The sequence below is a fragment of the Gavia stellata genome, chromosome 2 (assembly GCF_030936135.1).
Source record: "Gavia stellata isolate bGavSte3 chromosome 2, bGavSte3.hap2, whole genome shotgun sequence".
Taxonomy (NCBI): domain Eukaryota; kingdom Metazoa; phylum Chordata; class Aves; order Gaviiformes; family Gaviidae; genus Gavia; species Gavia stellata.
The window spans coordinates 109,767,786-109,838,712 of NC_082595.1; the positions used below are offsets into that span (position 1 = coordinate 109,767,786).

The 70,927-nt window shown below is 49.4% G+C and overlaps 2 protein-coding genes across 2 annotated transcripts in view; one reads left to right on the top strand and one right to left on the bottom strand.

Annotated features, from left to right (window-relative positions):
• Positions 1-16,124: 16,124 nt before the first annotated feature.
• Positions 16,125-26,547, top strand: FAM167A (family with sequence similarity 167 member A). Its single transcript, XM_009818075.2, has 2 exons — positions 16,125-16,502; positions 26,284-26,547. Exons 1-2 carry the CDS (start codon positions 16,125-16,127, stop codon positions 26,545-26,547), a joined length of 642 nt encoding a protein of 213 aa, XP_009816377.1.
• Positions 26,548-69,295: 42,748 nt separating this feature from the next.
• Positions 69,296-70,927, bottom strand: part of LOC104253354 (L-threonine 3-dehydrogenase, mitochondrial) — a 9,395-nt gene continuing 7,763 nt past the window's right edge. Inside the window, exons 8-9 of the mRNA XM_059833341.1 lie at positions 70,324-70,593; positions 69,296-70,087 (exon numbers count right to left, since the gene is read on the bottom strand). Of these exons, the coding sequence (XP_059689324.1) occupies positions 69,948-70,087; positions 70,324-70,593 (410 nt within the window). The 3' untranslated portion in view covers positions 69,296-69,947. The remainder of the gene's footprint in view (positions 70,088-70,323; positions 70,594-70,927) is intronic.

Consider the following 70,927-nt stretch of genomic DNA (forward strand, 5'->3'; position numbering starts at 1 on the left):
TGGTGAAAACAACATGTTGCCTCCAAGGAGACCATCCAACCCATCTGCCGGGCAAAAGAAAGCAAAGATCCTCAGCCCCAAATGTGCCTCTCAGCAGAAGGGGAATTAAAGCCTCAACCCTTCTCTGCACTGTGCGCAGCATCCATGGGTTCAACTCAGCAAAGGCTGAGCATCCAAACTTCCACCTCCTCTTAAATTATCTCTCACATCTCCAAGGAATTCAGCTGGAAGAAACTCATTCACCCCTTGCTGTTTAAAGGGCTTTCATCTACTTTTATTTTTTTTTAAGAGAAAGAGGTTGATCTGTGCCCAAGACACAACCTGCCGGGTCTGCGTCTGACTTAGAGCATCAGTCCCACCTCAGAGGGTGCCCCGATTTCAGCACTGAGACACTGCCAGAAGGAAAGAAAGAAATGCACCCTGCCCCGGTCTGCGGCAGCCCACTCCCTTGAACATTGCACTCCAAATTTTTAAGGGTTTAATTACCGCCAGTCCATAGACAAGAACAAAGGATGGGCCAAATCTTCAAATGCTCTAAGGGGATGCATCCAGTGGAGCTCCGGGCAATAAACAGCCACCAGGAATGAAGCAAAGTTGCTGGAAAATAATTTGCACTTACCTGATGAGTCCTATGTTCAGATTAAATCATATCCCACTCGATCCTAGTTGTCCACAAGAGTTAAGAAATCCCTTGCAGGGCACGTACTGAAGAACATAAGCTTGTCTTGATAAGTTTTAATCCTTAGAGCATGTAGAAAGAGAAACCCCAATTCTTCTTGGTGTTGTCAGTTGACTGCTGTTAGTGGTTTCCTGTCGACAACAGCTGAATGACAAATCAAACTGGTTTGTTACACTTATAGCGATTAAGGGCTGGTAGTATAACCACACTGCTCATTTAGCGCTAATGTTAGCACAGTGTCTACCTTAGAAGAACCGTTATCCGCAAAGGCTCGGCGGGCTATAAAAAGTACTGTCCCGCTACAAATGATGCCCTTAATCACTCTCATTCAGGCTAGTATGAGTTGAAAGTCATCCCCTGGAGCCACAGGGTATAAAACTGGTCTGCAAATGGAAGGAGAAATATGGGTTCTTGAGTTTTCTAGATTGGCCCATTCACAGCTAAGAGCAGTCTGAACCAATAGCAGGGGTGGAGATATTTATTGCATGCACTTAACCTTTGGAGGGTTTATCTCCAGTCAGGTTCTAGTCTGAACAGTTTCCCCTTTCGCAATCATCTAGGTTACGGTGCTGTAATCTTGCTCACTTTCCATTTAAGGTTCCGTTTCTGCTTAAAATCTCATCTAAAGAGAGTGGTCGTGTTCCTCCTCAGAGCTGGCTGCCTTTCGGCAACGAGTACAAGACAGCTGATGCCATTTAGGGCACGGGGGGAAGAGAGGTACGGGAGACAGCTGATAGCACATCCTGGTATCTCTTTATCACTTGTATGTAAGATCTTGTAAGATCTGCCTTCCCCCTGTTTTGTGCAATTAGCTACTTGCTGTATTGCAAAAAGCTTCTCCTGGGCTGAGCACCCCGTGCCCACCTGGAGCTGTTGTGGGCAGGGACCAGCTCAGATCTCACTGTGCTGGGGTGTTTCAGTGCCTGCTATGCCCAAGAGTCTTTGGGCACCATGCAATAATGTGAGGCTCCATCGTTCTCATTTCCACTCTCATCAGCAGGGTTTCAGACCCACCAACCCACCTTTGTCACCTCCTGATCCTGCTGGATTTTGGATAGACCCTCTGCCACGTCGAGACAAGCAGAAAGACAAGCCAGCCAAAGCTTCATCAAACAGGACAACAGGCATCCTGCCTGAGGCTGGTTGAGCGATGGGCTGCTTATCAACTCTTTTATGAGATGAGGGATGACAACTTTATGTAAAAGAAGGTTGAATCTTGGGTCTCGGTCCTGCAGTTTCAGGTAGCATCGTTGGCTGCGATAACAGCCTCCTGCTGATGGATGTCTGGGGGATGGAGACAACCTCCAAAGTATGGATCTCTCTAGTGGTCATCAGGAGTGTTGCAAACATTTGATTTTCTGGTTCATTCACTAGGCTGAAAAAACAGCAAAGCAGAAGAATCTAGCAAGCAACAACATTTCACTTGTTGTTTTCATTTTAATGCCCCCAAAAGGGGCCAGTTTGATCCAGGAACACGAAAAATCACACTGCTGGCCTGAAAAAAAAGTCAAAACCAATTATCGTCTTTCATTTTTTGCCCTGAGCTGAAGCTATTGTCCAGACTCAGTTTGTCAAACCACCAAGGGTTGACATGAAACTGTGTTTTCTGACAATCAGCTACAAATCCGGGAAATTTCACACAGCTTTTGTCATTGGAGCGAGCAGAAACTGACTCTGACACCGAGGGGGGTGACAAGGACAGGGACACTGCAGCTTGTCTCTTCATCATTCATTCATCCCAACCTAAAGCAGGTAACTGAGATGGACTTTCCTTACCTTTCCCTTCCTTGGCTCAGGAAGCTAAGGAAATGAGTTGAGCATAAACACAGAATTTTTTAACTGAAGTTTGGGGAGATGGTGTCCACCCAAGGTGCCTCCACTCTTGTGCTTTTCTGTGAAGATGCCTTGCTGGGTAGCCAGGTAAGATCGGAAGGGGTATTTTGGGTTCACTAGTAGTTCTAGAAAATAATTTACAACAAATATTTTGGGTGAAAGTGGAACTCAAGTCCTTTTTCCAGCAAAGTAGAGAGGTGGAAAAAAAATACATATCACTCCTGAGATTTTAAATCTCAGAAGCAAACTATGGGTTGCTGCAATGAATTGGATTAGCAGTTTTATCAAAGGAAAGTCATCACAAATGAGCCACTTCAAATCTTTGGAAAAGGTTTTGATTTTCTTTGGAAATGATTTCTAGTTCTTCAGGGCTTGGGAACCTTTTTGGAGTTGGAGGGATGAATAATTCGCTAACTCAATATACACACTTGCAAAATTAGTTCTGGAGTCACCGAATTGATTTCTTTTTGCCTATGAAAAAAGAGATGGGCTGAAAGTTCCCACCATGTTTTCAGTAGGACTTCAGGCACAATTGTCTTTTGTCTTTGATGTTGACTCACTTGGGAGAAACCCGTGGAGAAAATATCACTGATAGTCTGAGGCAACACACAATGCAAAAAACATCACAATGTTCCATGATGGTGAAACTTATGAAATCTGATTTCTTCTTGATGCTTTGGTGTTTAACACCCTGGTGGTGCTCACCCTTCAGCTTTTCCTGTAGTGGACTTAGTCTCACTCCTCTGCTCAGCCACCTCTTTGCATCTTTGAAACATCTTCTCCTTTACCAAACTCATCTAGAATTCACCACAAAGTTTACCAGTAATTTGGTGGGAGGGTTGATGGATGGACCAACAATACCATTGGTTCAGAAATTCAAAGGAAAACAAAATACCAACCTCTGAAAATATTGAGAAAGAAACATAATGGCTCACAGGGATGGTATTTGAATGAGAAGGGTCAAGGTTAAGAACTGTTCCGAATAGTGGTGAAATATTTACAGCCCCTTGCCTTGTTCTTGAAGCACTTCACATGCCACCATCTTCCCCCTGTATCCCTACATCACTACTCTACCCCATCTACATGCAGGATATATGGTCCAAAAACCAGCTTCCCTCTTGCTTACACTTGTTTTACCCTGAAAATGCCCCAGCACTTTCTGCCACATTATTCCAGATGCCCAGGAGCTCAATTTCTCCCCGTGCCATGTCCCAGTAATTGTCAGTTAATCTGCATCACACTCCAGGCTGGGTCTGAAGGCCGGCGTGGGCAACCCTTTCCGTGGGAAAGGCAATTCCTCACTCCCAGCATACACGTTATTTCGGCAGGGTGAGGTGTGGATACTCAGCATCACCCAGAAGCAGAACAGAGCCAACCACATGGGTGCAGGGCGCTTGTCCTTGCAGTGAGCTATTTCCCCTGTGTCGCTCAGAAACCTTGTGCCATCCCATCTGGGACAAGACATCTCTTAAACAAGCTGACCCAGACTAAACAACAGAGCAATACTGAAAAAGGTCAGTCCCGGGTCCCTCAGCGACCCATGGAGATGAGCAGCCAGGTGACCACAACCCTCTGCAGGTCTTCCGTGCTTGCACGGGTTCCCCTGGGGTGACCAGGGGACGGCATTAGCTGGAGACCTGCTGCCCTCTGTAGGTGCCTCTGCCAGGTTTCCAGGTTGACTGGCTCCCAGGTGGCCCTCCAACGATGTCAGAAGACTTTCCTGGTACAACTCCCTGTGCAGGGAGTGGTGGCTACACCTGGCTAAGACAGGATGGTGATGCTTGAGAGCCCCACATCTTCCTCGTCCCACCCCAGCCTGGGCAGGCTGAGCCCCAGGGACTTCGCTTTGGGGGAAAGGCATTTATTTGGTGACCAACTGAGAAGCAACCATTGATGCTCCTCCAAGATGCTCCCAGCATGTGGTCCCACAGAATGGCCGCACTCCCCTGCCAGAAGGTCCAGCTCCTCCATGCTTTGTTGGCAGGATGCCTACAAGGAGAACTTCCCCAAAGCCAGGAGCCAGGGCAAGAAGCAGATGGTTCAAATCCAAGCTGCACTGAACTGCTGCATTATGGAAGAGGAATGGCCATTTCTGCCCATTTCTGGTGATACAGAGGCAGCTCAGAAGGTCCAGATGAGATTTAGCTGGCTGTAGGGAACATCTACCTCATAGCATTTGTGGTGCTCGGATTGGCATGGGAGATTTGGGTTCCCAAGTAGGTCTGGAGGGAATTATCACTACAGCAAGCAATTGCCAGCTTGGGCTTTGCAAAACCACATCTCAGCAAGGACCCTGGCTTGGATCCAAGTGTTCTCAAGGATTCAGGAGTCCGCTGGAAAAGCTGCAGTGCCCGGGAATGCTGTGGGACGTAGCTCCGGGAACTGGCAGCTTCTGCATCTCTGCATGCAACAGAAAGGCCTCACTTCATCTGAGGAAAAGAAAAAAATCTGAGCCATAGGTATGGACAGTGTTAGTGTTGCATAGGTTTATTTTGACTCATCACACCTAATCCCAGGTGCCCACTGAAGGTAGCTGGGGTTAAAGCTTCGTTACTGGGAACGTCACTGCTCTTCAGCAGCTCCCCACCACAGGTCTTTTGGGCGAAGACCACTTAAATGAGATAAAATCAGGCCAAAAAACATTCAAAACCCATGAGGAGACTTCAGAGGGACCTGGCTTCAGCCTTTCACTGGTGTCTTATGGCAGCTCATTTGAAATCCATTACACAACTAAATTAAAAATAAACATTTACAGAAGAGAGAGCGGGTGACAGTGTGTGGTCTGTTACTGTGATGAGATAGATGTCCAGCCTTGGTGGTGACACCTCTGCTAGTAAACTAACCCATGCCAGACCTGGTCTCTGGCCCTGAGGCCAACTGACCCTGTCTGGCCACGTCCATGCAATTAAATGCTCTTGGCTATCAAATCTGGGTGGCTGAATCCAACTTGTCTGTTGGGAAGGGACCCCGGTCTTGCTCATTCCTGAGCCCTGTCCTGGGATTGCTCGTCCCGTGTCAAAACCAGAGCAGGGACTGTGTTTCACCAGGCTCTTGTGCTCGTGTCCGTTCCCTGACGCCATTTGGTTCATCGGCACGGACCCAGTTTTTGTTTTGATGAGATGTTGCAGGAAACGTTGAACCAGCCATTTGCTGCTAAGAGCTTAAATGCAGCTGTAGGTCTGTGTCAGATGGTTTTACCATGAAGGCAACAGCTCTTCCATCTCCCTGGTCCCTCTCCATCATTCAGCAGGCCCGGGAAGGGCGGGTGCAAGCCGTGGGGTGACCGCCTGCAGCACAGCCAGAGCTGATCACCAGACTGAGTTTGCATACGCGCATCTGAAATCTGACAAAAAAGGGTGCTGGCAAAGCAAAAAAAAATTTCAAAAATTGCATTTGCATCAGAAATGTGAAAATGCTGTTCTTCACCCTTTGGAGTCTGCATTGCTGCGTCTTGCAGGGCGCCCGCTCCCCCTGTGCTCGGTGCTGTACAGCCACAGCCTCTAAATTACTGGGGGGGGTCTGGGGCACCCCTGGTCTAGCTGGCATTTGAAGGGAGGTGGGAAATCCCAGCCCTGTTGATGCCATTTGTAAGGCCCTTGTTGGGATGCTGGACTTGGGAAAGAGCTGTAAATCTCTCCCTGATGCCCATGGGGGAGAGGAGGGACAGTTTAGGCAGAAGGGAAAGGTAAAAAAAAAAGAGGCTGTGAGAGGGTTTCTCTCACAAAAGCTGAATGTGGGAAGGGGCCTGGATGGTTAGGTGTTGATGACCAACACTTAACCCTTCGCACCACCAGGTTCGCAGACATGGCCAGTGGTCCCGAGACACAGATGTGCAACAGCTGCACGTGGGGACAGATGTGTGGGATGCTTCTGAGAGCTGTCCCCAGGCTTCAAGGGGTTAACCTTCAGCTCCTGGTGAAGGAACGAAACCCTTTCTGTCCCCTGCCTTTGCTTCTGGCCCCGAGTCAGCCAGCAGCTGGGGCACATGCCTCTATCAGTCCCTCCTTGGAAGCAGTTAAAATGATTTCCAGCCCCACTGGGGGAGACGTGGGAGCAACAGGCGCGTTCCCAGTACAAGACAGGCAAAGGCTGGTTTCTGAGCTGGTGTCTGTCCAGGGATGGATGGTGCCAGCAAGCGAGTACTAGCTACAGTGCCCTGAGATACCCACCCCAGGGCTTCCCAGAGATGCTGATGCAGCCTTGCAAAATTCCCCTCCACACACATGCTGGCCCCTGGGCAAGCCGTGGCATCTGGAAAACATTATCCCAAAGCTCTCCTGAGTGCCAGAGGACCCCAGGCTCCTTGGAGAAGGGCTCATAGCTCTCCGTGGCGTGCAACAGGAACCGCCGCAGGGACACCAGCCCTGGTTCATGTCAGGAAGAGCCACAGGCTCCTTTGGGAGTACACCAGTTCTCCGGGCATCTCCTGCAAGCCTTTTGGGTCCCTGCCCTCAATAGCATCCCTTCGTCCCTGTTACCCACGCCGAGGGCATCGCTACGCCTCCTCCCTCGTTTGGGTGCCGGAGTCGGAGGATGTTTAGGACCCAGGCTGTGCAGCTCCTCCCTTTCAGGTCTCTTCAGGGTTATTGCTTGGTGGGAGGTAGGTTCAGGGCTTGGTGGTATGAATGAAAGAGAGAGAGGAAATCTGGACTGAAAAGCTCAAACTGGAATAGCTCGCCTGTCTCCAGGCAACAGGCCTGACGCAACCGCTGGAAAAAAAAAAAAAAGTCCCTTAAATAAAAAAAAACACACACCGAGATTTCTGAAGCGAGACAGAGAGGAGGATGAGACAGTCTCCTGAAGGCACTGGTGACACTGCTCTGCAAACACCAAGTTGGAGACCCGAGGCGAAAGGAGGGAGCCAAGATGTCCGTGGAATCATCCCTCTGACTCGGTCCCCGGTAAGTTTGTTGCTCGCGTTGACTCTGCCGTGCTGGGGCTGGGGGGGAGCAGAGCCACCCTGGGGACACCCCGCTGCACCCAGGACGGGAGCTGTCTCAGAGATGCCCGGTGCTTGAGGGAACCCCCCGCTTTTCTAGCCCCGCAGAAAGGGGTAGCAGCAAGGACCAAGTCCCTGGGGATCATCAGGATGGGTGCAATGGGAATCCCCTGCACCGTGAAGTTCAGCACTGGGGTCTGGTGTGCCAGCTATGATGTGGTGGGGTTAAGGGCTTGCATTGTCCCTCCCCAACCACAATCTCCTGCCTTGCCGAAATCCCCTGGAGATGGCTGGTACAGTGGCTCTCCGTTGATTGGGACGGGCTTGAAATCAGGGCAGGGTTTGAGTCCTCCTTTATGATGAGGCTTGTGGATTTTCCTCTCAGCTGGGAGTGGTGTGGGGGTCCTCACCACCTTCAGGGGGATTTTTCTGCGCTGGATGAGGTGTAAGAAGGAAGAGTCTGGCCAGGTTTCGGGACAATCACCTGTTGCTCCCTCTGCCCCCTCCCCGAGATTTGCAAAAGCCCTGGAAAGGTTTGTCGGCTTGTGCAGTGCAGACATAATGGGATAAAGCGTGGTGGCCTCGCAGGGCGTAGCTACCTTTGATTTTTGAAGCAGGCACCGTGCGCTGAGCAGAGCAGGTTTCCACCTGCTCAGGTCTGGCCCTTGCAGCTCACATTAACACTGGGGGGGGGGGGGGGATCACCCAGAACTTCTTCAGAGCCCTTTCTAACAGCTTGGGGCTAATTGCTAAAATAATACCGTCAGCCCACACCCCTCCCAGCACAAGCACTTGTGCAACCCCAGCCAGCGCACCCTGGTGCGATGCACGCCCCTGCACCCACACCACCCAAATCATACAGCTTGCACCCTCTCCAGTCTATGCAGACTGACACCTCTCCCACAACGGGGACCCGCGCAGGGCTAAGGAGACCCCTCCCTATTTTCCTGTGATGCTCCCTGTATTATTCGGTACTGCTCTGTCCTTTGGAGCTTTTCTACATCAGGGACCTCAGTGGAGGGGGGGTAAAATGGATGAAAACCTGATTCCAGTAAGGAGCTGTGTCCAGCTGATTCCCTTGGCTTTGTCTGCTCATCTCCAGTATCCTATGGACACCCCACTTTTCAGTGGGAACAAGCCCGTTTTGGCTACTGTGGGTTTTCTCTCTGCCAGCCATTATTTCAGCATGCTGGGGCTGTCACTGTTATTTGCATCTCAGGTGCCCATTATAGTGCTACCTCTTCATGGGGAGATCTGTAAGACACAAAAAAACAAAGCAGAACGGGAGGGATCCGGCTTCTCCCAGGCTCTGGGCTTGGAATAGCTCCGCAGCCATTAGGTGTTTGCAAAATGTAGCAGAGACACTGCAGAAAAAAAAATAATAAGCAGCCTCAAAGTAATGTAGCCTTTCTGGGGGAAGGGAGTGGGGGTCTGTTTGCAACCAGATCACCTTAAATAATATGAAATAATAAAGTGCAGCTCAGCGTTGGGCTGAGCAGGTCTGTGTACAGAGGTTGTGTGATCATTGCTCGGGCAGCAGCCAAGGCGGGCAATTGGATGGGACAGGGAGCATGTAAAGGGGATTAGGGGATCGCTGGGGGGGTGACCCCGCTCTCCCGATCACTTTAACTTGGAGCCTCGGGGTCTCGAGTGGGAGCTGGCCCTGGCGCTTGTCTCTGCCGAGGGTGAGCTCAGTTCTGGGCAGAATGAAGTCCAGCAAAGCCAGAAAGAGGGGATTTTTTTTCTGAAAACATACCCTTCTGCCTTCCCTGCTGCATTTAGGGAAAAATAACTCCCTGTGCTAGTCTCCTGGGAAGAGAGCGTTTCTCAGCCTGATCTGGCTCGTTCCCAAGGAGTCCCAGCCCTTCGCAGTAGCCTGGTTGCATGGGCACAGAGGTCCCTGCCTGCTCCGTCTGCTCTTTCCTTGCTGAAATGCCGCTGTGCTTGGGGTGGCAGCAGGGAAAATAAGGGAAGGAAGTGGCTCTGCCAAACCACGGGTCCTTCAGGGGCATCTCTGGGGACAGGTTAGGCGTGTCATCTCCGGGATTAGGTCCCAAAACCTGCTAGGACCCTGGGGCAGTGCGTGGAGAAGCAACCCCTACCCATGATCCATGGCTCCCTTCGCCTCAACAGACCTTACCAGAAGATGACTAGGGTGGAGAGGGTGTCTTCACCGAGAGGGTGTAAACTTGCCTTTGCTGCTGCTGCTTAATCCCTTTCCCTCTAAGAGTAATTATACCTGGTTTTGGCTGATGGGCTCAGAGCATTCATCCCCTCCAGCTTCCCAGTTTGCAAATGCTTCCCATTCACTGGAAGACTGGTTTGCAGGAATGCCAAATATTTGGCAATGCCCATCTTCATGCAGGATTTCCACCTGACCGCTGGAAATCTGCTGATCAGTGGGAGCTGAGCTGGTCTGAAAATGGAGCTGCCAGGGTCCATCTAAAGCAGGCAGCAATCTCAGTCCTGTTTCCTCGAAAGGAGCCTGCTTGATTTTGTGCAAGGGAGGCAGGAGGCACAAGATGCAGCTAGGCAGGAAGGGACAGATATATTTGTTGAAGCAGGTTCTGACTCTACTAGTGATGCTGGAGATCAGCCTGGGAGAAACACCTTAGGGCAGGGAGTGCAGACTGGTCCCCTGTTACCTCTGCACTTCTGCTCTCCTCCTCTTGTCAGGCTGGTGGGTTGGCTGTAGTCCACCACAGCTCTCCCCTCCTCCCTTCATTGCGCTGTTTGGGGGTCTGTCCGGGGGTCATTTGGGCAGAAGGATGTGCCAGGGTGAACCCTCACCCTGCTCCAGGTCATATCTGAATGGAAAGCCCTACTTCTTCTCTCTTTCCCCCGTGTATCTGTGAATGCCATGACCATGTCCGAAGGGCTGAAGCAGCCGGAGGGACTGCTTCCCCGCTGCTGCCCTTAGCATCCGAATTGTCTGGGAGATCTTCTAGGGGTTTGTTCGTGGCAGTAAATGGGTAGGAACATCCAGGTGTCCTCAGGATCCCGTTAAGCCAGGTGCTGTACCCGTATGTCAGTCCACTGCGTGGGGCAGCTCTGACCACCTCTCCAAACGCCTGCAAGGGCACTGCATTCTGGATCAACCTGGAGACAGAAACTTGGCTCCTCCCTGGGCTTTTGTCATGTATTAGGCTAGAAGTCGGGTCTCTGTGTGTGTGAAGGGACAGGGTTAATGTGGGCAGCGCTGCAAGGAGGTCTGAAGGGTCACCAGACCTTAACTTACGCTCCTGCTTATGATGCCCAGCTTGGTCACTGCAGTGTCTTTGTCTTGCCCCTGGAAGAAAGCCCAAGCTCGCAGCCCACACTAGGTCCAGTGGATGCTAACTGAGGGCTGGGGGCTCTGCCATGACCCCTCCAGCCTTGCACCGACAGACCCCCTTCCATCCTGCCCCAACCATTCTGAGCAGGCAGAGAGCATCAGATGCTGACAGCACCAATTTCAGCAGGGGCCTCTGCCCTGGAGGGAGTCCTGGCTTCAGGATGGGGCAGATCTTCAGGATGCTGGAGTCTTATTTTTCTGGGGGGGCAGAAGGCTGAAGGTCACTTTGGGACAGGTGAGAAAGGCATTTGGGAACCAGATCAGTTTTCTGCAGGAGCAGATTTCAGGTGCTACAGAAAGGGATTGGGTGGCCAAATGCTGGATAATTTATATAACCCAGGGAGATCGGCTCCCCTCTGAGGCTCCGGGACGGCCAGGGGAGCGATTTGCTCTCTATCCCTGTAGGAGTCTTGTGCAGAGCAGCGTGCTGCAGCCGTGCTGCTTGTGGGTGCTGTGGCAGAGGACCCCAGGGTGAGGAAGAGCCCAATCTCGCCAAAGCCCACACAGCACAGCAGCCCCTCTCCTGAGTGAGGTCAGTTTGGCATGGGGAAAGGAGTTATTCATGTGCAGCCTCCCTGAAAAGGAACCACCAGCTCCAGGGAGCTGCAGTGTTGACCCAGATGGGTCTCTCATCCCTTCATCTGCTGCCCGGGACCTCAGCATCCCCACTGCCCGGAGGATGCTCTGGAGCCTCCATCCACCACTCTGCAGCAGCCGGAGTCCTCCCTTACTCCATTGCTATGGCAACCCCCTTGCACAGGCATCTCCTCCTCGCTGCCCCCCTGCCAACCTCTGCAGACCTCTGGGGGGGTGCACCCCACCCCATCCCCATCTTTTTGCTGTGCCAAGAAGGAAAGCACACACAGCTCTCCCTGCACGGGGTATGCACACCAGGCACCGTCCCCCCACCTCTTGCTCCACCTCGGTATTTCTTCAGCCTGCTGTTTCAGGCTCAGGGTCCTCCTTACTCACTAGGACCTACAGAGCTCAATGACGATGTTGGCAGCTGCAATTTACTCTAGGGTTTTCTTTTGTAGGAGATCAAGGGATGTCTGCATGCTCCACAGGGTGACACCTATGCAAAACCTTGGAGCAAATGCCTTGGAAACTGTCAGGGGATCTGCATCCCAAACTCCATGGCTCATTGAGGGTGTCCTTGCACTGATTATAATCAGAGCATGGGGACCCGGGTAAGACAGAGAGACCTGAAGATACCGGAGGTGAATCTCTGTACGTCTCTGAAGATCCTCAGAGCTTTTTTCCTGAAGGCCAGTTGCATGAACTGCCTACTGAATGAGAGGGAAATTGAGGCATAAATGGGGCTGAAGTGCTTTTGAAGGTTGTTAACAGGCTGAGCCATTACCCCTGACCTGTTTAACCCATGCCAGAAGTGCCATGCGGGCACCCCTTCATCCTGCAAAAGGATTTCCCTCGTCCTGGGCTTTATCTCATACTGAGGCTCTTTTTTCTTCTCAGAGCCTAGACAAGCAGAGTAATATAGACTCTTACAATCACTGCTGCTCCTCTGCAATAAAAAATGGTATTACAGTAAGCTGAAGTCCACCAGGAATAGTGAAGGGAGCAGAATAATTTGTTCCCCACACCTCTGCCTTGGTTGATATTTTTTTTTACTCTGCTTTTTCCCTCTCATTTCCATCCTGAGTGTTTCTCCCTTCTTTTTTTTTCTTACTTCTCCTAAACCTCTTGCTCCCCAACATGTGACTTTCCAAAACACCGTGTGTCCTTATTTACAGCCCTTAATTTACTAGGCTGTGCCTGTGCTGCCCTGGTCCAGCACACACCAACCAATGCTGCTTTATGAACACCTCACGTTCAAAGCTGACCAGGGCACAGAGAGGTGATGAGAAAGGTACATATGTATAAAACTTCTCCGGCACATAAAACTCCCACAGGGTAAAAGGCTGTGCCTAGCATCGTTTTGTCCAATCTCTATTTTGAACATGAACAGCACCTGAATTTATTGTTTTCCATCATCAGTCACTATAAAGCAAAGCTTTTCTCACACTCCTGTACACCTCCCTGTGCCTCCTAGTACTTGCCCCATCACACCTGGTTTGTCAGGGGATGTTCACGTGGGTCTCCTGATGCGCTGTTCTAATGCATGGGAAGGGATGCTTGAGGGTGTGTGATGGGGACAGGTCTTCTGCATTCACTTCAGGGCTGGAGGAATGGCTGCAGTGGGAAGTTGTGGTGGCAGATTGTGCCACTGGACCTGGTTTCTTAGAGCACAGGACACCCCATGAGCTTCACAAGGTGTGTCTGGCATGGGAGAGGGCAGGATTTGCACTGCTGACCTGCAACCATGCAAAAGCCAAGCCTCAGGGCATGCCAGCTCCATGAGTCTTGGCGTGATAGGACTTCACACCCAATGCAATTTGACAGTCCTGCTATTCCTCCATCCTGGTTGTGTGCTTCTCCTAATCCCTTTGCGTTACAGCTTGCAGGGTAGGTCAGTTAGGCTGACTTCTCCGATGGAAACCTAACCCAACAAAGAAACAAAAGGGGTTTTTGTTGTCTCGGTGATGTGATGTGTCCTTGTACCTTTGGGATTGATAGGATTCATGAAAGGGAAGGGAGAAAACCCTGAGGAAAGGGTCTTAGTGAGGTGGGAGCAGACCCTCACCCCGTTTTGGTGCCGAACTCCTGTTACCCCTAACGAGGCATGGCGTGAACGCCCTGAGCCTGGCGAGTGCGATAATGAAGACAAATCAAGGGGGAAATTGAGCCTGGGGCAGGGAGACTGGGAGACGTCTGTTGACTTGAGCCAGAGGCCAGGTTTTTTCCTGGGAATTAGGTAGCTCTCAGGCAGCAAACAGGTTTGTATTACAGCCTCGCACACAGACATTTTTCACACACTTACCACTTTCAGATCTCTTTTTCTACAGCAGGCCTTTGACCCAAGTCCAAGATATTGATAGGAAATGAGAGGCGGCTCCTTTCTGTTGTTTTTGAGTTTGGACACACCGGGGAACAGATGTGCCTATTTAGGGGGTGGCCCTACAGAGTGAATAAGAAGTTTCATGTTGCACCTGGGAGGAGGTGAAGGATAGATTGGATGGGTTTCTCTTTTCAGGGCAGAAAAATCAAATCCCTCCAAAACTGCTGGGAGGCGGTGAGGGGGAAGGGAAGACGGCAGCAGGGTGGTGGCAAAGGGGCTGCTCCGAACTGCTGTTGTGGTTGTAGGGTCCGATGCTGTAAATGTTTATTGAGCTGTGCCCAGGGCTCAAATAGCCAGGGCCTTTTCCACCTTGAGGATACATGCTGCAGGCACAAGACAAAAGAGTTTGTGGGGGCTCTGCTCTGTAGCTGTGGCATTTGGGAAAGTCAGACTTACAATAAAAATATTATCTTTCTTAGGGGTTACCAAATCCAGTAGCCTAGTGCAGCGCTGCAGCAGAATCTATTGGGCTACTGGTTTTGGCCACCCCTAGCAATTTCCATCTCAATGGACAGAAAAAAAGCTCAGAGGCAAGCTCTTTAAAGTCGTTGTTAGGTGTTCCCTTCTAGTGATTTCGTCAGGCTGGAGCTGGAGGCAAGTGGAATTCATCGACATGCCCTCAGCTCTGCAGAGCATCTCTGCGAGAGCTGGTGCAGGACCTGACTCTCTGACGGGGCAGCCCTCTGCTTTCCCTTCCATGCGATCTATTTTTCAGCAGCAGAAGGAAAATTTTTGCCGCTCCAGGCATAAGAGCTGTTGGCTTCAATTTGATATAGTATCTGTGTTTGCTCCCGCTCACCGTAAAACTCTCATTAACATAAATAGGAGCAGGAACAAGACCGCAACATGACTAATTCTCCACCCCCAGACTGTCTGTGTGTATATTATCAACTCCTCGTTCAGCTCATGTGCCTGCACACAATTGTGGGATAAATCTTGCTCTCTGTCGGTGTTTATTTTAAATTTAATCTTCTTACTGAAAAGGTTCGAGGGGCATAATTATGGTCTGGATTTCAAAGTTACACACATCTTTGTGGGTGCAAATAGCAGGGAAAAGAATGGCTGAGTAACTCATACTGCTGTGGTTTAATGCGTCCAGCTAGAAAGCTGCTTAAGTCCTGGCTGGTCTTTCTGGGCACATTACCAGGCAGGCAAAACAGTATTTTGTTTTGTGTTTGACGTGTAGAGGAGAGCTCTGGATCTATTCCTAGCTCAGCCATAGATGAGCATACGACCTTGAGAAAGCCTCTTATCTGATCCTACCAGCAAATGAATGCAGAAGCTGCCTGAGCTTAACTCTTGCGGAGTTGTTAGAGTCTTCTGTCCCACCAGGTCTCATGGAGCCAGGTTTGGTAGGCCAGCTCTAGTTGTGGGCACAGCTTCTCCAAGCCCACAGCCCATGGCAGGAGGAGCTAGGGGTTTTCCCAGGACTCTGTGCTAGTCCTCCACCAGGGTGTTTTCAAGGGGACCATCGGGACCATTCCCAGTGGGCAGATTGGATGTGTCCAGTGATGGAAACCACAAGTCCAAGTCTCCCTGAGCGCAGGCATCTGAACCCAAGCCATGCCAGCACCCCAGTTACTCCTACACTTGGCTGAGGGACCATGCTCCTGCCCTGAGCCTTCTGGACAGGAGCGAGCTGCATCTTATGGCTGCAGATTGGCATCTTTAGCAAACCTAGACCTAAACACATATCTGTAAAACTGGGCAAGAAAAAAAAAAAAGGCTACTTTTTTCCAGCTCTCCTTTTGGCTTAAACTCTTGGGAGGTGTTTGCCTTCTCATACTTTATCTGCCCTGTTTTGCCTAAATGGAAAGATGTAGGATTGCCAGCAAGGAAATCAGCAAAACAGTGCCTGCAGACACCCCAGCGCTCAGCAACAGCCATTGCTGTCTCCAGAGGACATCAGGTTGTGTGATACAGCTCCAGAGAGGTCTGTAAATGTGTCCTGGCCTCCTCTGCAACCCTTTCATGGCCCCTTGAGTTAAGACTGGAGATGTAGGTAACCAGAGCTTCCCTAAAAGCCAGAGCCTGTCTGTTCCTGCCCCAAAAGCAGTCAGATAGCTGAGGTGAGGTAACACTCCCCAGGAGCACCTTGGCACCGTGCCTCTCCCAAAGCCCTCGCTCCCTTCACTGCAGCAGGAGCCGTCTCTCCCTTCCCACTCCCTTTGCCTTCTTAAACTGGAAACCAACCGTCTGTTTTTCTTCCAGGTGTTCATCCAGGGCCAGCGTGGTGCATGAGCAGGAGCCACCACCACGGCTGCTGTCCTCCAAGGAGCTGCGTTTGGCACGACTCAGGAGTGGTCCAGCCCTGAGGGTTTCCCACCTCCATCCCTGGCCCTTTGCAGCACACCCCTATGCCATTTGATTCCCAAAGAGGATGTCTTTACCCAAAATCCAAATAGAAGAGGCGCTGGACAGCACGGACGCCGGCTCTGGAGGTGCTGCTCCTCCTGATGACCACCTGAGGAGCCTCAAGGCATTGACGGAGAAGCTGAGACTGGAGACCAGGCGCCCATCCTACTTGGAGTGGAAGGCGAAGCTGGAGGAGCAGGCATGGAAGAGCCCTCAGCCAGCGGGAGAGGAGGACGAGGAGGCAACCGAGGCCAAAAAGGCCACAGGGGAGACTGTCCCTTTGAGGAAGGTGCAGCTGCATCTCAATGGGAGCCCTGCCCAGGACAAGGTGACTCTTACCTCAGGGAGGATAGGTGGCTTTGAGAGCATTGACGAAGCTTTGACATGGCTCAGGAAGGAACTGGTAAGTGGTTTCCTGTCCCTGTTAGAGAGCACACTTTTTCAAGAGAGGAAAAAAAAAAAGAATGAGGAAACAAGTGACTCCTTGCTCCTACCTGCCTTCAGCCCCAGGTGAAAAGGCAACAATCAATCATTGCATTTTCTGTGGCTGGCGGGAGCAGGAACAGCCCAGGGAAGTGAAAAGATGCACGCCAGAGCATCCATAAACTCAGAAGAGGAGCTGGGCCAGTCCCAGCATCTCTGCTGGGATCCAGCAGGCTGGGGAAATATGGTCACTTGCACTGGTTAGGACTTTGTAGCAGTTTGCCCCCCTCCCCTGCTTCTCTAATTGTATCTCAACACTCAGATGAATACAGCAGGTATGAATACACATGAATATGTGGGCACTGCTGGTGCAATAGCCCTTCTCTGACGTGCTTCACGAAGGGATGCTTCGTCAGGGCTGTAGGAAGGAAGCGTGACTAGATCCATCCCCTGGATCTGCCCTTGCATCTTGTGGCTGTTGGTGGTTTAGTTACTCCCTCAGCGGGAGATTGTATGCTGACCACTGCGTTTAACACTCGTTAGCGGATCTAACCTCCAAGCAATTGCCGAATTCCCTCTTTTTCTTTTTGTTTTTTTAACTCATAACTCACTATAGGTCCTATGGTAACCTGCTTCCCCCAGGTCCTTTCTGCGTGGTGAGATAAGTGCTTCATTTTGCTTCAAACTGTTGTGGAAACCCCTTGTTCTGACCATGTAATATCTCATGAATAACATTCCTTTTTCTGCTGTATGCATGATGCCAGAACCTTATCTCAGATGCCTTCTCACCCAGGTCTTACAGGTTCATCGTCTGTTGAGCCCTGCTTCATTAGAAGCTGGTCCACATTTCTGTCATCCTCCCATCCCAGCCTTGGGCCCTATCTTACACATGTGTTTATTTCTGGTAGTTTCACGGAGAGGAAGACAAGACAAAAATGCTACACCTATGCTAGGAAAATACAGAGAGCCAGGGCATGGGAGCTGGAAGCTCATCTTTTATATGTTGTGGTGCTATCATGGTCTTTGACACAAATTTGGCCTGGGCCAACTAGTGCTGACCCGAGCAGCTCCCAACCTAGCTCAGGAGTCAGCACAGCCTGGGGATCATTCCCAGGAGGAAGAGTGGATGCAACACATCTTTTCGGGAGGCCACGGGAGGTCAATAGGATGGATTGACCAGATCAGGGCAGAAGTTTTCAGGGCTGGAGGATGTGCCCCAGTGCTCCTCACAAGCACAGGAGCAAGCAGACACCAAGACCACACTTCCAGTGATCATTCCCTTCTCCTCACTGGAATGAAAAATCTTTATTATTTGGCCCACATGGCTGGAAACAACTCATGTCGTGTGGCTTTTTTTCTGTTGCTAGTTGGAAGCTTGTCTGTGAGTCCCACCAGCATTTGCAACTGTATTGACAGCAGCAATATTTGCAAGAGGGTCCCAGGGGGCTGGGACAGCACTTGTGGTTCAGATGCACTTGTGAAAATGTTCCTATGTAAATGCTCTGCTTTTGATAAGCACTGAAAGTCTTTGAGGAAAACTTCTCATGCAAAGTGATGAGTAATAGCTTTTAAAAGCTTTTGCTCCAGAGAATTTTTATTTGTCAACTTTTCATTGCTCTTGCTGTCTTTGCCCAGCTACATTGATCTCTAGACAAGTTATTTACAGAGGTGGTTCTGGATATCACAGTTTTAGCGGTTCAGACATTTCTCAGGACCATGGCTTTCACAAGGCAAGTGCAGTGCTTTCAGGAATCCAGGACTATTACGAAGAGTTTTGTGCTGATGTCCTAAAATCACTCAGGTCCTGATCTGAGACCCGAATCTGGGTCCGTGCTTGCAGGTGTGATGCAATCTTAAATTCACAGTGCACTTAATGTAAAACTCAACTCTCAAGATGCCCAAAGACAGTAAGAAGCAGGTTATCCTTCTCAAAGCCCCACATTTTAAGGGTTTGGTTTGCTCTTTCAGTTTCTGCCCATGATGGAAGTATAAATTGTCTCAGAGCCCAATTCTACCCTTTAGACTAGGGTGTGGTATATAAACCACCAGCTGATGAAAACGAAACATTTAAATTAAAGAGGAAAAAGGGCAAAGCAAACCCTAATTGTTCCTCACTTTCCATTTTCCTGCCTCTTAATTATACCAGTCTTTGCTGGATCTGGACGTGACTCATGTAATTTAGAACAATTTCCCCAAAAGAGAAAGCACGCATTTGACTGACCACACAGCTAAATAGCTATGTTGGAGGCACTATTGTTGGGTAAGAGCTGCCAGCAAACAGTGAGAACACAGCGAGGCCATCGCATCACAGGACGCTGGAACAAAAAGATGCATTTCACATGACATTTCAAGGGTGAAACCCAGATTATTTTCAAATAAACAAACAAGCTTCCACACATCCCAACACAGTCAATTTTTTTCCTTATTTATCCCCATGTTGTGATAGCAAAGCAATCAGGAAGGCTTCATAGCGGGATATGGTTATGTCTAAGTTTATATATTTATTTAAGGCAGGAGCCAAGGCTAGGAAGGGCAGCATCCCTCAGACAGCACCCTGCTCAGGGCAGCCAGGCAAGGGGCCAGCACCTCACACCTTGGGTAAGGTCACCCAAAGTGGGCAATCAATCCTTCAGGTCTAGTTTAACGTAGGAGACCATAGACCTGGGAGCACCACGCAACCCAGCCTTGCCCCAAGCAAGTGTGAGTGCCCCAAGCAAGTGTGAGTATCCCAAGCAGCTTTCTGAAGAACATCCAAAAATGATCCAGTAGTCATAGTTGGGGTGAAATCTGCTTCCTCCACGTGGTCCTCCACTGCAGGGTGAATTGTCCCCCACTCTATGCACTCCTTCACAAGAAGTCAATTTAGAGAATGTAGGATTCATCTATCCAATGAAAGGGCAAAAGCTGATGTACATGAAGATTTCTATCCAGGAAAGAAGTACACCACCCCATGTCCTTGTTGAATGAAATGCAATGATGCAGGACATGCAGCTCCATCACCCACGCTGTGCAACCCTCTTCACAGCTACCAGCATGTTTAGGCTGGGTTGTGTCAACAGCATGGCCCCAGCGTGGTTTTGGCTTGTACCAGTCAGCACCCTGCCAAACAGTTACAGCTTCAGGAGTTTGCACATGCTGGGGACTGTTCCCAACAGGCAGTTTGTACGGGACCACCCAATTTTGGAATTAACTCTATCCCAGCCAAAACTAGTATGGGAAGCAAAGTGAATTTAACAGTATGTGTATGCCCAAACTTCTGCTCGGCTGTGGTGCTACAGAACAGTCATGGCATGGGTTAGTTTCCCGGTGAAGTGATAGTCCAGGAGTGTCCAGCTTTTAAATTAAAGTTACTTGTTAAATCTGAAGCCTTACTCCCAGTTCACACAAAACAGGGTCATCCAACGCTGCAAGGAATTTGCCTTCATGTCTCTGGTTCAGGTTCAGCCAGGTTCCGGCTCCTCATGTTCAGAAGTGAAGGACAAACCCAAGGTCTTACTGTGCATCTGCTGTTCTTGGTCTTTCACCCCACATGACCTGTCCCGGGACCTGATTCTGCACATCAAGTCCTGGCCCTGGTTTATAGGACTGACATATGCCCGCTGAGCTCCAGCCAGCCACGTCAGCTGGGACCTGCTGAGAATCTGGCCCCGAGAAGGTGATTTATTCAGACATGCAAACTCCTGCACTTGTTTTTGCGCTGAGAGGCTCTGTGTAGGTGTATGAGCAAATTGCAGCACTCAGCATGTACTGAACTGCCCCAGGGCTGGAACACTTCCCTCCCCAACTCTTCTTGCCTCTTCTCTGCCGTCGTGTTTGCCTTTGTGCTGTCAAGTATGGCTGGTCTTCATCAATGCTGAAAGTAAAGCCATCAACGGCCAGGGTATGGTGACAGACCCAAGGATCAGAGTGGTCAGACAGTATTTTCCTCTTTGTTTTTGAAATTTGTCAGGTTTTACGAGTTCTAAAATTAAGCCCTCAAAGTCCTTTTCCTCCTAAATGTGGTTAAAGAACAAAATGCTGCTATGAACTGGGGCATCTTAGGACAGTTCTGACTGTGTCACAGTAGGAAAATATGCTCTCTGTCTCAAATTCACCAACATTTGGCACTGAAATCTGAGGTGTGTGAGCCAGAATGCAGGAAAGGCTCTTGAAAAGGGACACAAAGATCTGATGCTCTCTCCTGGGAAATTGTAAAACACCTATGTCCCGTTGATCAGACATTTATTATTAAATATTAACTGCTATCATCTCCTTTTGGGATACTGATATCGGCTAACGAGTACTCAAGTGAACTTAAACGACAAGGTGGCACCAAAACAGTCTTGACATGAGTCTCATTGCAGATTGCGCTGTGATTGTTGGGAGATGGAGAGGAGGAGAAGGAGTCTAGAGTATGGATATGGTGATGGAGATTGGCCTGTCTTGGGAGTCCTCTCCTACATAGCAGGTCCAGGAAGGATATCTCTGTATTTGTACTTAAAGCAGTCAAAGGACATGGGCAAAGGCACTGGAGGGGCGTCATCTCTACTGTTAAATTGCTAGAACAGGGGCATAGTTTAGGACCATCCCCAAGGGGCAGTTTGGGTGCAGCCACCTTGTTTTGAAGAGAGAGGGAGTTTCATGGGGTGGTTGTGGATTTATGTGCATAGCAGAGATGTAACTGTAGAAAAAACTGAGAAATTATGTGCTCTTCTCCTATGTAAGTCCACTGAGATGTCCCTCTGTTTGCCTCATTCAGATGCTGAGCTGCCAGGCTTTTTCTCTGGCAGTGGTTTTTGTCCTAGGTACAGCATTCCCAATCCTGAACACGTTTTAGCACCCCCTAATTTAACAAAACCCAGAGGAAACCACCTCCCCCAGGAAAGGTAATATGAAGACTAATTCTGAGGGAGTCAACACAGACTAAACTCAACACTGAAGAAGGGTGAGATTAGGGACCCACGTCAGGCTTTGCATGTGTCATCTGGCAGAGGTATCCCGGACTTCGGTGGTGTGCAACTCCCAGACACTGCAGAAGGAGATTGGATACCTCGTTTGGGGCTGTGGGTTGCACCACGAGGGCATGAGCATCTAAAATTAACCACGGCAGGGTGGCATATGAGCACCTTTGAAGATGAAGCCTCAGAGTAAAACACAGACTTAACTGACTTCTCTGAAGTGTTTGGCAAGGGTCTAGTAACTTCTCCGTGCTTGAATCCAAGTGGCTGCACTCCGTTAGGAAAGCACCAGTTTAGATTTAAATTCCTTCTGATCTTTTGGAAATAAAAAAAAGACTAGCCCCATGGGAGCAGCCACTTCTCCATAGACCATCACCGTGAGCTTCGTAGACCACAGACTGGGATGGGGTCCATGGGGCACTTCTCTTTTGGGAAGAGGTCCCAAGGAGCTCCACACCTCCATGTCATGAGGTGCTCTCTGCTGATATATCCCCCCATAGCAAGGCAGGGAGATGGTCCACTGGCAATGGGAACATTACTGGTCTTCCTCTCTGTGACAAAACAAAGGCAAACTTGAAGCCAAGTCTAGGCTACACCTTGAGCTACTTCGACCTATTTGGGCTAAGCCACCTAGACTGGACAGCAGGCAAAGATGCATCCAAAACTTTCTCTCCCTCCCCCATATTAAACATCCCTGGGAGATTCTGAGACTCCATCCAAACAGAAAATCCTTCCTGGGTTCATAAGGCTTTGGGCCTCTGTGGTCCAGCTTTATGATTCAGCCTAGGAGCTGCAGTAGCTCCTCTGCCAGGAATGACCTGGGTTTGGTTCGCCCTCCCACCTGGGGAAGTTCAAACCAGCAGCTTGTCCATCCCAACAGCATGCTCTGACCATGCAGATGAAAGGCAGCTCTTCGCCTGCTGGAGCTGGGCATGCAGAAAGAGGCAGAGTGTGTTAAAAAGTGGTTTGTGTGAGCAAGACATACCTGAGGCTGTTCCTGCATTTGGCATGTGCGATTCGAAAGAAGCAAAACGCATGGCTTCTGCTGGATGCTCCTCATGGGTTTCTCCAGGACATTACACAGAGTGTGTGGGATTATGCTGTTGTCCCACACAGATGAACTGGTGCATCCAGTTACTTTGTGGGCACTGGCCCTGTGAGTGAACTGTGTAAACCAAAAACCCACGGCTTCCCGTGATGTGGCCCCTGTAATCCCATTATTTCTTTCAAGGAAGCTTTGTGGAGCTCTGCTGACCTGACAATGGTCCTTTAAAAAGAGATCGTTCATCATTTCTAGTGATGGTTTGGTCCTCGGCATGGGACAGATTGAATGTTTCCAGCACTCATGAGGAGCCTCTGGGAAAGGGAAGAATGAGAATTTTTGGGTTCTGACCCAAATTCTGCTAATATTCTGGGTGGTTTTGAACAAAGCAGGGTTTAATGGGACAAGTCCACGGAGAGAGGACAGAGTGTTTGCATCTTGAGCCAAGCCCCAGTGATGACTGGGAAGAGCGAGAGAGGCTATGCCCTGCAGAGCAGCCCACCCTTCCTGCCCACAGTGGGGCCTTCCGTGCTCTGCCCCCTGCCCAGTTGTCACCCCATGGACCCACCTCCACAGGACCTGTCACCATGAAAAGAGCTCCCAAGCCCTCAGAAAGCAAAGGCAGGCTCCCAAGGGGCGCAAGTGGGGACAACCCTCATTCTCTGTGCCATCTCCTCATTGTGCACGTCATCCTTTAGTCAACCACTGCCAGGCTTTGTTCCTCACCCATCCACCTTTCTTTCCTGGAGGACAGAGAAGAGCTTTAGCCCCCTGGGAAAGCCTTGGCTGATGGTGCACATCTAACAGGTCACCCCTGCTTCCCTGTTCAGCCCCAGAGCACAGCTAGGCAGGGCCGTGTCTAAGATGGTGTCACAGCCTAGGTGATCAATGTAGATGGGTAGTGGTTTTGCCCCATGACGTGTTGTCCCCTCCCTACAGTCCACGTGCCTGTGGAAGCGGCTGGTTTGGCTAACGTCAGGGTCAGCAGGTCTGATGGGGGTAAGGAAGGGTGACTGGAGATTGAGCACCTGAAGGACGTGCCCTGGAGAGCTTTGTCTTCCAGCTTGTGTGAAAGCAAGACAGCTTCCTCCAAAGACAGGGAAAGCAAGAAGCAGTCAAAAAGTGGAAAGCTGGCTTGCAAGGGAAAAATAGCAATTTCCAAGTCGCATCCCTCTCCACAACGGCCTTGTAATTCATTTTTAAACCCTTTTTGGTGTTGCTTTGTTTTTTAATCCCACATTCCTCAAATCATTTAATGAAAGCATTTGTGGACATTTCTTATGTAGCTTGATAAACTGACAAGAAAGAATGACCAAGGGTCAGTTCAATAACACCCACGATAGCCTTCCTGATAAAATGTCAAGTTGCAGCATTCATTGTGAAACAGGGAAAAATATTGACAAAATTAATTTTTTTTCATTGCAACCCATGTGGGAGAAGAAAAACCTGCCAAATGGCATTATTCTGCTGGAGGTACAGGCTACAAGGTCTGCAAGGAAAGAGTGTTTCTCTGAAGAAGGTAAATGGCCACAACCCTGCCAACAATTCGAGAGATACTTCACACGAGAGAGAAAGGGAGAGAGAGATTCACTCTGAGATTTGTACAAAGGTGACTTAATCCTCTCCAGGCAACCGAGCTGGAGTCCAATTGCTGGCTGAGAGCGCCAGGCAAGGTTTTCCAGGGTGCCTCCACGGTGCAGGAGTGAGAAAAGCCTTGCTTGGCTTGGATTAACTTTCATTATACTCATGTCAGCTCTCGGCTTAGGCTCTGAGCACAGCATTGTAAAGGGCTTCCCAACAGCTGCAGAAAAGAGCTGGAGCAGAGCCAGGCTTCCCTTCAAGCCCTTCAACCTCCTAAGGTGGCTGCTTCACCTTGCTGTGAGACGGGCAATGCTGCAAGGGACAATCCCGATGTCTTTGGAGGCATTGCCTGGAGGAGGAGGGACTGTGCCACAAGCTAGAGGAGCCCCGAGGCTGCTCTGTTTGACAGCATTGTTGCAGCAGCCCATGCATCAGGCATCAGAAAGGTCGTATGTAGAAATACCAGGGCCACCTGCGGAGCCTCCCAAGGGGAATTTTCCCTCCTCCCTTCCCTTCTGCAGTTTCATGTACAAGACACCAGATCAGGAATAAATTTACTCCCGCACCCCCAGAGCTACATCTGTACTTGTAAACTAAACAGCTCATTTTCAGGCCTGGAGGCAAACTGATACGGTTTGACCATGTCCATGCTGCTAAAATCCAGGCAAGGTGGCTGTATCCCAGTTGCCTACTGGAGATGAATCCCTCTGTGTTAACTCCTGAAGAATGCCTGTGGGGAATTGCTTAGGACTGTGAGAGCTGGCCTCAGCTCAAAGGATGCCGGGACCTCGCTTGCAATCAGGTGGAGAGACTTTGGTGCAATGCACTATTTAACGTATTACTCTAGATGTAGTCTGGGTCTGTTTCTGAGCTCGTTCAAACCAAGAAACCGGTGACGCAAATCGAAAGAGTGAGGTAAAGGATGGATTTGGGGTCAGGGCAGCTCCACCGTGCTGCTGGAGATGAGCTCAGGGCATCATCATCTCATGCACTGGGAAGTCAGTGAGGACAGCACATACCGAGGGAGACTTTGAGAGGGAAAAAAAACACCAAACAAAACAAAATCAGGAGCCTTGGTACCAAGGGGCTCCTTATAGTGCCAGTTCGTGTGCTGCGATGGAGGCAACACCAGGGAAGGAGGCAGGACATGGCATCGGGGCAGATGTAGGACTGTTTTCCAGCCAGTTTTGCTCCCTCCTTGTCTCCAGTAGTTACAGAGAGATTTAAGCCGCAAGGTTTGCTAAAAGCTGTTCGGCTTCTCTCCCACCACTCTCTTTTCTTTGTGGCTTGTGGTTTGTTGCTTTTCTGTCAGGAGGGAAATGGGGTGAAATGTGGGAATTGTCTTCTTGGCATCTGCTGTTCTAACTCTACCTCCTGTTCCCCAGACAAAGGCTGATTCTTGCACCAAGTGTTCACCTCCTTCCTTCACCACCCCCAATATCCTGTGGCAATAAATTTTCTGCTTAATTATAAGTTGGAATTAAAAAAAATGAAAAGCTCTTTTCTTTCATCACTTCTGAATCTTCCACCTTCTGAAGTGAGGTGCCAGGGGAGGAAAAAACCCTCCGAAACACTTAACTCATTAGCCTGCGGGATAGTTGTTCTCTCTCCTGTGGGAACACGTGGAGGTCCCATCCCAAAAGGAACTTCAAATCAGCAAGATAAGCCACGGGGGATGCGGAGCACCGCGTTCCCGGCTGTTGTGAACCAGCTCTGATTTACGCTGGCTGGAAACCCCAGCCAAGTATTTGGGGATTGGTTCTCTGGGGTTCTTTTAATTGATCCTTTCCAACTCTAATTGCTGCTTCTTACTGTGGCAGCTCCCTTATGAACAAAATGAATTTGGGCTTTGCTTGAGGTTGAGATGGAGGCTATGAAGCCTGCACTGACGGATACCTAAGCCACCAGCCTTGGCATGGCTGGCTTTAATTCTAGTTTCCTGCTGCTCCTGAAAACCTGAGCAGGCACAGACTTCCTGAATGCTAAAAATTTACCATTCTGAGGTGGTATTTGACAGGGATGCATTGCTGGCTTGGAAGACCCTGTCTCCTTCCCATTTCTTTGCAACGGGCTAGCACCTCTAAACGAGTTACATTTCCAATGATTTGGTGCAGCCTCTAGCAGGGAGCAGCACGATGAGCAAATTTGCTGTGCCTTTGCCAATACCCTCTTCCCTCCCCACCCTCCATCTTGTGTTTCAGGCAGAAATGCGCCTGCAGGACCAGCAACTGGCAAGGCAGCTCATGCGCCTTCGCAGCGACATCAACAAGCTGAAGATCGAGCAGACCTGCCACCTGCACCAGCGCATGCTCAACGATGCCACGTACGAGCTGGAGGAGAGGGATGAGCTCTCTGACCTCTTCTGCGACTTCCCCCTCGTGAGCTCCTTCAGCCTCTCCACGCCGCTCAAGCTTATCGGGGTCACCAAGATGAACATCAACTCCCGCCGGTTCTCGCTGTGCTGAAGGGGGGAAGAAGAGGGAAGGATGGGGGAGAAAGAGAGAGAGGACTGGGCAGTGCCAGGGCTCTCTCCACCTGACGGCTGAGTGAAAAGAGGCCAAAGAGGGACAGAGGGAGCAGGAGCAAACAGGGAACCCACAGCTGGTCTTGGTGGCAGGGTAGAGCAGCAGAGCTGGGCACCGAGACGGCCCAGAGATGCTCATCGAGAGACAGGCCCTGCATAGAGGAAGCGTGGAGAGCATTTGAACCTGACATGTGCACTTAGCCTGCTCCTTTGCGAAGTCCCTTCTCCTTCTCTTCCCCCTACACTAACTAAGAGGACGCAGCTCCAGTGTGGTTGTTTGTACTGAAAAGTCAAAGGAGGGGGTCAAAGATCAGCCACAAAGCAAAGCAAAATCCCTTTTCCCTTCCCCTTTACCTCCTGCCAGGCTACAGCCATCTCTTCAGCCATCTCTCTCCCCCCGAATGTCTCCTTGGGCATCAATCCTCAGCCTCTGCTGGCCCAAGCACAGGGTCCATGGGGCTATTTCAGGTGGGAGGCTGATTTCCAGTGGAAAGGAGCCCTCCCAGCACATAAGGGACCATGGGTTAAATGGTATACAGCCTGGTATACAGCCCCAAGAAGTGGTGAGAAGATGTGCTTGTTGACTTGCTCCGTTGAGTCCAGTGTACTCCAGCTTAATTTTGCCTGTGGTATAGATTATGGACAGATCATTGACACATTTTTATAGAGACTACAGCCAGCCAGAAGTCGCCTCTGTGCCCTAGAAGTTATACCCAGAGCAATATGTGTTCCTGATTTTGTCAGCAGTGGCCACAAGACACCATGTGGTTATCCCTGCAAGCAGTAAGGCAAGGAAGGTAACTTACACCCAAGACATCTCATATCAGAGAAATCACCCCAAGGCTGACATTCTCGCAACAGCAGCACCAGCAAATCCTGGGTCCTCTGTAGCAACACACATCCATCAGTGAAGGGAACTTCAAGAGGAGAAAAGGGACTTTTGTGTAATGACCATACAGTGTGACTAAAATAAAAGGGACAAATATTGCTGCGATGAGCTGTGGACCTGCAGCAAACACATGGGATTCCCTCCTTGCTCGACAGTATTGAAGACGGATGCTATATTTTCTTGCCTTTCAGTGCACGCAGCTGCACACCTGCCTGTACATGGCACGGAGGGCAGAGACACCCATGGTGTAGCCCAGCAAGGGCAGGGGACTCAAGAGGTCTAGACATGGCAATCTTGGGACACCTGGCACCCCAGACAGTGTCTAGAGCGAGGGTGGGTGCCTCTAGGCTCTCCCTCCTGTGCCGACACCTCTCCTGGCCATGTCAGAGAGGTGCAATCTCTCAACCCGTTGCCCCAGCCCAACTCTGCTCTCCACCATGTGCCCAAGCAGAGAGCTCTGCGGCTGAGTGAACGTGATTGCATCCACGCAGCACCAGCCCAAGCCCTGGGGACGAGCAGGAGATGCAAGCCAGTGCTGAGCTGAAAGCTGTGTGACTGTGTTGATTTGCCTGTACCTGACTGCATCTGTAAGCTCTGTGTGTGTGTGCATAAGTTGTTTTGTGTGTGCATGTGAGCCCGCAGGATGCCTCTCTCGGGAGGTTGAGTGGTGGACCCGTGTCTTTGTTTCCAAAAGTGACGTGAACCAGAGGCCGATGAGACTGCCGAGCCTGGGAAGATGCAATGAGTTTCCAAGACTTGGGGTTTCCACAGAAAGCTTAGGTCGATGCAGAGAAGACAAATAATTCATCTGCCTCCAAAGGTCTCCATGGGAGGAACAAACTAACATCATGAAGGGGTTCATAGCCACATGAGGCTGGGGACTGACAGGGGACTCTGGAACTGCGTTCAGTCCTCTATCTCACATAGCACATAACCCCTCGGCGATGCCTCCCACTCCACATCAATACTCACTGAGTATCATTTCTTTCTGCTAAGGAAGGAGGTATTTTGGGCACTGGAGCTCTATCAATACCAGTAAATTAATCAGTGCCATGCCTGGGTGTTGAATCTTGTGCTGCCCAGGTGGTGAAGGTTTAATTGGGTTGTGGCCAGACTGTTAATTGGCCTCCGGATAAGACAACCAGCCACGGTGCCATTTAGTTTATTAGTAGAGAAATAGCCTTATTTCCCCATGAACATATTGAAAAAGAAAAAAAAAAAAAAAACCTCATTAAAATTCTTCTTTGTTTACTTTTTTAATAAAAAAAAATCAATTCATGTCCCACATGTTGATTTTCAGAGGCATTTTCCATCAAAAGATAGCAGTGATGACTTTTCAGTGAAAATAATGCCTTGGAAGAGGAAGACTGGTTCTCTCTAGGATCAACTAGAGTTGACTATAGGGTGGACCTGCCTTTGGGCTCTTGTCTGGTAGCAGAAGGTTAGTACAAGCACAGTCTTAGGAGGTCATTATATGTGGCATTAGAAATATCAGATGTCTGGGTTCCAGACATGTATTTTCTGCATTGTGGGATGGGGGATGGTTATAACTGCCAGCTGTTCGTTGAAATGCACAATTTTATAATTATAAAATTATGTCTGTATTGATTTCTGCCTCTGGTCTCTTTACTGTGTTCAGTGTCTCCAGCTCTGTCTGGGCAGTGGTGGGGTAAGCACCAGTCTGGTGTGTTCAAGGTTTACAGGTGTGCAAGGTTTCCAGTCAGGTTTCTCTATCCATACACATCACTGGGACACCTCTATGGCTCCATCAGTAATTGCTTTGCCTTACAGTCTGGAGGAGATGGCAAGAAATTAAGGTGGAAACACTTATTACCTATTTGGACAAAAATGTATGGGAAAGAAAGCCAAAAAAACCAAAACCCACTCTTTATGTTAGGTGCTGTTTTGTTAGTAAGCCACTGAGTCAAAAGTGGGTCCAGGCACTTAAAAATATATCAGGCTAGGGAAGAAAAATAAATAGAAATATGTCTGATTTTTGCTGGACTTTTTGTTTAAAAAACCTGAGTCATCCAAAGGTTGGGTGGGCTTTGAGAAACATGAGTTCAGCTCACTGGTCCCACCACAAAATTCCCCGAAAGGAGCCACCAGGTCTCAGCTGTGATTCATGCCTTCGAGTGCCAGTTCCTCTCCTCGTACAAGTGTCTTAGAGCCACGTCCCCTTTCCTAGGTGGCCTACAATGCCTGCAGAGAAAGGCTGGTGACAACCAAGGTTGATGTTTCTGGGGGTCCATCCTGAAAATACCCTTTAATGCAACTAGATGTGTGGACCACCGAATCAAGGCCGGGGTATCTTCATCTGGAGCACCAGTGGCATTGTGGAGGTGGCTGCCACTCCATCTGTTTGAAGCAGGGATCTACTGGACATTGATTTAAGGGTTTTCCAGAGCCACCCAGCAGCGAGACATGTTCCTCGCTGAAATTAAAGAGCAAGCTTGAGACTAGTCCATGTGAATAATTAACTGCATTTTTAATTTAGATGGCCGGACTGGAAGACCACGGATTTCCTCAGGCTAACTAGAAGACCAAATTTCAGATTTTTTCTTGCCCCAAAAAGCTCACATACACGCAAGTTTTGGATGGGGGGAGTCAGTCTAGCATTTTAATTGGTTACATTTTTCTTTTACTTAAAACAGTTCTAAAAATCTTAATTTAAAACTGAAACCATTAGCACCTCATTTTCATTCAAACATTGTTTTGTAATGAACAGTCAAAATATTTTCCCTGAAATAGCCTTAATGAAACTTCTCCACTTTCTCTCTTTAGTGGGTATCAGCTATTCATTCAGCTAGACCCAATTCCTGAAGTTTTAGTCAACGCAAAGCTCTCTATATTTTTCAGCATGAAGAAATCAGTTAAAAATTAATTGGCCCAGCGTGATTTCTGACTTCCTTTGGGTCAATTAAGAGGAAGCACAAAGCAATTTTGCACATTTTAACTTCTGGTCAACTGGCCATGCTCCCTGGCATGGTCTGCCGCCATGTACTAATGGAGAAGACCTTGCTCGTCTGTCACAGCTCCAATGCAGCAATAAAGAAAAGGGTCATTGTTCCTAGGAGAGTGTCTCATTCCTCACTCTTTTGGGCACTGTGAAGTGCTATTGTATAATCAGTAAGCAATTTGTATTTTGCCGTCTCCCACAACTGCCTCCATAGAACCCTTAACGAAATTCAATAGAGATATCATCACAGAAATGCACAGATAGGTCCCACTTACACCGGGAAAGCCAGGGAATGACATGTTTAAGGACTTAAAGACTGAGTTTTTAGAGTGCCTCTGCTATCACAGATATCACAATCTAACGTCTTTTTATGCATACATCTGAAAAAAAAAAAAACCCAGCTGGAGTACTCCCAGCACCTTGTATTTTTTTTTCCTTTTTCACAGACTGATGCTGTCTGCTAAGTGCATTTTATTTTAGATCAAAGAAGACAGAAATGGGGGGTAACAAAAAAAAAGGATTGCAAGGAGGAAGTGGCAGGCTACACACTGAAACCAGAATCAGACTCGCTTCCCTTGCTGCATATTTTACAACCAAGTGCCGTGTCTGAGGAGATACACACAAGGGAGTGAGGCATCTCAAAACCTCGGGGAGACATCACCCCTTGGGCATTGCTTATAGCCCAGCCGGCGTCCAGAGGAGCCATGCAGCAGCCCAAAGGAGGAGCGGCACCGAAAGATGTGCAAACTGCTCCTGAAATCCTCACCGGTCTCCATGCTACCCAGGAAATCTGGAAAGATGAATAACACCGGCACCTCCCTCCCCTCTCCGACCAGGAGACATCCCTGAGCCTCAGATTGACCACGCTCACTCATGTGAAGCTGAGCCCCAAACTGCAATGGTTCGATGTGGATTTTAAGGTAAGCGATGACCAGATTTGGGGCAAACTCTTGATTTCAGGCTTTCATCTCTCATCCTTTCAATCTATTTTACGAAGAAGGACCAAGACACCAGCTCCATGCACCCATCATTCAGAGCAGCCAAGACCTGGACTTGTCCCATCCTTGCAAAAGGCAGACGGTGCAGAGTCCCTGTGGTGCGATCCTTGGGGCAGCCAAACCATCCTGGTCACTGCTGCCTTCAGCATCTCAGTGATGTGCTGCAACACACTCTGGGTCAGCCACTGTGAGAGGTCTGCAATGCCCAAGCCCTGAGATGTTGGTGGAAGATGCCCAGTGCTTCACCACTGCCCCTTCCCCGACACCCCCTTTTCGCTGGTGGCTGTCTCACACCCCCTCACCCCCCCCCCCCCGCCTGCTCTCGGAGGGAGGAGGAGGAGGATGGGGGCTATTACACAATGTTTTTGTTCCACTGACAATTTCCCTCTGCCAGTTGGAACAGGCTGCTCATAAATTGCAGCTTTCTGGAGGGGTTTCAAGAACTTTGCATTCTTAGATCATTGTCTCTCCTCCCCGGGAACAACGGGGGTAGGAAGGAGCTGCTCCAAAAATGCCATGTGCTACGAGGGGATTTCTTTAGGATGAGGATTGCTCGGGGAGGAAGGAGTTTCCCCCAACTGCTTTAGCTTGCAGTCTGGGTAGCTTAGGAGGCAACTCCAGGAAACAGGAACGCCGTTAACAGTGCTCTGTGGAGATCTGCAAAGGTCAGCTCCTTCCTACCACCTCAGAAAAGCAGTTAGACCAATTATCCTCTGATCATAAGGTGGAAAATGAGATATGGGATGCCCCATGCTGTGGCTGCTCAGTCTGAGATACAGCCAAGGACCTTCTGGTCTTTCAGATGTGAAGACCTTGGCATGCTCAGCATGTTCTTTGCCACTGTGGAAGCTGCTGGGACTGGGCTTTTAGACAAAAGCCAGTCCTGCAGGTAAGTTAAAGTTGGAAGCCTGTTGCAAGGCTTTTAACCAAATCAGAGGGATCGAGTTCTTAATGCTATTAAGCTCATCCTGTGAAAGCAGCAGCTTCTTAGACTGCCCTGTTCCCCTTCCCATGCAGCTTTGGTGGCTTTGGCACGTGGCTTGCCAAGGGTTAGCTCTGCCTACTCGATTGTCAGCGAGCATGGTGTTGGCCCAGTCCAGGTAGAACTGACTCAAACAGCTGGCAGGTCTGGCTCAGGAGTTAGTGTAAGCCAGGGACTATCCCCAACAGGCAATCTGGGTGCAGTCACCTCTTTTTGGGGTATGAAGATTTAACCATATGAACCTGTCTGGGCCATACCAGTTGGTTTCATGGACAGAGTGGGGACCTTGGTGCTATTCAGTTCACCAATAGAGATGCAACATCTGCATGAAGAAACGCAGTCAGGACAGTGTGCAATAAACCTTTCTAATAAAGCGACAATCACTAATGACTCATAAGTCTTGTGAAGGACAGTTCCCTAGTGCACTTTTAAGCCAAGGCTGTAGAGACAAAGTTTTCTTGATTCATGACATACAAACTTCCCACCCAGAGGTAGGATCACTCATTCGGAGGGCAACAACAAGAGCTACAGCTCTACCAACAACCAGGACCCATTCTCTGACCTAAGGCCAAGTGACCAATCTGGCTGAGTCCATATTATTAGCTGCAAAACAGGACAGCCACGGCCAAACTAATCTTAGGAATGGTCCCTGACCCAGTCAAGCTCCCCAACCTTGCCTGGGGATTGTTGTCCCATGCCTAAACCATGCCAAGGACTGTGATGACCACTGAACAGTTGAACTCCAGTGCCTGGAAACGCTCCTCAGCCATTTGGTTTGCTAGCACAAACATAGCCACAGCACAAAACCTAGCAAAGTCCTAAAGTTGTTCTTCCCTGCTTGGATCTCTTCTAAGGCCACCCAGCACGGAGGACCCCAGTCCTCTCAGATCCTCATGGGAAAGCTTAGCCAGCTTGTTAAGAAAAGTAACTATAAAATCTTAATTATCATCATTAGCTGCCAGGCTGCTCTGAGTGGTGGTCCCAGGGATGCCAGGAAGGCCCCTAGACAACTTGGTAACATTTATCAGATGGTTCCTTGTCATGTAGGAGTAGAGGACGGTGGAGGGAGGATGCGCCAGGGGCCCTATGGGGAGGAGCAGCAGCCTCTAGCACCTCTCCGAAGGATGTGTTGTGGTGTTCCTGGGAATCCCTCCTGCAGGCAAAACCCAAAAAAACATAAGGAAATGAAAGATCCCGCACTGTATCCCCTGAGTGGGATCAGCCAGGGTGCCACACAACAGCCAAGCTGAGCCCCTGCCCTGGGCAAAGGGGAAGGCTTCAAGCAAGGGGCTGAATATATATAGGCAGCCACACTGCCTGGGAACAGCCCTTCTTTGGGTTTTTCACCATTGTCCTATCCATTTGTTCCCCATTTTCTTATCCAGAGGAAGGAAGGCTCCCCTGAGCTGAGTCTAGTTTGAGACTAACCAGGTCAGAAGGGGCATGAGCTGGTTCAGTGGTCAGGGCAGTCCCCAGGAGCGTGGAAACTCTGGATTTCTCTCCACTTCTGTGCCCTCACCAGTGACTGTTTAATGCAAAACATACAGAGAGATGGAGCCAGCTAGCCGGGCTTGCTCAGCTTGAACCAGCCACAGCAAGCCCAGGTTCCTGCAGGATCCCTTTGTCTTCCTCATGGTTGTCCAGCTATTCCTTTGGGATGAGCAAGGGCGGGGACTAACCTCGGTGCATGGAAGCCTCGAGATTTGTCATGTATCACAGTGCAAGGTGAAATTTGCCCCATCGTTTGTGGTTTCTTCCCTGTTTCAGGATTCTGGCAGAGAAGGAAAGGATTTAATACCAGGACTTTAGTAATCAGGGGTTTCTTCATATTCCCGAAATGCAAGCCTTCTTCCTGGCCTCAATTAAAAGTCATTGCCACCGAAAAAGAAAAGCAGACTCCTTTGTACACTCTCTCTCTCTCCCTGAAGTCCCATACCTGTTTCTGCAGAGCAACTTGTACACCAGCCTCCATAGAACCATGCTCTGTAGCTTGGGGTCCCTGGGCCCCTGTCACATATCCAGAAATTAATTCCTGGAGGATATGCTTCATGATCTTTCCAGGGCCGCAGGCTAGGCTGACCGCTATAGCTCTCCACATCCTCATTTTTCCCTTTCTTAGGACGTGTATAATGCTTGGGGACACCTGATGGGTGGACAGAGGCCAGTGGTTTTTTGTTGATGACAGGCAGCAGCCTCACAATCGCATCAGAGAGCTCTATCAGAGCATCATTAGGATGAATCTCATCCAGTTGCATGGGTGTAAATACATGTAATTTCACTAAATAGTCCCTAACCTTTTTCTTCCCCACTGCTGGCTGCTCTGCTACCCAAATGCTGTGCAGAAGCTTGGAGAAAATCTGACCTATAAAAACTGAGGCAAAAAAGGCATTCAACCTTTTCCATAATCATCCATCACTAGGCTATTCCCCCATCCACCAATCAACCTACATTTTCCCTGAAGTACGCTGTTAAAATACTTGCAAACCCCCTTTTTGTTGCTCTCAGCATCTCTGGCCAGTCTTTGCTCCAGCTGGTCTTTAGGCCTTCTGCTTTTATCCCTAAGTACCCAAGCAATGCATTTGCACTCTTCTTTCATTTTCTCTCCTTATTTCCATTTCTTGTATGCTCCCTTTTAGAAGCTCGGTTCGCTAAGAAGCGTCTTAATTAGCCAAGCAGGCTTTGTGCTGAAATTCCTGATTTTCATGTGCAAAGGCAGGGTTTGTTCCCAAGCTTTGAATAAGTTTTCTTTAAAAAAATCAACCAGCTGTCTTGGACACCTTCTCCCCTCATAGCAACCTCCCAGTTCCCTAAATAAGCTGAAGACAACTCTCCTGAGGTCCGGAGTCCTCAGTCCACAGCTTGCCTTCGCAAGCTTCTCTCCAGACGCAAGCCCAGCCATCTCACAGCTACAAGAGACCAAGCTGCCACCCCCGACCACAATTACCCTCCACCCCTCCACATTTATGAGCAGCAGGTCAAGCACAGTGATGGACGTGGCCAGGCATTGATCAAGGACAATGCCTGAGACAATGCCTCAATGAGCTTGAAAGTTAGCGAGGGGAAGGCAAGGGTGGTAGTTAAAGACAGACTAGAAAACTGGGTTAGAAACAGGGCCAGTCCTGCTCTCGCTGGAACTGGCCTGGATCCCGTCCAGGTGCCAACCTACCTGCTTGCTAACCCCCCTCCAGCCTTTTTTCCTTCTCTCCCATTCGATGACCCAAGCGTGGCAGGGTGCGATTGACTTTATGCCTGGGGTTTTCTGCATGGTTTAGCTACATTAGTTAAAACCTGGATGGGTTCATCACGCCAGCTCCACACAAATGTGCATGCCAACGCAGAGGAGAGGGGTAGGAAGGAGGGGACAGCATCAGGAGCCCTCAACTCCTCAGCACCAGCTTGTGCTGCTCGTGGAGCTACACGTTATGTCTAACTAGCAAGGAAAACACAGCCAAGGACGAGCCCCACAACCAGCCCCGTGCCTCTGGGCATGTCCCAGCAGTGCTTTCCCAAACCACACCTGGGAACTGATGGTAGCATGGGCTGGTCTCCAGCAGCAGTCTGACACAGCTGCCGTGCTGGGGGAGGAAGGATGTTTAGCTACAGGTATGGATGTCATCATACAGATGATATCATCTCTATCACGCCACTCGGTTCTCGAGACCAGAGGATAGTTCCTGACCTGTTTTACTTACTAGCATAGATGTAGTTACAGAGCCTGAATTCAGGGTCTTGCATTTGCCAAAGGTGCGACTGCAATGCTTCAGCCGATGCTTGTGGCAAGTGGGATTTGCAGAAGCTCCCTCCCGAAGCACCAGACCAGCCTGTGTTTCCTTTGCCTGGCCAGACATCTGGCCCAGCCTGGCCAAGGACTTAGCTGCCGTAAGGAGCACAGGGACATGCTTTTCTCCTGATATCATGCTGCCTTCCTTTTCCCTTGCTCTAACCGGTGTGAGAGTCTGTCTCAAGCCTGGCCATCGGCATCACAGCCCGTAGGGAATGAGGCTTTTGATGCGTTCAAGCCCGGCAGATCTGAGAGATGCCATCGTGGCTCAGCCTCCCACCCCTCCGAGCTTAGCTCGCCTTTCTTTCCTAGCAGTGCCCTGTGGAGAGTGTTTACTCCTGCCTCCCCACTCCCCCCTGCGCCTCTTTGTTTTCCTTTCACCGCTCAGCGGCTGCAGGGGTTTGATCACCTGCGGCTTATTAATTACGATGTGCAGCTCTCCTCCGTCTCTGCGAAAAGCGAAGAAAGAAAGGCCCCCTTTTAGCTTCTCCCCGGGGACCCGTTTTCTCTATGGGCCTCCAGTTTCCTCGGAGAGCAGCTCTGCCCCATCGCCTCGCGCATCCCGCTCGTACAAAGCCCTCTTTGTGCTGGCGCTGGTCTCCAGCCAGCCCAGGCTGCAAGCACATGCTTATCTTTAAGCGGAAGCGGTGTTACCGGCTTCAGCAAGACAGCTCGCATACCGAGACGAGGAGTGCGTCGTGCCAGGCGTCTGAGCTCCTCCTGCGGGTACTCGAGAGGTGGCCTGCCCCAACCCTCGCTGCAGAGTCGCCCCTTTTCCACGCCTTCCCCCAGGTCTGCACCCAGGGTGGTGAACATGAAGCTTGCAGGCGAGGCGGTGCAGAGGGGACGGTGCTCCTGCTGCCGTGGTTGTCTGCCGTCGCTTACTGGCACCAGCCAGAGGGACGCTGGGCTGCTTGGCCAGGCTTTGGGGGGCTCTTGCCAGCACAGGATTCCTCAGGGACTCGCCCCAGTCTCCCAGGGTGATTGCTAAGGGGACAGGGGGAAAGTCAGGAGTCTTTGGCAATTGCACAGTGCTGACGCTCTTCCTGGGATGCAAAGATTCAATTCATCATGTCCAGGTACCTGGAGGGTTTTCACGCATTGCAGAGGAGGCTGATTCCCTGGGGGAAGTTGTCCGAGTGGAGAAGAGGGTGGATTCAAGGGCTGCTCTGGAGGCAGCATGGATTTCATGTCTGGAGTGGGCTCAGCAGGAGGGGATTCAGACAGGGATTTTTTTGGGATTCCCTCGGGCCTGTTTTTGCTTGCAAAGGTGGCAAATTCCTCCGATGTTACTGGTTTGTCCTCTGCAGGCTGCACTTGCAGACCTCTAGCCTTACATGCAAGTCGTGGACTCCAGGGTTGTTTAGGTTGGGGTCCCAGAGGGGAAAACACGCTGCTTCACTGATAGGGAGTGCCCTCAACCTCATAGGTGACTATATCTTTGTGTCATTGTAGGGTTTTTTTCTAAGGGGAACACCCTGATTTTTAATTACTGGATTGCTGGTGAGAAGATTTTTGCAGTCACAGCCTGATTTTTTCCACTGGGCTGTTTGTAGGTGGAAATCATCAGCTTGGGGGTGGCAGTCCTGGTTATTTACCCACCCCCCAGAACAAGCCATAAATCCCGACAGCGTGAGCCTTTGCCTGGATTCTTACAGAGAGGTTTCCCTGGAGTTTTGCTGGCTCATTTTTTGCAGGCTTGCATGCACACCAGCTCTTGCTCGCCCATGCCAGCTTGCTGCTTGCTCCCAGAGAGCGTCTGTGCACAGCGCCGGTGGGTTTTGTAATGCTGGCGATGTAGGGAAAGGAGGAAAGGTGTCTCTTACAGGTAAGTCTCTTGCAGGAGGGGGAAACCTCATCTGCTGTCCCCAGCCAGCACTGCCTGTGGGGAAGAGAAGAGCAAAGCTGCTCCTCTGACATCCAGGAGGAGAGCAAAAAGTGAGGGCTTGAGGGATGTGCCAGCGACAGACAAAGGCGTGCCGAGGAGGGGAGGGAGCGAGGAGCTGGCTTTGAGGCTGCCGGCCGGGTTGCCATGGATTTTGTGCTAATAGGCCCCTTCCTTGCCTGGAAACAGAGGGAAAAGGGAGGGTTTTGAACACGGAGGAGCTGCCTTCATACCTGAGCTGTCTCCTGCGACCATCTGTCCAGCAGCTGTGCCAGACTGAAGGGCCAATATTCGCCGGTATAGGATATTTTGGGAAATAAAGAGGCAATGTCCCTGCGCCAGGGACGCCTGCTCCACGGCACGCTGCTGTGCTCCTGGCTGCAGCTTGGACCCGTCCGTGCTATGTGCTCCGGTTCATGTTGCATTTGAGGTGTGGGTGATGGGAAGGGGAGATTCGCAGGAGCAGAGGGCAGGGCCGGGATTTTTGGGTGCCCACATGGGCTGCAGGATGTCTCCAGACCCCAGACAAACCTCAAAAGCTTTCCTGTTCCCCTGCAATGGAGACATTAATGCTCCTAACTCCATGAAAACATCCCTCCTCAGATATCGTCTGTCTCCAAGTCCCTGGTTATGTGTTAGTGAGCACATTTTTCACCTTGACATGCTCAGGATGCTGTTGTCTACCTGGACCAGGGAGGATGGGGGTCACGTCTGTGCTAAACCTCCCTTCCTCTGAGTGATTGCTTTTTATTAAGCCCTGGTTTTGAGAGCATCAGGAAAGCCACCCCAGTAAAGCCAAATGCGATGCTGGCTTCCCTGAGAGCGCTGCTGCCTTTACCCACCCGGGCGAGGATGCTCACAGTGGAGTACGAGGAGTCGGAGTTGGCATCAAGTATTCAGAAAAGCAATCGCACGTCAAAGAGCTTGGGGTTTTGAGGGCTCTGTGCACTGTTATAAAGGGATTATAATTTATTAACACGGCCGCCAAAAACCATTAATTGGCCTCAGACGTGTAGAGATCTCTGGCTGGGGATCAGATTCAGAGGCGTGATGTATCTGCTGGGTGTGAGCATACCCCAATGTGAACCATGGCACATGCATCTGCATGTGCCGTGGTGTTCATGGGGTGTGGACGGGTGCGTGTGTGCTGCTGTGCGTGTGTGTGTTGGCACACATCAGTCTACTACAGGTGTATGCAAGCCCATAGACTATGCTGAACACGCTCGTGTGTGTAACACAGACTTTGTATGTGTGTGTATACAGGTAACATGTTCAAACCGTAATAACATGATAATAAACAGTGTGTATGTGTGTACCGCAATGCTTGTGCACATACGTATATCACTGTGTGCGCGTGTGTGTTGAACACAGCAACGTATGTGTGAAAACTGTTTACGTGTGGCAAGTGTAGACCACGAAGCACGTGCACAACATTTACATGCATGTGCATGTGTACTGCTGCGTGCGTGCACGCATGTGGGTATGTGTGCACATCAGTGTGCAAACATGTGTGTGCGCCTCGTTGTGCACTTGTGTGAGCACAACGTGTGTGGGTGCATAGGGCTGGCGCTGTGCATGTGGCTCACTGCAACACTCAATTTTACCTTCATTTTCAGGACGTTTCCTTGAAGAGCACCGAGGGGCAGAGCGGGGCTCCGGAGATGAACATGCCAATGCTCCGGGGTGGGGTTGCAAACCAGCCCTGGGGACCTGTCACCCTGTGGGCTGTCAGATGGGCCAAGCATGTCCTGTCACTGTGACCCCCAGCCACCTTGTCCCTGCCCACGTGGTCCTCTTGTGACCACAGCAGATGGACAGGGGACAACCCCGCTGCTCCTGGTAGCCCTTGCCAGTGCAGGCAGTTTGGGTGGTGGAGAAGAGCTGTGCTGGCCGTCCTTGGGGACAGGAGGTGAGGTGCATCGCTTTAGTTCCGAAGTAGCAACTCAAGAGCCACTGTCAGAGCTTGGATCCTCATGACGCATTTCATTCCCAAATCCCTCTCTCTTCCTCTACACCAGCCTCCCAAGCCCACTCCTTGCATGGACCTTCTCCAGCTCCTCTCCCCTCCCCGCCATCCCTTCCAACACCTTTTTTTCTCTGAAATGACCTCGTCTGTGGGACTGAGATAAGGGCACGCGCTTGAAAAGGATGCAGATGTTCTTCATTCAGTCTCGCCTTCCAGCTGGATGCCAGAAACTCCTACTCCAGCTCCTCCAACAGAACAAGGATAGTGCCCGTGCTGCAGAAAGCCCTGCTTGAGTGAGGAGGAGGAGCGACTCGCTGGCTTGTGGTTTAGTTTCTCCTTCCTCCACATCCCAAACAGTCAAATATTTGCCTTTCCTTGAAGCATCTCTTTGTAGAAATAAGGGGCGGGGGGGAGAAAATGGTCTCAGCTCACCCAGACCATCTGTCCTCTGTATCAGTGTATCTCATTAAAAGAGAGGACATAATTAAAGAGGAAATAAATAAAAACTGTGCTGGTGCTGCTTTACTGTTTAGTCATGTTCCCAGATATTTCTCTGCTCAGTTGTTAGTACTCGTCCCGCACCGGTTGCATCCAAGAGGATCCCTCCTCTTGGCTGCTGTGGGGTTTGGAGCACTATGTGCAAGCAAACTTCAAGTCTTCATCAGGCAGGATCTGATGTTTGCACTGCTCCTCAAGGACGATGAGGGAGGGAGCCCCAGCTGCCCTTTTGGAGGTACACCCCTTTCTGCATGGAGCTGGTTCACTACATCCACCTGCCTCAGGAGCTCTGCCAGGCTGGGGTTGCACCCATGCATGCACTGCTTCCAGAGCTCTTCTGGGCACTGTCTTCCTTTTTTTCCTGGGTTTTTCATAGTGACTCTAGCGATGATACTTAGAGTATCTAAGTAGATACTATACTAGAGATGATACAACTCCACTGCTGCAAAATCCAGAGCTGGTAAGCATGGGTGCTGGACTTAAAACCTACAAGCCTGAGCTTAGAGGACCTCTGAATGTTTTTAACCCACCACAAAAGCTCCCAAGGCAAACAGTTCTGTGGGCAGCTGCTTTATACTCCAAATACAGTGGCGTTTGGGTACTGAACCAGAGGTTTCGCTGGTTTGAATCTGCCAGATCCCTTACACAAAGCCATGGTTCTCAATCCAGGTCCTGAAGGATGGATGTCATCACCACAAGAGCCTTAACTGGCCCATCAGCCCAGGCAACGGCAGTGGCTAGCCTTATTGTGGCAAGGGCCAAGTGGGCACAGAATTTCAGTGGGAAAGGATGAAGGCACCCTGCCCTCCTCAGGATCTCATTTTGAGGGAGCATCTTCATCCTCGTCCCCACTTTTAAGCTTCTGCCCAGTTTTGCTGAGTGAGACTGTGTCCAATTGCTATGGCTAGACCAACCCTCCACGACTTTCTCTTATCCCCTCCTTGAACCTTGATGCCCCCTGAGCTCTTCAGGGGAGGAATGCATTAGCTCAGGAGTCAGGAGGTTTTTGAGGGCTGGGAGATGTCTCTTGCATATGCTTGGGCCAGTGCTCACCCACCACGGCCAGGAGCAGCTGTTCCCCACTGCACCATCATGGTTTCAGCCCTGGGATGATGTGCATCGCACTCTCAGTCCTTCCCAAAAGGTGCCTGAGGTGAGGGGTGAGATGTGGGGAGGACCAGAGCCACTCTGGCTATTGAAGCTGCAACATCATTTCCAAAGCAAGCAGCTTCCAGCTCAAGCAAAAAACAACCCTAGGCGATCCCCTCCTCCTCCTTCAGCCTCCTTTCACACCAGCAAGGCAACCTCGACCAGGCGTTTTGCTCTGGGGAGCGAAGAGAGGCAGGGAGGGGGTTGCAACTCGAGACAAAACTGGGTTAATTCAGCATGGAAGGGATTTTTTGTCTCCCCGTTACTCGCTTGTCAAGGGAAGAGTGTGCTCCTTCTCCTTCCCCCTCTATTCGTATTCCGAGCTCATTTGCTGCAGTGGGAGCTGCGCGACCGCCAGCCTGGGAAGCACATCTGCATTGTGATGTAGTCAGAAACTCGTGTCTCCAAATCAATTACTGATCTTCTGCTGCTCCAGAAATTGCTCGGGATGGCTTTGCACGTTAGGTGTGGGGAGAGAGAGAGGCTCAGCCTCATTTTCTGCATCTCTGCTCCTCCAGCTTCCTCAGAGGCAGAGCTGTGATTTATTTGGTGGATCTGATTAATTATGCCTCGTAAAATTTCCCCATTTGTCCTGATCTTCCTTCTCTTGGTATCAATTCTGATTGTTGATGCATAAGCTGTTTTTGGAGTGGTGTTTTTCTATATGACTCTTATGAATGATGCCGATTGTGTATCCCTCTGTTTGTTGTCCACCCCCTCTTCCTTCCAAACAACTTTTCAACCTCCTGATCCCTGCCAGATTTGACAGAGCAGTCAACCTCAGAGATGTCACATTCCCACAAATGTTTCTCAAGTGCTTTTCCATCAGCGTATTTATCGAGCAGAGGACATGCTTGAGACTAACTACATCCACACCAGTGAACTAACCAGTGCCTAGACCTGTCTTCTGTCCTGAGGCACCCCTGGCCCTATCAAGTTGTCATGAAGGTGGTGGATATGGTAACTGCAGACCCACCTTTCACCAAGTCCTAGGGAGCAAGTGATGAAACCAGCAGGGAATCCATTTAAAAGAGATAACACAAATTACCTCTTGGCACAGCGGGCATCAGAAAGTATCAGGATGGTGGGAAAAGAGCGAGGAATAGTCGTGGGCAGCAGGGCCATAAACGGATGTTAAAGACTAGGCTGGGATGTCCTCCCTCGTGTCCCTAACCCCAGGGGTGAGGATGCTGACGAAGCACTCGAGGACTAGCGCACGGAGAGGTGCTGGGTTCACGAGCTCTCCCTAAAAAACATCTCTTTGGCCAGCATGGTCTCAAGGGACCATGTTGTGACCCCTGGAGATATTTCCTATGTCCACTCCTACTTGTATCACCTGGATCCTCACAGTCCCTCTTGGGACTGACGTCCACCCCCCTGCCCAAAGGGTTCTGCAAACACATCCGGAGGGACCTCGTGGTCTGGCTGGGAAGTGGGGTGACAGATGGGGGAAGGCAGAGACATGTGGCACAGCGCCCAGAAGTCCTACAAGGATAGAGACCTTGGAAAACAGAGGAAACTGAGGTCTCAGGGGGAGATAATTTTCCCTCGGGAGCAGCTCTCCATCTCTGTCTGCATCACGTGCAGAGCAGAGCTGTGAGCGCCCGAGAGCTGAGCATTGGTGTTTGCTGAACCATGAACATGGAGAGTCTGGTGTCATTTGTCTCAGTAAACTGGTTATTAATTCTTGCAGCCAGGAGAGGATGCATTCGCATTTCCTCAGTGGTATCGCGTGCTGGCAGGAAACAAAAAGGCAGAAACGTCGGCTCTTCCCACATTTAGAGAGCACAGGGACACCCAGCCGGAGCCAGGCTCTTCCCAGACATCCACAGAGACACTGAGAAAGCACCTGGGGTGTGTGCAGTCACTGCTAACACTCAGATCTACCTAAATTTCGGGGATACGGTTTAGCTTTTTCAGAGGAAAAAAAAACCCAGCCAGCAAGGAAATCCAAGCCTGTGTTCATGTAGAGATAGATCCCTATACATACAAACAAACATGCCCATGCACAGAATGTCAAATAAATAAGTAAATACGGGAAGGTTGCTTTAGTTCTCCTGGGGTTTTACCCTCAGCTAGCTGCTGGAGATCAGAGCATCACCTGAATAATATCAGTACTTGGCTCAAACTCCCTGCAGGGATCGAGGGGGCTCAGGAGTTACTCCCTTCCTCGGATAAAAGATCAGCTTTGGAGGAGGGCTTTGGGATTTGATTATTTCAGTTTCTGTTAAATCCTCTCCTTCTCTACTTGGTTTCTTGGGGCTTACAGGAGAAGGAGGGTGGTGGGAAATGCCCCCATTGGGTGAATTCCAGCGGGGGGAGTTGCAGGCTGGATTTGGAAGAAAGGGGCAAATACTACGGGGACTGAAGCATGAAAGGATCCCCGAAGCTTCATGCTAGTCCCATCCCTGTCCCTCAGTACTGGGGAATCCCGTGTCTCACCAGTGTCGCTGCACTCAGAGCTCCGCTGCAAACTGGGACTTCCACTGAAGTCATTCAGATCTCGCCTGGCATTCAGATATCCCCCTGCAACTGTTCCTCCAGGGAATTTGGAGGTACCAGGACACTCCCAGGGTTTTCTGAGACAGCTCAGGCAAACTGCTGAGCCCCAAGGAAACGAGTAAAAAGCAGAGATGGCCGGTGAAATAGACTGGGGAGGAGGAACCTTCCTGTCTTCAAGGATCACAGTTCCCACCAGCACTTTTGAAGAAGGGGCAGGACATCCATTCCCACAAAAAAATCAGATAAGGCCTCTCTGCCTGCAGAGATGAAGAAAGGCAGAGGATTCACTCAAAAGGGTTTCTGCATCCCCAGCAACCTTTGAAAAATGGTCTTTGATCAGGAAGAAAGGCAAAAAAGCTCCATGCAGTGGATAAATCTTTACAGTGTACAAGTTTGTGTCCCACAGCTCCTAGGCTTCTTTCACCCACTTGAACAACACTCCCAGGTAATTCCATAACCTTCATTTCTCCTTTCTAACTCCCCTTAATCTCCCAGGTGCAACACTTCCACGCCCTTCTTTCCTCTGTCCCCCTGTGTCTTATCCATCCTTGACTCTCTGGCTGTGGATACGCTGTGTTTTGGCCTTGTTTGGAGCTATGCAGGTGCTGAGCAAGAGGGCAGAGGCACTGCCTGCCTGCTGTGTCTCTGCTCTAGTGGATATAAAACAGTCTGAGGCACTGCCACCCCTGTGGTGGCAACAACTCCAACAGTAATGCATCTCCCATCCTCCAGCCAGCAACCGATTTTACTAAAAACCTGCAAGAACCAAATATCTTTGATACCTGCACCCCTAGATCAGACATGGCTGTGATTTGTCATGTATTTCAAGGTGACTAACCTTGCAGACAAGCAAGAGGCACAGATCTGCATGGTCATGTAAGCCCCTTTCTTTAGGAAACCCAACAAAACAGCGTTTCAGAGCCCTGGGTTGGCTGTTGGCTGGTGTGGTTTCATTTCCTCTAAATGTTGCTATGTAAACACTAATCAGTCCAAATTATTCAAATCACAACTGTCGAGCATGGAAGTAGCATTAATGAGGAAAAAAAAGGAAGAGATCAGTAGAGCATAAAGTGTCCTTTGGCTGGAGGTCGGTGGCTCCCATCCAACACATGCAACTCACACCCCTTCCTCTCCCATAGCCCTTGGAAATCTGTCTTGATGGGAGCGAGCTCTGGGCCAGGTTGTCCAGCCCCAGGGTTCCTGGCTGGCTAAACACTAGGGGATATTTCCCTTTTCATGGAGAACATAAACACCTTGGGGTCTGACTCTAACGTGAGATGTCCCAGAGACTGGAAGTGCTCTGTCCTGCTCTGCTGCCAGGTTTCCAGCTAGCGCAAGACCGCGTTGAGTTGCTACTGCAAGACCAGGATGGGCGTGAGTGCAAGGCTCTGTTTTATCCTTCCAGTGCCCCTATGCAGACTCATGATTCATTTAACTCGTTTCCAAAGCCAGCTAAGCTTCAAGGCACTCTTAACACCTATGGCTCCAGCCATGGCCATGGTGGTTCCTGGAGGCAGACTTACACCAGGTCATGGTGCCTGTTGTAGCTCGGGCTCACCTCTGGGAGATGAAGTGATTGCAGAAGTCTGTCACGGTGCCACATGAGCCTTCCATGTGATTTGGACCAAGGAAGGCACAAGCCTCCAAAGCCCAGGCCTATGAAGACCATGGCAAACAACGTTTCCCCACGCAAACTGAGGTGTACCATGGCTGCAGGGCTGCATGCATTCATCACCTCTCCCTGCCTGTTTCCACAGAGCTATGTTAGACCAGGGACACTATGTCAGACAAGGGAAAAAGTCTCTCATCCTGCCTCAAAGCTTTACATGGCATGGCCAGGCCCTCCTTGGTCTCCAAGCACCACAGCATGGCACGTCACGTGGGCTTTGATAACTTATACCCAACACATTGCTACCTGCTTAGTACCCCATGCAAAGATTACAGCTAAAGCAAACAAATGCCTAGACCAAAAAGGGAAGGCAGATGTTATAACAGGTTGTTGTTTTCATGTTTGTTGTTGGCAAGACTGGGAGGTGACCCAGGGTGGGTCCTTGAAGATCTCTCCAGGCTATTGTTGGTCTCTTCTCCCAAGTGACTAGTGACAGGACAAGAGGAAATGGCCTCAGGTTGTGCCAGGGGAGGTTCAGGCTGGATATTAGGAAAAATGTCTTTACTGAGGGAGTGGTGACACACTGGAACAGGCTGCCCAGGGAGGTGGTGGAGTCACCATCCCTGGAGGTGTTCAAGGAACGTGTGGACGTGGCATTGTGGGACATGGTCTAGTGGGCATGGTGGTGTTAGCTGATGGTTGGACTTGATGATCTTACAGGTCTTTTCCAACCTTAGTGATTCTGTGATTCTATTGCAGACCCACCAAGGGGCTGAGCATGGTGTAAATAACACTCATATCTCTGGTGCAATCATCTCACATCACGTCCACCAACCCAGGGTAAGTTGCTAAGCTGAAACAGCCACAGTGTGGACACCACTAGCAAAATCTCTTCCAAAGCAGAGGACACAAGTGCACACCTCTGCCCACCCCTGCCCCAGGCTGGCAGGTAGGCAGGTTGGTGCTGCTATGCCAGCCTGTGAAAGGAAACTGTAGTTGGTTTTGCTACAGGGCAGTAGCTTCTGGAAAAGGAGTAGAAACAAGATCCCTGGTGGTGTCCCAGAGAGGTTGTGAGATCTTCATCCTTGGAGGTATTCAAGACTCAACTGGACATGGCCCTGAGTGACCTAATTTAATTAGACCTGCACTGAGCAGGACGTAGGATGAGATGAGCTACAGAAATCCCTTCCAAACTGAATTATTCCATGATTTTAAATTGCTGCTGTGCTCTGTACTAATAAACTAACTACTACCAGTCACCAGCCCAGGAATAAATTTCACCCCTGAGGGCTACATCTGGTAGTTTGGCTTTTTTTTAAATGAACTTTTCCAGATAGTTTTTGAACGTTGGTGACACCAATACCTGAAATAGATACGAACCGCTCATCCAGAAACGTCACAGCGGAGCCTTGCAGGAGGTTCTTCAAAGGTGAGAATGGGCATCTCTTGGGGGCTGTTCAGATTCAGCATATTGGAGCAATTTTCAAAAAGCAAAGCAGGTGTTACATGTGGAAAGGGTAAGCCAGACTCTGAGGAGGGGCAAATTGACATCGTTCCATGGAAAGCTGCTGGTCTATGGAGAAAGCCGGCCAGAAATCACCTGCATCCAGTATGACATCCAACTGCAGCATATACTAAAGCAGGAAACCATCAAGTCAGCCCTTGAAGCTGGTGTTTAAGCTATCTGGAAAATATCCCAGACATTAAACACTTGGAGCTGTTAGAATAAGCTCAGAATAAGAGAAATTGCACTTGGGAAAGGAAGGAATGAACCCATCAATCTTTAGGCCTCAGGAAGAGTGATTTTAAAATCTTTAGGGGAAGAATTTCAAATTGGGCCAGAGCACCATGAAACACTTCACCTAAGGTGTTTGGCTTTCCCTCTTTGCTTTGCTGGCAGTCCTGTTTTCCACCTGTCTGGCCCAGAAACATGGAAAATCTGGGTGTTTTGCTTTGTGGCCCTGCTCCTTTCTCCGCTGAGGTATGAAAGGATCTGTTGTCCCCATCTTTGCTTCAAAGGCAACAGCATTTTCAAGGGAAAGAAGCCAATGCCTGTGCCCAGAAGCTGGAGGAAGGTGTCTGTATTTCTCAGAGACTATTCCTCTGTTTTCCACCCAGGCTGAATTCAGTTTGGAAAGTGCTTAAAAACAGATTCGTTTACCAGAACTGTGGAACTCCTTGCTGCAAGATGTTGCTGCTGCTGCTGCTAAAAGTTGACACGAAGTTGATGGCAGACTGGATTATTTTGTGACAGTGAAATTCAGTGTTGGTAAATGAGCAGACAGAAACCACAGACAAATTCAGGAATACCTTGAGGCAGAGCTGAATTTGAAAGAGTACCTTGGGGAAGGATATTTTAGGTTTCCCTTATCCCTATAGCATTCCTTAGGCATCAGCTTCTGGACACTGCAGCAGAGATGTTGGGGAGATAGACCTAACCCATTAGGGCTGATGTTTGAAAATACAGTTTTGCATGTCTGAGCCACCTGGTTTTGTATGCCCCAACCCAACAAAGATGTTTGTCTATTTGGTCTCTGAACTCATGCAATTTAGACACCAGCTCCTTCTGCCTTGTGTGGTCCGTTCTTATTAACAGGGCTTGGGGTTTGGTTTTTTGAGGGGTGATTTCTCCCCCAAACAAGAGGTCTGAATTAGCCTCAGCTGTGCTCGGCTCCAGCTTTCTTCTGAGAAGAGGTGAGAGCGGTGGGGTCAGTGCGTGCAACTCTAGAGATTCCCAGGTCACCTCCTGGTAGCCCACCACAAAGAAAACCAGCTCCATCTATCCCTCCATACACCTGATTTCCAGATATCTATGTTCTGCTCTGAGTCGATGTTTGCACTGGAGCTAAACTGAAGTTGGGATTTTACTTACACCCCCAAAATGTCCTCTACTGATGGCTAAATATCTCTGACTAATAAGGATGCTCAGGTAGGTGCAGACTGCCTCTCCTCCAGTCAGACCTTGCAGCAAAGTCAACGATGTGGGTCAGGGCTGCTGGTCAGACGCCAGCGCCTGGCACAGCAATCCCAGGCATCCCTTTCAGATGCAGGTACCCCAAAATCCTTGCATGGAGTGTTTCCTATGGGCTTTCAGGAGTCTTTGGCATTGGAAGCATGAAGGGGTGCCATTATGGTTGGACTTGATGATCTTACAGGTCTTTTCCAACCTTAGGGATTCTGTGATCTGTGCCCAGCTCCTGCATCCTACTTACTACACGGCAAGTTGGTTTTCAAAATATCATTGACGCTGTGGATCGGAGAAATGGAAGATTTATTACCTGCCCCCCAGCTCACTTTGCCTGAAGACTGTTTCGGGGTGACAGAATTAGCATTGTTGATCAATTATGCAGGCAAGATGGAGAAGGAGGAGGAAAAAAGACCTGTGGGGTTTGCAGCATGAGCCACTCAGGCATTTCACAAGGAGATGGAGAGCAGCAGGGTGGGCTGAGCCCCAACATCGCATAGGCAACCTGCTCCGGGCAGGGGCACCCTTGGGGCCAGCCCTGGCTTGGGGCTCATCCTTTGGTGAATTATTTGGCAGCACCTTCCAGTCCTCTCAGAGAAGGAGTTACCCCTAATTTAGCCATCCCCTACTTTGCTGGGCATCCACTCAGCTTTTTGTAGGATGCTGCCAAAGCTGAGGGATGCATGCAGCATCCTAAAGGCTACACACACCTCAGCAGCTGTCCAGAACCCTGGGTGAGGGCCAAGGGGCACTTCACAGCACCCACCACCCAAAGTCAAGGGACCTCTGAACCGGCCTGGAGGATCTGCAGTCCTCAAGGATGTGTTTGAAAGCTGACTCTCAGGAGCTATGGGGTGGTGTTAAGGTCAGAAGAGGGTCTCTCTTCCAACAGGTCTGATTTCAGGAGGGGGTTTTGGCCCACTGATCCCAGTCTGACATAAGTAGGGGCTGGCATCAAGCAGATTCTTACTGCTCAGGGACACACCTTGCCCACAGTGATGCCACACTGCCAAAGTGGTCCTAAGAAACCCTGAACTTTGACCAAGTTAAATAGGAAAGAAAGCGATGAGCAAGTATTGCTGTTCTCCATCACGAGAAGATGTGTCCTAGATCAGGTGCTGGTTTGGGGACCACACAGTCCCCTGGCAGAAGGACCTCCATCTCTCAGAGACCATACAGCCAAGCAGCAGGGAAGAAGCTATCATTGCCAGTTGCTCTACCATCCTACCACTAACCCCTTCTCTTCCAGATTTGAGGTAGAAATCCTTAATTTTGTAAGCAGTGGGCCAAAACCATGTGAGTGAGTGTGACAACTCAGTGGACATGGACATGGTCCATCGAGTGGGTCTATCTCCTGGCATATAGGCACCCTGTTTGCTGGCACAAATGCAGCTAATGACACCCACTTCATTCTGCATCCATTTGCACAAAGCCTTACATGAGATTTATATGGGACTTCACCTCATATTAACCCCATGTTCTTTCAAGGAAACGTGGCAGGGACCCAGAGTTCCTCAGAGGCCAGGACACAGTTCATTAGTGTGTAATTGCATGAGCAATTACAGCAGAAAAGCTAAAAGAAACCTAAACAGAAGGGCCAGCCCCAGCCACAAGCTACTAGATCATATCCACGTCCTTGTGCAGTGCATACGAGATGTGAAGGGAAGTTTGATGGCTGCAGGAAGTGTAATTAGTTTGCAGTGATGAGTGGGAGACTGGGAACAATATTAGTGCAGCATATATCATCTTTTAAACAAGTCCTGTTTACTTATAACAGGCTCCCATGACCTGTGCCCTGAACTTAAACCTCCCCCTTTGCTCTCTTATCCACTCATCTCTTGGTTTTTGCATCGCTGGGTGAAAGGGAAGGTCAGTCTGATGGTTAGCAAGCTCGCTTGGCCCTTAGGAAATGCATATGAATAGATCTGGAAAGGGCCTTGAGAGGTTGTTCAGATCATTTCCCAGCCCTGTGGAAGGAGAAACTACACAGAAATCAGTGCTGGCAGCATCTATCTGATGGTCTCATCAAGTATCACACCTAGATCATGTACATCACGTTGTACAATTACCTGAAAGGGGGTTGTGGTGAGGTGGGTGTTGGTCTCTTCTCCCAGGTGACAAGTGATACGACAAGAGGAAATAACCTCAAGTTGCGCCAGGGGAGGTTCAGGCTGGATATTAGGAAAAATTTCTTTACGCAGAGTGGTGAAGCATTGGAACAGGCTGCCCAGGGAGGTGGTGGAATCACCATCACTGGAGGTGTTCAAAAACATGTAGACATGGCACTTTGGGACATGGTTTACTGGGCATGGTGGTGTTGGGTTAATGGTTGGACTTGATGATCTTACAGGTCTTTTCCAACTGTAGTGATTCTGTGATTCTGTGTCCCATCTGCCCTGGGTTTTCTCTGCCACAGACTGAATGATCTCCTTTGTCCCCGCCTAGTCCCGTGGCTCTGCATGCCCCAGTGACCCTCCTCCATCCCTTAGCTTTGCCTTTTCACTCCAAGATGATGCCCACGACATAGAGAGGCTGGTAGCATGGTTCTTCATCTCCATCCAGGTCCTGGTGGTGTCTTCTGGAAAATCCTCCTTCCTCCAAAAAGCCCATTTTTTTAGTCCACCACTCCCACATGCACATGTACGGGAGTTGTTTGGGTCAGTGGGACTCATCCTGGCCAAACCTATGCCCACAGCCAAACAGGCGAGTGGGTGCAGAGCAGAAGTACAGCTCTGAGCCTGCCGGCAGCTTTATACTGGCTCCGGTACTGCCCTTCCCACGCAGCTGAAACTAAGTCAACTCTTTAATTATGCCAGGTTTCCCAAAAAAGGGACAATTTTCTAGGGAATGTGCTTAAATATATGTTTAATGTATATCTTGAAGCAAGCACTTTCAGCAAGGCAGGCTGCGTGGCAGGGACAGAGAGACCTCCCAGCACTGAGAGAGGGATCTCCAAGGGGATGGGACTGGGGCAGGGTGGGTCCTCGGTGGTGCTGGGGGAAAGGTGATCTGCCCCTTGCTCAGCCTACCCCATGCAAGGGGTATCAGGGACAGACATGGTTCAGGCCCTGCAGTAAACTATGCAAATACGCTATAAATAGATGCAGTTTCCTGCTGGAGCCTGTCTGTTGCTCTTTTTTAAGGGTCTCAGCCAGGTCTTGGTGCTGAAGTCCACATGAAGCCAAGGGGAGTGGAGGATGTGCTGTTGCAGAGAAGAGCGGTCCTCGCCACGCCAGTGCCCAGGCTGACCCCAGCACCAGCTTTTCTCTGAGGCAGAGCCCCTGTCACCGTGCTGTGGCCCGGGAAGTGGGCACCCAAGACAGACTTCCTGGGGTTGAAGACAACTCACCTCCTCCCTGCTGATGAGCCAGTTCCTTGCCATGCCTCCCTTTGACCTGCTACATCTCCCTGGGAGGTGAGTCCTGTTGAAGTGGCAAGTCCCTTGCAGCAGGATTAGAGATTGGGAAAGGGTTTCTTGCCATTCAAGAAGAGAATTTCCTTAATCTCCATGCATTTTTTTAAAGTAGCCCAGATACATACCTGCCAGGGTGAGTTTGGGTAGTTTTATCCTACCTTGGAGCAAAGGTATGGGAATGGGAGTTCTCCTGCCAACACTTTGATCCTGTGGTCATTGCCAGGCTCGAAACAACGTTGGCAGCAATGGTACGAATCTCACTGTGAGCCCCTCCTGCTGCTGGCCTTAGCCATCTTCTCTGCCCCATGCATGAGGTTTTTGCAGGAAGGGATTGCAAGAAGGTCTGTGCCATACTCAGCTGTGGTCCTCACAGGCTCCAGGGCTGAAAGGGGAGGTTAGTGTCCTTGGACTCAGTCTCACAGTTCATATTGCAACCAAAACCATCCTGCTTTCATTTACCTGCTGGGCTTTCCCACTGAGAACTTGCAGTGGGATTTCCACCAGCTGAAAAAGGGACATCTCAGGCTGGAAAGATCCTTTGGCCTTGAGCAGTCCCTGGCTGAGCTACTGCAGCAATCCCTTCCCATAAACCCAGCCATGAGCCGCACGTGTGAAATGGATTATTTAACAGCACCCTTACTTCTGGTTTGCATCTCACGGTGGGGGTCCCCTTGCCCTTCCTGCAGAGACTCGCATCTCCTGCCTGCCCAGCTGATGGCACCGGGCACTGGGTCAGTGGCACTCACACGGAGGGCTCCCTCCATAGCTCAAAAGGCAGAGCAAAGCAGAGGAGAGCAGCAGGTCTGTCCTGCCTCCTGCTCTGCCTTTCTTTATAAGCAAAACATCTCCAGCATAACTATGGAGCCCCTGAATTAGGGTTGTGGGAGCCAAGACTGTTTGCAGGTACCACTATTTGCTGCAGCTCCAACTGTCTGTTTTTCAGAAAGCAATACATCGAGTTAAACTTGAGACCTACTGCCTCTGACCTCAAAACCATAGGGAATTTGTGCTCCTGTTTTGATTGGGACATACAGTTTCAAGGAATGAGCATTTAATGCACCCGGACCTCCTGGAAGTCACTGAAGCCATTTTTAGACTATGAATAGCTCTTAAAGCTGAACCCAGTCTGACACTGACCTGCTCTCTGCTGGTGGGAGAGCCCCTTTGCTGCCTATCTGTGCCTCTGACCCGTCATTTTCTATATCCAAGCACATATAAACACAGCCCTTTGTCCCCTTGAGATGAAGTCTGGCTTTCTTTTAGAAGCCAGGGCTCCGTGTTTTTCTCCCTCTGACCCACCAGCACTGTGGCTGAAGAGGCCCCAAAGGGTGACATGAAGAAGATCCTTTGCCTTCTCCTGGCTCCTGGCACAGCCTCCACCCCGTACAAGCCGGGTTTAAAACCCCTCAGACCCTCAGACGGCCTGGGCTCTCCCCAGGACCCTTTCCCTGATGGACTGTAATGAGGGTGGCTGCTCTGTTAAACCACCATCTGAAGCTATCTTGGTCCTCCCTTGATGTTCCCCAATGTCCCCGGCCATCCCTTGCTCCCCTCCTCCCTCCCCAATCCACTCAAGCCAGAACAAAACCACAGAAAGAGAAAGAAAATGTGTTCCCAGCTCCAGCCCACGGGGAAAAGGTCTGGGGAGCTAATTATAGACTAATGCATCAGAGCCATCAATAATTCAGGAAACTCTGAAACTGAGCTGGAGATGAGATGCAGGACGGTGCTTGCTCAGCGACTGAAGCACCCAGGGTCAGAGCAGCCAAGACGTGGGTGAACACGTGAGATGCAGCTCTACCATCCATGCGTTTCAAGGGGCAGACACCAAATTCAGGCTCCCCATCCTTTCTCCTGCTTCACCAACAAATGAAGATGGCAGGATCCTGCTTCTCTCAAGGCTTCAAGCCACCAGGCTCCAGCTTGCTGCTAGGCTCTCCCTCCCAAGAAAGACCCAAGTCTCATTTATCACCTCTTCCCACACTCAGCTCTGTGCTTTTCTCTACCCTGAGTAAGGTTTTGAGATTGCTGGAAGAGGATTTTATTTGTAAGGTTGGGGTTAGGGTATCTGTACAGCGCTGTGCATTTTCTGGCACTGTAGAAGTGCTCCACTCTTACCGTCCTTGAGGTGCTGGGATGAGGTGGTCACACCTTTCTGAGCAGCCTTGAAATTTAGAGGGAGCAGGGAAAAGGAAAACTGGAAGGTAAAAGCCCGAAGCTGAAGTTAACACAACGGCACAGGGGGCATCTCTTGCTAAATTGGGGATTCAACTCATCCCTGGATGCATTTCTCATCAGCTGAGCTTCTGGAAGGACATGTGCCCACTCCATCACAGCTTCAGCAAAACACGAGCGATCGCATTCGCTAAGGTAGATGAAACCAAGCAATTTTGATGTCAGCACACCCTGAAAACATAGCCCAAGTGTCTTCTGCCCGTCTCATGCAGACACCAGATGTGCACACCTGGATAAGCTCTCAAGCACGCCCCGGTTAGTGCACACCTACGTCCAGCCCCACAGCTACACATGTGTACCAGTGCACAGAGAGGCTGGCCCCACGGACACACCACCATGTGCTGACACACACAAGTGTGCACCAACATGTTCAAATATGCAGGAAGTATTTAGGGGGCAGCTGAATTCAAGTTCCTAACACCGCAGAAGAGTGGCAAGGAGAAATCCCACCCGAAGCGCATAGCACCCGCAGCACTCAATGAAATTAAAATTGAGACCAAATCTCCAACAGGCTTAAAACTGCTGTCCCACAGGGCACTGGTCCCTTGTGCTGACTACACCAGGATGTGTCTCCAAAAAATTAGGGCCCTGAAGGACCTGACTTGCTGGACTTGCTCTGAGCATCCTCAAACGTGGCTGGGACCAGCTCCAAAGTGGGGGTGGCTGTGTAACTTGGGATGCCCCTATAGCAATGAACTGCCCTTCCCGGCAGCTCTCGCAGCTCTCAGCTGAGGCTCTGGCTCCCTCTCCTGACAACTGGTCCAAACATCCTCCCAAAAGCTGGTGGAGAAAGCACCAAGGTGGCTTATCACCCATCAGGTCTGGGCCACAGGCATGAACAAAACCACTGAGGGGCTCAGGTGTCCCTCAAAATCCAGTTTTGGTGATGGATCACCCACAGAAACCTTTGAAGGAATAATCGGGTGCAATGTGCTTCAGCAAAGCTTCTTCCAGAAAACCATAATAATCATGCTGAACCAAACCAAAGCACCACGCCAAGCATGGTCATGCCTATAGGATACACATCTTTCCCCCAGACCTACAGTGAGCTTCCCCCATGCTCATCTCTTTCAAGTGCATCGGGGTTTGCACATGGGAGAGCCCCTCTTGCTTCTCTAAGCCACGTTGGCTGGAGTTCTCTCCTGGGGTGGGTTTCACAGCCCCCTGACCCCATCAAAACCCACGCCGTGGCCCCTGTGGGCCAGGCCACTGGAGCCCCATCCTTGGGACCTCCGCGTTGAGGAAGGTGAAACCAGGAGAGCAGCAGCAGGGAGAAGCCGGAGAAGGGAGCATCCCTGAGCCAAAGCCGGGGGACCAAGCGGGGAGGTACCCCTGAAGGAGGTTTAGGAGAGGGACAATGCTATCACAAGGATGAACATGTTTAAGCAGATATTAGTAGACCACAGGAGCAAGGACAGCTGCCTGGAAAGCAAGAAATTAACTTGCAAGGCTGTGCTTTGTTCCCTCTTGAGCAGGCTTGTTCCCCACGGGGGTGCCAGCAGCAGCACAGGGACTCGGCGTGGGGCTCAGCCCCCCAACCTCCTTCTCCTGGCCGTCCTCTGCCCCTGCTCCAGCTCCTCCACCGGGCTCCCACCAGTAGATGGCAAGACAAGCCCATATTTTGGGGTGAGAGCAGCCAGTAAGAGAGACCTGTGCCAGGGAGGGGCTTCTCTGGTGTCTAATATGGGGTTCAGCTCACCCTGGGGCACCTCTCTCTTGCTCCTTCCAGCTGCCCCTGCCCAAAAATTTCTACAGACTTGCCATTTTTTTTTCTCTCTCGAGCTCTCAATGCAGCCTGGCTGAAATCAATCATGGGATGTAATTATTGCTGGGAGATTGATGGGCAGACAGACAAGACAGACAGACAGACAAGCAGTCGGGCGTATAATGCTTCATTTCCTTAGGAAGTAGGCTAAAAAAATAACTGTGGCATTGGACCTTGGGGAGGAGCAAGGGGGAACGGTCAGATTTCATGTCCTTTAGAAAAATAACAGACAGAACAATGCTGGCCCTGTGCAAACACCCTTGCAGGTTCCATGGCTGTGTTCCCTGCCTGAATTCAGCATTCTTGGGAGAGGTTTGCTTCACACACATCCCCAGTTCCCATTTTTAATACCCTTGGGATTTATTCCAGGGACCACTTTCCACTCTCTCCATAAGTTTCCCATCCTGCCCTCCTGTTTTCGGGGCCATGTGGGTTTCTGAGGCATCATGCATGGCTTAGGGGAGGAAATCTCCTCTCCCCAGGGCTGGGGACCACGCTGCTAACCTCTCCTGGCTGCTGGCACAGGCTCGGAGCAGCAGCGTGGCACTCGCTATCCCCTAACCGTGCCTGGAATCACTCTGGGGGTTGCAAGAGCCACAGCGTGACCGGGGCTTCCAGAGTTATCACCGGGACCTTATCACCCCCGTTATCACATGGATCTTATCGGATACCCAAGTTTAACCTCGCCAACACATGGAAGAGATGCAGGGGAAGAAGAAAGTTTAAAACAAAATGCATCATGTTGCAGAGTAACTGCACTGCTCAGGTTATAGAGTAATGTTGGATTCACCCTGAAATGCTGATCCACAGCTGGACAGGGGAAAAAGAGAGGGAAAATGGTGATAAAGTTTGCTTAAAAAAGTTGACGGGAAGGGGAGAGCTGGTTTCACATAAACATGATATCCCAGTTGTGCACAACTATTGGTTTCCCTTAAAAAAACAAAAAAATCCCCCCAAAACCAAACAAAGTCCAGTATTTGGGAAGTTTTGCATCATCAGCCCCTGCAATATACTATGCACAAGGCCTTCAAAATCCAGGGTGGAGAGAGGAGAGGATGTGGCAATGCAAAGCAGCTTTTTTGGCCTCGGCTCACTCTCTGAGGATGGAGAATCCCCGACTTCACCACTTCTCCAAAGTCACTCCTTGAGCAGTTTCTCTGGGGTCACAGAAGAAACCTGGGCCAGGTGTACCTCTGACACCAACCTTGACCATGGGAAAGCCCATTCCAAAGACTTCTCCTGCTCCAGCAGCGTTGCTTGCCCCACGCACACCCCAAACCAGGGCAATCGCTGCACACCCAAGTGTCTCCCACGCCCAGAGGAGCAGCAGTGCTCACCACCTCCGCTTTTGCTTCCCGGCCAAAGACAGCTCTAATTAATTAATGGCTTCTGGGGAGAGGGCAAGTCAAGCCTTAAATTAAACTTTCCACTTCAACAGGCATCTCAGCAGGGATGGAGACCCCTGCCCTGGCCGGACGACAAATAAAGCTGCGACAGGCTCCACGTGTCTTGGAAGAGGTGGAGACGCTGCTTTTTCTGGCATGGCAGGTGGCTGTGATGGAAAGGGATTTGGAAACTAGCATGCAAGCACTTCATGCCTTGAGCTCAGCAAATATCTAATCACCATCCTTGGAAAAAAAGCCATCAAGAAGCAATGTCGTCCAGAGCAATGAGCAGAAGCTTATTGACAATAACTGCAAGGTGTTGGAAAAGCATCCAGGCTTTGAGTTTCCCAAGTGGAGCTGCCGGCAGCATCGCCGCCAGTGTGATTGGCACTCCTCTCACTACATTTTTATCACCGCATTCAAAAGTTTTAAATAGGGCTTTTCTTTCAAAAATCCTGCCTGGCCCTGAATCAAGAGGGAGTACTTTTAAGAAAAAGATACCTGAAAATTTTTACTTAGTAAACCCTGCATTTTGGTAAATAAAAAAGAACTTGGGGTTTTTTTATTATTTCAATTGCAATTTTTAAAGTAAATATATAACACCAGAAAATTGAAGAGAAAAAAGAGACAAGCGAACATAAATCACAGAATCACAGAATCACTAAGGTTGGAAAAGACCTGTAAGATCATCAAGTCCAACCATCAACCCAACACCACCATGCCCACTAAACCATGTCCCACAATGCCACGTCCACACATTCCTTGAACACCTCCAGTGATGGTGACTCCACCACCTCCCTGGGCAGCTTATTCCAGTGTGTCACCACTTTCTCAGTAAAGAAATTTTTCCTAATATCCAGCCTGAACCTCCCCTGGCGAACGTAATAAACATTTTTTTTCCTTCCTTTGATGATGGAGAGTGCTGAGAGTGGGAAGAAATTTGGAAAAATCTTCCGAACTAAAGCTGAATCCAGCTGTGTTGACCTGCAAGGGAGATGGGGTGGAGGGTACCACCAGTGCCCCAACTGCTGTCTGTGGTGGACCTGGGACACTGCGTGTGGTTAGTTTTTTGGGAAGGACATCTAGTAGAGGGCTCTGATCACCCCATACCACTGGTCACCCCAAGTCCCAGAAACCCCCTGAGAAGGTCTCAAATCCTCATGTTCCGTCTAGACAGAATTTCTAGGGAAATCCAAATGGCAGGGCAGCAGCTGAGAGCCAAATTTCATGTCCTTCTCCCACCTCTTTGCATTCCTCTCTGGGTTCCCCATTGCACAACCGTTTCAGCTGTGGCCAGCTCCAGGACTCCCCAGTGTCCAGGCTCCATGGGGCCTTCACACCTTCTCCACTTGGTCTCTTTAGGTGGTTCACTGAGTATTGAATGGTTAGAGGTACACAGGTGGGATGGAAGAAGACCCCTGTAGTGACAAGGAATGCCGAGACTGACTTTGGTTCCTGCGTTTCTGCCAAAGGAGGTGGCAGGTGAATGCACATCAGGGTCACATCTGAGACCCAAAAGGGACAGCTAAGGGAGATCCAGTGGTGGTGGGTCGCAGCCTCCAGCAAACAGCTTAGGGGCTGTGGTTCGGCGTCCCTCCTTCTCCTTGGGTTCCCAGCCCAATGACATCTTTTTCCTCCTGTGCACAGCGCAACTGCTCTTCCCCATCACAACCCCCTTCACCACGGTGGCGGTAGCTCTGTTACAATCTCTGGAGAGTGAAAACCCCTCCAAACTGCCCTGGACCCTTGCACAGACAAACTGTCTGGACAGGGCCACGGTGTGTCCCCAGGGACCGAGATACAACCGTTCCCATGCAATGTGGACCTTGCTGGCCACACTCTCCCACCAGCTGAGGTCCTGTGGGGGTCCCCGAGGCACATACGTGTCTGGGGACATATGAGAAACATCCCCCCTCTCTCTCCCAAAGGCTCAGTGTTATCTTGGGCAAACATCCCGGCTGCTGTTGCCAGGTAGGGAGGCTGGAGGTGGAAAATCTGCTCCTGGCACTGATCCCGGGACACGCTGCCAACAAAGCAAATACCCACAGGCAGCCACAGGTCATCGGCAGCTCGAACATCTGCTCTATCGTCTACGGTGTGTCTCGAGTGAGACGCTTCTGCTCTTGTGCAATGGATGGGGCAGTTTTCCGACCCGGCAAGAAGACAGCAACGCTGAGGGTCAGCCGGATGAAGAAATAAAAGTTTTGCTGTTTTATAGGCAGCTGATGAGCCAGCAGAGAAAGCAGCTGAGCAAACCTCTGGCCAGTCTTCTGCTTGGTGTCATCACGAGGCTTTGCAAGTTGTCTGCCATTAATGGAAGAGGAGATATTCACGGACAAGTGCTGAAAGAGCTGTGGTGCCACGGTGCAAATCAAGGGCTGAATCTTAGCCATTGGGCGTGCGGCGCTGATGTCCACAGGGAAGTTTGGACATGCAATGCGGTGGAGCGATGGGGGACACGTGAGTCCCTAGTGAGCACTGGGCTCCTGTTGCTCCTGGAAAGAGCTCAGATTTTGCTAGAGTCTACTTTATACCCACTGGATGCGAACCCCTCTGGTCCCTATCAGCACACTCGAGCAGTAACAGCTCCTCCGGGGAGGCTGCTGCATGGGCTGGTAGGAAAACCAGAAGATCAGCTGTCCTGGGCTTGGATGAGAAGGAATTGTACCTCATCGACTCCTTCTCCTCCTGCCCTCAGCACTGGTAAAGCTGGCTGTTACCAGACTGGGGATTGTTTTTGTTATGTATATCAGGTTTCGTACCGCCTTCAAGTGGGGAAGAGATTGCAGGAGGAATTGGGGTTATTCCCAGTTTCCAAAGCACGTTTGACTTCAACAGGGCCAGCTGTGACACCTATTGGGCCCTGGCACAACTTCAAATCTGCTTAACCCACACATAACCATGTTAAAAAAACAAGTGGATGCAGGAGGAGAGATGACATAAAAAAGGAGTAATATGAAGAAAGGGAAATTGCTCATTTATTGACCTTTCCTCCCTTTGCATTCCCCAAAGGCAAGTGCTACGGGGAAGAGCGCGGTGGGACACGTGTGTCTGGCCATGAGGGGGTTGGACTCAGGCAGAAGGAGGGGGTGTCTATTTGCAAGAGGAATATTTTTTATTTCATTATTAGATGCCCACAGCAATCAGCTGCAAGACACAAATCCACACCAAACCATTTCCCTAACGCTGGAGCACGATATACCACTTACTCTATGCAACAGCATCCTTGGGGTGATGTTTCTGTATAACTAAAGACACAGACGCTCTGTGACGAGCTCCTATACGACACTCTACAGAAAATGTCATTTTAGCAGTTTATCACAATTTAGGAAATGGTGGCAAGCCGTATCTGAGCAATAGCAGTGTAATCCCTGTATTTACCAAAGGAATGTATGAATATTGCTGTGGCCATATACTGAAAAACTGTGAGTCCACTAAATTAAGTGAGATAATTAAAATATAAACAATGATTATCAATAAAATAGTAATAAACTATTAAATCCCTGCACTTTTTTTTAATTGATTACAGATTTTTGAGATCATACAGCTCATATTCATTTTCATAAGATTATTTTTTTATTGAAATTATAAGGGTTAGAAAGATAGGGATTCTTTATAAACCTCAGAGCCTCTCAGAATCACAAGGCTCCAGGAGGCAGGGCTTTAAAAATGCACCGAATCTCATTAATCTTGGTCTTCAGATGCAAAGAACTAGCAGCACCAGTTGAAGGGGAAGCAGATGGTCAGTGGATGAACTCTGGACTTTGCTTTCTCTCCTCTGACACGTTGCTTTCGCAACAGCTCTGCTGATGACGTGGCTTTACCCTGGCATTACGGAAAGGCTGGAGAGATTAAGGACCTATTGCACCAGACAGGTAAGGAGAGATCATCCTTGCAGCAACGCTTATTTCTTGCCAAAAAAATGATTGGCTTGCTGGTGTCCTTGGAGCTGCATTCTGACGTCCCCTGCCAAGAACCTCCTCTACTGAGGATTGGTCTAAAGGTCATCCCACCCATCCGGCAACACTATGTGACCTCACCGCAGGAGGGAAATTCCTGGAGCTGCATTTATCCTGCCGGGAGCATGGTCCCAGCCCTTTCCCCTGGACAAGGAAGAGGCTGTGGAGGCCCACAGGTCCGGGAACAAAGGCAGAGACATGCTGAGCAACCAGCAGCAAGGTGGAGGACACATTTGTTGTGTTTAAGAGGGCCAGGGGACATATATTTTGGTTAGAGGAAGATATTCAAGAGCCTCCTCATGCTTCTTCCCAAGCATGGCTGGATGGCCAAGTCCCAGGACCTTGGTGGAAAGGGTAGGCTGGAGAAGGCCAAGCCTGTTGATGTGGGGCCCTAAGGAGGGACACATCCTAATCCACCCTACTGCACCACATCCCCGTTCTCCTGCTTCTTGGTTCCCCATGCTGGACAGTGAGACACCCACATGAGAGACTGCATGACTAACCTGAGCAGAGCCTGGGCCCTCTCTGGCTGGCACAGTCTGGCTGTAGCCATATATCGAACTTGTTTGCACTCCAAAACAAGGCCACTGCATCAAAACTGCCCGCTGGCTATGGCTCTTGCTCTGGGCTAATCATAGAATCACAGAATCACAGAATGGTTTGGGCTGGAAGGGACCTTTAAAGGTCACCTCGTCCAACCCCCCTGCAATGAGCAGGGACATCTTCAACCAGATCAGGTTGCTCAGAGCCCCGTCCAGCCTGACTTTGAATGTTTCCAGGGATGGGGCATCCACCACCTCTCTGGGCAACCTCTGCCAGAGTTTCACCACCTTCATGGTAAAAAATTTCTTCCTTGTATCTAGTCTAAATCTACCCCCTTTTAGTTTAAAACCATTACCCCTTGTCCTATTGCTACAGGCCCTACTAAAAAGTCTCTCTCATCTTTCTTACAAGCCCCTTTAGGTACTGAAAGGCTGCAAGAAGGTCTCCCCGGAGCCTTCTCTTCTCCAGGCTGAACAACCCCAACTCCCCCAGCCTGTCTTCACAGGAGAGGTGTTCCATCCCTCTGATCATCTTTGTGGCCTCCTCTGGACCCGCTCCAACAGGTCCATGTCCTTCCTGTGCTGAGGACCCCAGAGCTGGACACAGTACTGCAGAGGGGTCTCACCAGAGCAGAGTAGAGGGGCAGAACCCCCTCCTTCGTCTTGCTGGCCACTCTGCTTCTGATGCAGCCCAGGATACTGTTGGCTTTCTGGGCTGTGAACGCACATTGCTAGCACATATCGGGCTTTTCATCCACCCATACCCCCAAGTCCTTCTCCGCAGGGCTGCTCTCCATCCCTTCATCCCCCAGTCTGTACTGATACCAGGGGTTGCCCTGACGCAGGTGCAGGACCTTGCACTTGGCCTTGTTGAGCCTCATGAGGTTCACATGGCGTTCCTGACCTAATCCCTGACCTATTCCCAGGGATGGGGCTGGCAGGTAACGTAATGAGAACAGGCATCAGCTGTAATCTGGGTAAAACAGTGCTGTCCCCCCGCAGCCCCAAATCCCCTTCCTGCCCCAAGGCTCTTTTCCTCACTCACAAACTGACGGATTCGGACCCTCAGCTGCTTTCCTCCTCAGGACAGTGGCAGAGGGTGTCATTCAAAGCCATGGATCCAAGAACATTCACAACTAGTGCACCGGCTGGGAACTAACTCATGGGAAGGGTCTCATTTGCTCCTCTGCGAAGGTTTGGCTAGGAAACCTGAGGTTACATCTGTGCTAACCCCTCCTGTGGCTGTTTTCCATTCAGCTTTACATAAACCTTCAGAAAAGCTGAGGAGATGTACAGAGATGTCTTCAAACCATCCAGGTCTATCTGCCTCCAACCATGACTCCAAGGCCGTTTTCCTTTCTTCTTCCATCTGTCCATATCAACCTCTTGTCATACAGTAAGACTAAAACTCTGGGGCCAGAAAGACCTTTCCAGCCTTTGTCTGCACAGTGGTGTGGGGATCGCCCTGTATTTACAGACCAGAATAACTACAATAATACGAAGAAGTAAGACGACCTTCAAGCATTGACATCCGTAATGGGTTTCTGCTTTTCCTGGTGCTCAAGTGAGGTCTGCCCAAGCAGCCTGGGAGGACGTGGCAGCTAGAGAAATTAGCATTTCTGTGCTGGGGAAATGCTTTCTGGATCAGGAAAGGGATGGAGTTTCTCCCTGTCTGAAAGCCTCTGAGGTGAAACATATTTCAAGACAAAACATTGCTCTGGAAAAATAGAACTGAACATCCTGTTCTAGTAAAATCTATACGGGAAGTTTCTGACTTCACTCAAAAAAAAGTCATTTATAGGAAATCTATATATTTTCCACACGAAATGTCATTGAAACCAGCACTTTCCCTTTTTTTTTTTTTAAATTGGCACTTTCAGCTAGCAAAGGATTTAGCAGTGAGTGCCTGCAGCAGCTCCTGGGAAGACCCTGGTGGGCCCTTGGGCTGGCTGGAGAATCTCACACTTTTGTTGGAAGGATGAGAGATAAACGAGGTGGGACCACGCTTTACAGGATGGCCAGAAGGAGAGGGAAGCAGAATGGAAATACTGAATGGTTTGCAGGATTTTGCTTTGCAGGATCTCAGAGCTCTACCTGAGGTCAGAAGAAATATCATCCTGCACTTTAGATCTTTGCTGCTGTGCAGAGCCATCTGCAGAAAGGGGGAGAGAGCAGCTTGGTGTGTAGGTGACACTCAGCTGTTTATATTTTTTGGCAAGAAGATGAAATCCCCTCAAAAGCTGAACACTAAGCTGTGCACTGTACCTTCTCAGGAGCTTCAGTTTGCTCCTCAGGAAGACTGCGCAGGGACTGTAGAAAATACATCTACTGGAAGATATTAAATGCATAGAAGCAACCCCTGGGTCAGGATGGGTGGTGATTGTACTAGACAACCACTCCAGCACTGAACTGGATCTCAGTTTTACCAAACTGTTGGCTTGAGTCCTCAAAAATGCACAGATAATCACTGTCAGCTTAAATGAAAACATCCTAAATTGTTCCCAATTGCAGTTATCGGGTGCAGGAAGCAAACTTCTTTTCTGGCTGAGCAATGCCCACTCCAGATTTGAGTTCCACAATGATGCTGCTGAAGCACAAACGTCTTTTGAATCCTGCCTCCACTGGCAAAAGCCATCTTTGTGTGGCAACTCTCTCAGCTGCTGTACGGAGTTACTGTCGTCTTTAAACCCCCGCGTGTTTGACTCCAGCTGTCGCTCTCCACAATTACCTGAAAGGGAGTTGCAGACAGGTGGGTGTTGGTCTCTTCTCCCAAGTGACAAGTGATAAGACAAGAGGAAATGGCCTCAAGTTGCACCAGGGGAGGTTCAGGCTGGGTATTAGGAAAAATTTCTTTACTGAGGGAGTGGTGAAGCATTGGCACAGGCTGCCCAGGGAAGTGGTGGAGTCACCATCACTGGAGGTGTTCAAGGAACGTGTGGACGAGGCACTGTGGGACATGGTTTAGTGGGCATGGTGGTGTTGGTTGATGGTTGGACTTGATGATCTTACAGGTCTTTTCCAACCTTAATGATTCTGTGATTCTGTTTATTCCAGAAGCAGCCCTGGCTTGTAGAGGTAGGCATCATCACAGCCATCCCAGTGCAACATAAATGAAGCACTCAGGAAGGACAGCAACAGCGTATTTCTTGGGAGGCTGCTACCAAGCTGGTATGCGCTAGCCCACCCCTCTGCACCCCCCCTCAGCCCCAGCGTGCCACAGGCGCTCAGACTCATGGTGAATTTAGGATCACGTACAATTATGGTATGAAGCTGAAAATAGCCTGAAGAGCACTCGTCTGGCCCGAGCCTCCAAGAGAAGGGCAAAGGTTTGGCGAAGCCAGCTAATGGTCGATTAAAATAGAAACAACCTTCCCTGAGGGTGCCGGAAAGCCCTGAAACATGGGGCGTCATGAGTGAAGGGGGCTGCAAGGCAAGCATTCCAGTCCCTGGAGCCACGTTCCTGCCCTCTGGCTAACCCTGGACCTTGGCCCTCTCCTCTCTCCAGCTCCCCCGGCTTGGCTTCTCCCTGGAGGCACGCAGAGCTCACGACAAACGGTACGTCAGAGCCTGACTCCCTCCCGAGGAGCAAAAGGAGAGGTTTTCCAAAAGCGCAGAGGTTGATCACCCGCAGCCCTCACGCCGTTTCGCTGAGGGAAGAAGATTCCTCCTATTCCGCACCTCTCTCCGACATCTTAAGCAGCCAAGAGCGGAAAGCAGCTGCGTCCGTATGGGCTGAAACAAAGGAATTAAGTTCAACTTTAAAGCTTTTTAGTGTACACCTACTGACAACCGTGGTGTCAGCATTGCTTCAGCTCTGTGCATTCCCTCGTAAATGGGAACAGCGATCTGAGGACAACGAAGCCAGTCACTGACTCCAAAGCAAACCAGCAAGGAGGAGAAGTAAATCTGAGAATTAAAAGCAAAAAGTTCAGGAGGCTTTTGGTTTTGCTGCCTGAATATGATTACAGGGTCAAATATTCTTAAATCTTTGAAGAACAGGGCAGAGGGAAAAGGAGAAAAATGGAATAGTTGTTTTTGCAGGGCCTGGAGGACCTGAAGGGTAATGGTGATCCTCTCCTCAGCTACAGCAGCTTTGGATGAAGCACTGTCACCTACAGCACTTACAGAAGCCAGACTGAGTGTGCGTAAACAAGAGTCTAATTATCCAAGTGAAGTAGCTGGGAAGAGCGCGGTGCTGTAACACCCTCACCTGTTCTGCAAGAAACATAATGGTTGCATCAGTCACTAAATTGTGGTCAAGTGGAATGCTTCCTCCACAAGAAGTTCCCATCATTAGAAAGTTGAGGCGTAGGAGGAGGGAAAAGCCTTGTTTAGCCCGAAGGGAGTGTTTATTCATCCATTAACGAGGCAGGCGGGTCCAGGGTAAGTTATTAGGAGCACACTCATTCTCACTCATGTCGGCACTAACTTCTCCCGATGACCAACATCGCTGGTGGTGCAACAGCTGGAGTCAAGACCCGCACAGAAGCGGAAACGAGGACCCTACAGCCTTAAATTCTTGGCGTGTGTTTTTTATAGCTCCTCCTTCAGAACAACGATGCTCTTTTCTTGCCCTTTCAAAGCTGCACGATGGAAATAGAGATAGAAACACAGCTGAAGACAGACCCACTGGCTTCTCAACATGAGAAAGGGCTAAGAAATCTGGAAGCGACAAGAGGAATATTTGAAACCCAGCACTTTCTGGACAGCTGCCATCTACAAGCCCAGCCCGTACACCTGCCTGGCGGCTCGCTGAAGATTAAAGGGTAACCGTGCTGGATCTGCCTGCGAGCAACTCTCTGCCACACAGAGCAACTGGAATAATCAGCAGAAAGCTAAACACACATACAAATGTTTGAGAGTCACCGTGCAGACTGGGGGGCCCGCATCTTTCTCTGTGCCTCAAATCATGCATCGCTTCTGCAGCTGAAGAAAAGCACTCACCAGCATCCTTCATCACTGCTCTTGTGTACTTTAAACAAGGATGACAAAACAAGGACATGTCTGCGTAGGATTTTATTAAAGTAGGCATCATCCACAACTTACAATATTTGAAAAAATATTCTTAACAACTTTTTTTTTTCCTGAATAGGTAATTTAACAGCTACAATGCTCAAATGTCATGAGAGAAGTCTCTGTCCAGAAGTCAAACTTTGAACGGGTAGCAAGTGTTTTATACATTTTGTACCACGTCGAATTGGTTTAATACAGAAAATACTTTAATATAGTTACAACGGAAGTTAATGGAGAAGATAGGGGAGAAAATACATGCATCATTGGTCACAGGTTGAAAACCAGAATTTCAAACAGGACTCAGACCATGCAGACATCTCTGATCACATCCCCTGACTATCACCACCTCGTTGCCTCCAAACAACTCTCTATCGCAATACGGTTTATTTCCAATTTTGCAAAATACAACTGTCTTAAATGGTGGCTCCTAAATGAAGTCAGCAACTTTTGGCAGGGAAAAAAAAAATAAAATAAACTTCTGTTGAAAACGCCATAAGTTTGAATTTCACCTTCGCTGCAACACCTTATCCAAAGCTTTTGTGCAATGCTGCAGCCACGGACAATGTTTCAGAAGAAAGAATATTCTTGTTCTTCACTCTCGTTACTGTTAACTGGAGCTCTGAACAAGGCTGAGGGGAGCAGACCCCATGACTTTGAGTGAAATAAAGAAACGGCACAAGACCCATCAACAACTCCTTGTTTTACACGTCTCATGGAACGGAGGCAATGAGGAGTCCCCGGGGTCTGACTTAAGGAAGACTGGAATGGACAAGACACTTCAGCTCATATTAAAGCCCTTCACCTGATGGCTCAGCGTAACAGTTCACTAGGAGATAATTCTGTTTTGGCAGGGCAGAGGACAAAACCTGAGCCAGTCTTTCCTTGGAGGGTATGAATGGAGGGCCAACTTTGCTGGCCCATTGGGCCAAATATTACACTTGAACAATGATAGTTACAACAGCGGCCAAAGTTTAAAAAGTTGTCTTTTCAGGAACGTAAACAATATAAAAAATGTTTCAGTAACAGGCCACAACCTTAGAGGTTTTTGGGCTTAAATACCTGGGAAACGCATACTTTGCCAACGGATGAAACAATAAGACACATACAAAACTAAGAGATACAAGTTTAACAAATGTTTAAAATATCTGGGTTTCACCACAGAATTTTCATTTGAAGGTTACTTTCATGAGAAAACATATTTCCTGCAGCATGTAGACTCCTTCACAAAGAGACAGAAATCTGGTCATGTCAGTTATCCACTTACTGAGGAAACACCGCAGGGTTACAGAGAGCGTAACAGGCTCGAAACTGCCAAAGCATTGTCACAGAAAACACACCAAACAAGTTGTAGGCAAAAAAAAATAATAAAAAAATACTAGAACATGTTTACCTAGACACGCTATTGGAGTATACAGGACAAAAAAGATGGAGAGCTTTATATAGGGAATTTCCAGTCATTCTGAAAATGAAAGATTTTTTTTCTTTCAAAGAAAAAAAAATAAAATCAAAGTTCCCAGATGCTGTTTCTCAAGGCATGCTATCGCTATAATAGCTGATGGCTCACATTCACATCCATGGAAACTGGTATTTTACCTAAAATGGCCTTGCTGACTCTCTTGTCAGTTTGTCACTTCTCAAAGACTCCTAAGTAGCTTTTGAATAGACATATCTTCCTTGCATGCATCTACTAAGGCTCCCTTGTTAATCCCAGAATCTCCTCTGCATGAAACTCAATGAGCAGAACAGCCCTCAACTGTAGCTAGAAGATGGTTTCAGCTTCTGGATTCGAAGAATAAAAGTGTGTGACAGTTACACATAAATAGCATCTACAAATACACTCACAGTGCATGCGGAAAATGTAGTGAACATGAACAGATTTCAAAGGCTGACTTGACTCTACCGTAAGGCTCCATCATCAGCCCACCTTTAAAACTTGCTCCAGGCAGTATGCCAATGTGCTAGCACGGCAAACAACTGGGATAACCAAAAGTAGTGCTAATTAACAACAAACCCATACCTGGGCATTGTCTTCTTGAAATATGCCCCAGATTCGCATACACGTAACAGCTCTTCTGATTTCAGAACTACCTCTGAGGTTAAACTGAAGGCAGCAGCACTTTCAAAGAACAGGGCAAAGCTTAGCTTGTACTCCCTGTTTTTTTAAAAGCATAATGAGAATTCAAGTCCTATTCCCCTTCACATTTATAAGCATTATAAGAATAATGCTACTTTGTATGCCCTATGTATAGAAAAGTGTATGTTTATAAAGCACTATATATATATATATAAATAGGAACTATGGACCAAAGTTTGATTTCAAACTAGAATTGCAACGACCCCTACAATTTGGAAACATGAAGTAGCTCTTCTGATCTCTCTTTTGTAAGCAAAGAGTAGAAAGGATCATATCTTGCTACAATCTAACATCCTCCACCAGGAAAATGAAAAACCTATCGTTAACTGTGAGGGATATGCCTGAAACACCAGGTTTGACAATATTGCCCCATGTTGTTTGCCAAAGAAGAGGCAGGCAGCAGGAATGATTGGAGAGTCATCAGCCAGGAGTAAGTGCTTTTTTTTTTTTCTTTTTTCTTCCTCTTTCTAGCTGCTTAAGTGTGAAAGTTCAAGAATTCTGTGTTTGTCATTGGTGCTGTGCTTGGAGACAGTACCAAACGATGTTGCTTATCTAATAGTACATTCCAGCTACAGTATGTTTCTGCCCAACTCTGTTGCTACTTACAAAAAATAATAATTGACATGCTCTAAGACTCAGAAAATTATAAACTAATTTAGCCATTTCTTCCTGGTCCTCTGTGGAAATCTGGAAACATCTTACAAAGTATTTCAGTTAGCTTGAGCGATCCTGGAGTCAGACCCAAGGTAGCTAAACATTGTAGTCACCAACTCAGGGAGATCATAATCATGTTTCCAGCCCCAATCCCTCCGGGCATTCCTGTCATCAAAGTTCATCGGCCAGCTGTCAGCTGCAGTGAAAAGAGAGAAGAAACACGGAGCATGAGGTTTAAGAAAAGTTTCTTTAAACTTTAAGATATGTCATCACTGGCCATTTGAACTACTCAAGCTGAATTTCAAACTGTAAGACTTGAACTGTACAGGACCAATTTACAAGTGCCTAAAAAGAAAAGAAACTTTGTTTTGCTCTTAATGTACAGCAATCTAATGTTTTTTCCTACCCGCTGCCAAAAAAGCCGATACTAACCTATGGCCTGCCTGACTTCGTCCACGTTGTAGGTCACCTGGAGCTCAGGAACATGCTTCTGCACCTCTTGCGCCAGCTCTTCAGGAGTGAAGCTCATGGCACTGATATTGTATGTCCTCATGCTCAGTGCTTCTGCGGGGGCCTCCATGACCTCTAGAGTCGCTTTCAGACAGTCATCAATATACATCATAGGGAGACGAGTGTCTGGCTTTAGGTTGCATTGAAATTTGCCAGACTTTATGGCATCGTGGAAAATCTGGACAGCGTAATCTATAGAAAAGAACAATGGATGTGTGTACTCATCTGCCTCAATCTGTTGTTCACTTCATGACAGTCAACAACCCTCAGACCACCCCCAAAGTCTCCTGTCCAAAGACTAGCAGCAGAACTGTGTTATGATTTACTTTGTAAAAGTCATTCTGAGCTACCTGGATGCTATTCTAGCATTTGCACACAGCAACAAGACAGCAGAGTTTTAAAATATTTTAAAAGAAAATAGTCTCCATGAGTTTAACTAATCCAAAATTTCAGAGATACTGTTTAAATGTAAAGGCTAAGGGGTGCCCTAGGCTGGGGTAGACAAAAGTGTTGTTATAACACTGTT

Excerpts from the sequence above, each read along its gene's own strand:
- FAM167A (XM_009818075.2), top strand. The coding sequence starts at position 16,125 with ATGTCTTTACCCAAAATCCAAATAGAAGAGGCGCTGGACAGCACGGAC. Across the intron at positions 16,503-26,283 it reads CATGGCTCAGGAAGGAACTG|GCAGAAATGCGCCTGCAGGA; the intron begins GTAAGTGGTTTC and ends CTTGTGTTTCAG.